The sequence below is a fragment of the Nicotiana tomentosiformis genome, chromosome 6 (genome assembly GCF_000390325.3).
Source record: "Nicotiana tomentosiformis chromosome 6, ASM39032v3, whole genome shotgun sequence".
Lineage (NCBI taxonomy): Eukaryota > Viridiplantae > Streptophyta > Magnoliopsida > Solanales > Solanaceae > Nicotiana > Nicotiana tomentosiformis.
The window spans coordinates 35445734-35517822 of NC_090817.1; the positions used below are offsets into that span (position 1 = coordinate 35445734).

Below are 72089 nucleotides of genomic sequence, written 5' to 3' on the forward strand. Positions count from 1 at the left end.
AGAGTGATTTCCCATACTCGGCGAAGGAGCAAATTTTCAATCAGTTTAAGGTATAAATATTCTCTTAAATAGTTTAATAGTTTATATTTATGATGTTTCCATCTAATATTTAACATTTGAAATACAGAGTAAGTGTGTATGGGAAGATCGTTATAGCGAGGAAGTTGCTGCAAATTTTTATCTTAAAGTCCGTAAGAGATTGGCGGATAATTTCTCGGATGGTAGAAAGAAGAACAAGAGACCTGACTGGTGTCTGTAGCCTTTATGGGATGATTTGTTAAGGCAATGACAGACTGAGGATTTCTTACAGAAGAGCGAACTAGGAAAGAAAGATTGCTCATCCAAGAAGGGAGGCTTCTTGCACACTGGGGTGCTATCAGCACCAGGACAATAAGAAGAAGATTGGTAATTGCTTAAATTAAGTCTTTAGTTTTCTAAGTATATAAATTCTATTTATTAATCAAATTAATTTATTTTCAGAAAGAAAAGTATGGGTGTCCAATGCACCAAGATGAGCTATTCAAGAAGATGCATATTTTAAAGAAGAAGAAAGAGGAGCATGCAGATAGGTGGGTCGAGGACCGGGCAGAGGATACATATGTAAGCTTTTAATTTTTCTTAAGTGGTATAATTTACTTTTATTAGATTTTTTATATACTAATTTAATTTGAAATAACGTAGGGTCACTACCAAAGTACCATGGAGGACTTTATTCATAGTCAGCCAGCTGGTGAATCAGGCGAGCCAACCCAACCTTCGGACGAGGATGCTGAAAGAATATGGTTGGAGGTTGTTGGCGGTCCAAAAAAGGGGAAGGTATACGGGCTTCTTGAGAAAACATTTCATTACTACAGGTGTGGAATGCAAGGAATGGGGACTTTCTCACAATGCGAGGCATTTAATAGGGAGAGCCTCTAAGCTATGCAGGAGACAGTGACAAGGCTTACATCCGAGCTAGAAGCGGCCAAGGAAAGAGAAAGGGTTAGAGATGCTCAATTTCTTGGTATGCAAGCTCAGATCAGAACTCTCCTTTCTACTGGAGATTTTCGGTTGCCCAGGTCTCGTGAGTCATTGCCAGAGGCTCGACCTCCACGTGATCATTCCTCCCGTCCTCCCCGTGATCGTTCTTCCCTTCATCTACAAGACCATTCTTACCGTCTTGTAGATAAAAGTTTATCAGATAGTGGTGATGCCGTAGAAAAGACCATTTGACCAATAATTTGGTATACTTTGAACTAGACTAATAGAACTAGTTTTGAATTAGAATGAAATATTTTGAACTTGTTGTAATTACTTAGTTTTTGATTGATTTTGAATTTTGATGTTTAATTGAACTTGTTAGTTTTAAAGTATTAATTGGATGTTTGGTTGGATATGGGTGTGGTTGGATTTGTGGTGAATTAAGGGTTGTTTTTGGTGAATTGGGGGTTGTTTGATGTGAATTGGGGGTTATTGGTATGCTGAAATATATGTTTTTATTTGGCTGGTAGTGTAGCTACCAAAACAGGCACTTTTTGGCAAAATCATTCCTAGAAAACCGACCAACCTTGGTCAGTAACTAAAAAATATTAAATTGCAAAATACCGACCAATGTTGGTCAGTTAATTGTCACGATCCCAATTTACCTCCATAGGATGATGTAACGGTACCTAGTCTCTACGACTAGGAAAGCCTAACAATATGTAGAAATAACAGAAACAAGAATTTAGAGCTTCAAAACTTCAGCAACTACACAAATAAAATCTGTAACTCAATATGTACAACTCCCAAAACCTGGTGGATTATAAGTCACAGCTCTAAGTAACAGTGTTGAACAAATCCTATACATCACTATCTATAATAGCAAAAAGAAATAAGGAAAAATAGGATAGAAGGGGATTATTAGGCCTGCGGACGCGGATAAGTGTACCTTGAAGTCTACAAGGCAAGCTCAGCTCACTAGTGTCGGGACTGATAGGAAGTACCTAGATCTACACAAATATATATGCCGAAGAGTAGCATGAGTACACCACAATGGTACCTAGTAAGTGCCAAGCCTAATCTCGGTAGAGTAGTGACGAGGTTAGTTCAGGGACCTACTGGAAATAAATAAGAAACAAAGAAAGAGTATAAAAGTAAAACAAGGATACCAACAGAATGAGACAATTAATGAAATACACCGAGAATAGCTACACGAAACTATGACAAATAATACTTCGTAGAAGAGAAAACAAGGAATGCTATACCACGGAACAAAACAACAGAAACACAAGTGAAGAAATAGAAAGTATCAACAAGAGTCACTACTGAGGTACCGCCTCATAGTATCAAATCATAAATAATTTCACAATCTTTCTTTATATCACCGCGGGAGCCGTTACATTTAGTTTTGAAAATCTTTTTTTTTCGAAATAGCATCCCGCATTTTAGCCCACTTTATCACACCGCATGGCTTCTAGTAGTTCCCCTACTAGCCACACGTATCACGCCCACCTTATCTCACCGCATGCATTTCAATACCCAGACCTTATACCATCGCATGTGTATCAATATCATAACGTATCACAAATCGCACCTCAAGTGCTCAAAATCACAATTTGCCAGAGAAATCAAACAATAAAAGAATTTCACTAAAAGGAGCTCACGGCCCAACCACAATGTACACAAACTCTCAATAGAAATCATAGCCTTTGCAACTCAATTCCAACTTTAACAACAAGATATTCCAAGAAATAGCAATTTCAATAAAGGATTCTACCGTTAAATAATGAATACGGAATAGAGGAACAAGAATTTCAAATACACATGTAGAGCAATTAGCAAGTAAGGGATAAGACAAGTAGACATGTGAAATTAGACTAGAAATGAAGACTACAACATGTTAAAATAACTCAATTAAGACATGAAAGGAATTTACATAGCTAAAAACTGGTAATTTCCATATTTAGCCCGTGTACATACTCGTCCGCTAGCGTACACGGCTCTTACAGATCACAATTATCAAGTAACACCAATCCTAAGGGAATATTTCCCCCACACAAAGTTATGCAAGCCACTTACCTCAACCCATGCTAAATCAATCGACTAGAAGGCTTTTCCCTCGATTTTCCAACTCCGAACGGCTCGAATCTAGCAAAAACAATTTCATACGATAAATATAACTATAGGAAACTAATTCAAATAATGAAATTTCAATCTTTTGAAAAATTTACCCAAAAAGTCATCCCGGCCCCGCGTCTCGGAACCTGATCAAAATTATAAAATCTGAACACCCATTCGATATTGAGTCCAACCATGCAAGAAATATCCAAATCGGACCTCATTTTGCCTTTCAAAATCCAAAAACTTAGTCTAAGAAGTTCTACCACTTTTTCCCAATTTTTCCATCTCCAATCCTTAATTATATAATAATAACAATGATAGATTAGTGTAATTTAACCAAAATCGAGTTAAGAATTCCTACCCCGACAATTCCTCTGAAAATCCCTCCAAATTTCATCTCCCATCGAGCTTCCAAAATCCAAAATGAAATATGAATCAAAACCCTCGAAAATTCCCGCTTTTTGCCAGTTAAACCGCAACTGCGACCTTGCTGCCACATGTGTGACTCTGCACCTGCAGAATTTCCATCGCAGGTGCGGATTCCACTTACCCAGGCAAGTTCTGCTTATGCGGACAAGCTTCACACCTGCGAGTGCACTCCTGCGGAGCCTTCTCCGCTTCTGCGATGATCGATCAATCAACCTTCCTTCGCATCTGCGACCATCCTCGCACCTGCGGACGCGCAGATGCGGTCAACACCTCACACTTGCGATCCCGATTGGGCTAGGAAATTTCCTATTGTACGACCAGTAGATCGCTTTTGCGAGCCTTCACCTATGGCCATTCCTTCTGCAGGTGCAAAAACACCAGAAGCTGGGCACCTTCAGCAAATCCAACAAGTCCACAGTTGATCCGATTTCAATCCGATTCACACCCGGGTCCCCTAGGATCCCTTCCGAATATATCAGCTAGTTCCAAAACACATAACGAACCTTCTCGAGGCCATAAATCACATCAAACAACTTAAATTCTATGAATTGTAACCGAAATTCAAGCCAAAGCAACTATGAACTTCAGAATTCCGAAACCAATGCCGATTCATACCAAAATAACTCTGGTTGACACCAATTTTTGCACACAAGTCATAAATGACATTATGGACCTATTTCAACTTTCAGAATTGGGATCTGACCCCGATATCAATAAGTTCCACTCCCGGTCAAACTTTCTAAAATCTTCCATTTTTCCAACATTAACCATACGGAGTTATCGGGACCATCAAAACTCCATTTCGGAGTCGTCTTCACATAAGTCAAACTACGGTCAAGTCCTACAACATAAACTTCCAACTTAGGGACTATGTATCCCATTTCACGTAACCACAATATAACATAGAGGGAGCGTAAGTTAGGGGATAAAATACTCAAAACGACCAGCTAAGTCGTTATATCCTCCTCCTTTTAAAATAAATGTTCATCCTCGAACGAGTATATAGGCATACCTAAAGCGGTAAAAAGATGAGGATAATGGCTAGCCATATCATGCTGGGTCTCCCAAGTTGCTTCCTCGACTAGCTGACCCCTCCACTGAACCTTCACTGAAACAATGTTCTTCGACCTCAACTTTCAAACCTTCCTGTCCAAAATGGCCACCGGCTCCTCAACATAAGATAGATCATTGTCCAACTAGACTGAACTGAAGTCTAAAACATGAGACAGATCGTCGTGATACTTTCGGAGCATATAAATATGGAATACTGGATGAACTGCAGCTAGACTAGGTGGTAGTGCAAGCCTGTAGGCCACCTCTCCAATCCTCTCATGGATATCAAAAGGCCCGATATACCTAGGGCTCAACTTGCCCTTCTTCCCGAACCTCATAACACCCTTCATGGGCAAAACCCGGAGAAAGACCTACACCACAACCATGAATGCAACGTCACGAACCTTCTGATCCGCATAGCTCTTCTGTCTAGATTGGGCTATACGAAGTCGATCATGAATCAATTTAACCTTTTCCAAAGTATCCTAAACTAAGTCTGTACCCAATAGCCTAGTCCCACCCAGCTCAAACCAACACATCGGAGACCGACACCGTCTATCATACAAAGCCTCCTACGGAGCCATCTGAATGCTCGACTAGTAACTGTTGTTGTAGGCAAACTCCGCAAGTGGAAAGAACTGATCCCAACAACCCCCAAACTCCATCACATATGAATGGAGCATATCCTCCAATATCTAAATAGTGCGCTCAGATAGTCCGTCCATTTGAGGGTGAAATGTTATGCTCAACTCAACCCGAGTGCCTAACTCATATTGTACGGCTCTCCAGAACAGCGATATAAACTGCGTACCCCGGTCAGAGATGATGGATACCGGCACACCATGAAGCCTGACAATCTCGCGAATATAAACTCGAGCCGCTGCTCAGAAGAATAAGCAGTCACCTCTGGAATGAAAAGAGTCGACTTGGTCGACCTATCCACAATCACCCAAACTGCATCGAACTTCCTCTGAGTCCGTGGGAGCCCAACAACAAAATCCATAGTAATCCGCTCCCATTTCCACTCTGGAATCTCTAGCTTGTGAAGCAATCCACCTGGCCGCTGATGCTCATACTTCACTTGCTGACAGTTTAGGCACCAAGCTACATACTCCACTATGTCCTTCTTCATTCTCCTCCATTAATAATGTTATCTCAGGTCCTGATATATCTTTGCAGCACCTGGATAAATGGAGTACTACGAACTGTGAGGCTCTTGGAGAATCAATGCACGCAACCCATCTACATTGGGCACACATAGCCTGCCCAACATCCATAGCCTGCCCTATATCCGTAATACACTGTTATCTCCAACAGTGACCTCTTTGGCATCGCTGTGCTGAACCGTGTCCTTAAGGACAAGAAGATGGGGGTCGTCATACTGTCGCTCTCTGATACGATCATGAAGAGAAGACCGAGAAACCACACAAGACAAAACTCGACCCGGCTTAGAAACATCCAGTCTAACAAACTGCTTGGCCAAGGCTTGAACATCCAATGCTAATGGCCTCTCCGCTGCCGGTAGATATGCTACACTACCCAAGCTCTCCGCCTTGTGACTCAAGGCATCAGCCACCACATTGGCCTTCCCGGGATAATATAGAATGGTGATATCATAGTCCTTAAGCAACTCTAATCATCTCCGGTAACACAAGTTAAGATCCTTCTATTTGAACATATGCTGCAGACTCCGGTGGTCAGTGTCGATCTCACAAGGAACACCGTACAAATAGTGCCGCCAAATCTTCAAGGCATGAACAATACCTGCTAACTCAAGGTCATGGACAAGATAGTTCTTCTCATGTACCTTTAGCTGTCTAAACGCGTAGGCAATCACCCTACCGTCCTGCATCAATATCGCGCTGAGACCAATACGAGACGTATCACAATACACAGTATAACACCCCAAACTTGTAGGCAATACCAATATTGGGGTTGTAGTCAAAGCAGTCTTGAGCTTTTGAAAGCTCTCCTCATACTCCTCGGTCCACCTAAGCGTAGCACCCTTCTGGGTCAATCTAGTCATAGGGGGACAAATCGACGGTAATACCCTACCAAACTAAGAAAACTCCGGATCTCCGTAGCTGAAGACGGTCTAGGCCAACTCTGCACTGCTTCAATCTTCTTCGGATCTACCTTGATCCCCTCACTCGACACTACATGGCCCAAAAAAACTACTGAATCAAGCTAGAATTCACACTTTGAAAATTTTGCATATAACTTCTTTTCTCTCAAGTTCTGGAGCACAGTCCTCAGGTGTTGCTCATGACCCTCCCGGCTCCGGGAGTATACTAGAATGCCATCAATAAACAGAATGATGAATGAGTCAAGATAGGGCTGTAATACATTGTTCATCAAGTGCATGAATGCTATTAGGGCGTTGGTCAGCCCAAATGACATCATAAGGAACTCGTAATGACCATACCGAGTCCTGCCGGTAGTCTTCAGGATATATGGCTCCCTAATCTTCAACTGCTGATAGCCCGAACACAAGTCAATCTTGGAGAACACTCTGGAACCCTGTAGCTGATCAAATAGGTCATCAGTATGTGGCAATGGATACCTGTTCTTCATTGTAACCTTGTTCAACTGGCGATAATCAATACACATGCACATAGAACCATCCTTCATCTTTACAAACAAGACTAGAGTACCCCAAGGCGACACATAGGCCGAATGAAACCCTTATCAAGCAACTCCTGCAACTTCAACTCTGTCGGGGCCATACGATATGGTGGAATAGAAATGGGTTTGGTGCCCGATAACAAATCAATACCAAAATCGACATCACTGTCAGGCGGCATGCCCGGAAAATCCACCGGAAATATATCTGGATAATCCCTCACTACCGAAACTGACTCCACGGTAGGAGTATCAACACTGACAACCTTCACAAAGGCTAGATAAGCATTACACCCCTTCTCAACCATACATTGAGCCTTTATAAATGAGATAACCCTGCTAAGAACATAATCTAAAGTACCTCTCCACTCTAACCGTGGCAAACCTGGCATAGCTAGTGTCACAATCTTGGTGTGACAATCAAGAATAACATGATAGGGAAACAACCAATCCATGCCCAAAATAACATCAAAATCTACCATACTGAGAAACAATAAACTGGCTCTAGTATCAAAACCACTAAGAACAACCAAACATGACCGATACACAGGCTCAACGATAAGGGAATCTCCCACATAAATGGACACATAGACGTGAGAACTCAAGGAATCACAGGATATACCCAAATATGGAGCAAAGTATGATGACACATAGGAATAACTGAAGCCTGGATCAAATAAGATTGATGTATCTCTATGACAAACCGGAACAATACCTGTGATAACTTAGTCAGATGCAATTGCCTCCATCATAGAAGGAAGAGCATAATATCTGGCCTGGCCTCCCCCTCTAGAGAGACCTCTACTTGCCTGACCTCCACCTCTAGCTGACTGTGCAGGTGGAGTGGCAGCTGGTGCGGTAACCGAGGACTAAGAAGCTTGAGGACCCGGTGGAATATGCGGAGCCTGAGTAGTCTATGGAGGTGCACCCCTCCTGAGTCTGGGGCAATCCCTCACCATATGACGAGTGTCACCACATTCAAAATAGGATCTCGGAGGATGTGGCTATTGTGGCTGGCTGAGGCATGATCAGTTGGACTGACCGTTGAAAACACCCCGGGCAGAAGGTGCACTAGACAACAGTGGTGCATAATAGGGAGTCTGAGGCCAAGAAGTGGTCAGAATACCGCTGGAAGATGGAAGTGCTGAATGAACAAGGCGACTCACATAGCCCCTACCATGACGAGCTACAACTGGGGCATGGGCACCACTATAAGTGATAGAATCACGAGGCCTCTTGGCATCCCTCCCCTCTCTCTCCTAGGCCCACATACCCGCCAACCTCCTAGCAATCTCCACTACATGCTGGTATGCGATGTCCATCTCCAACTCTCGAGCCATGCTAAATTTGATATCCGAGTTGAGCCCCTCGATAAATCGATGGATTCGCTCTCTAACCGTAGCAACCAAGGCTGGTGCATGCCTAGACAAATCACTCAATCAGATCGCATACTCTGACACGGTCATAGAACCCTGTGGAACTGCTCAAAATCTGCGCGCCATGCTTCTTTGAGACTCTATGGAACAAACTCCCTCAAGAACATATCTGAGAACTAAGCCCAAGTGAGTGAAGTTGCCTCAGCCCGACTACCCAACTCATATGCTCGCCAGCACTTATAAGCCGCTCCCTTAAGCTGGAACATAGTGAAAGCAACCCCACTAGACTCCACAATACCCATAGTATGGAGGATACGGTGGCACTCCTCATAAAAACCCCGGGCATCCTCTGACGCCAAGTCGCTGAAAGTAGGATGGTGGCACTTCTTGTACCTCTCAAGCCTGAGTTACTCCCCCTCAGAAGTTGTTGCCCTAATCTCGGGCTGAACAGGGGCGACCGTTTATACTTGTATGACCTCTGGGACTTAGTCAACCTGGATCCACTGCTCTGGGTACGGGCGATGGGAGTCTGTGCTCCTCCCCCTGCCTAAGATGTGGCAGGAGCAAGTGGTATCAACCCTGCTTGAGCCAAAGTGCCGAACATGCTCAAAAACTAGGCGAGAGTCTCCTGGAGTGTTGGGGTAGTAACAGGCATCTCAAGTGTCTGCTCTCCAATTGGAGCTACTGGTGGCTCCTCTGTAGCAGCTCGCGCATGTGCTCTGGCTTCACCACATGGACGTCCTCTGCCTCCACCCCGGCCCCGGACTCTCACGGCTCTAGCAGGGGTGCGGGTGTCTGGTCATCTAATCCGGTTGTACGTGTCCTCATCATCTATACGAGAATAGAAAGACAGAAATTTAGAATCCCGAAGTCAATAATTTCGCATGATAAGGAATCAAAGAAGAGAAGTTTTTCCTAACAATTTATAGGCTCCCGAACATAAGTACAAACGTTTTCGTACCGATCCGCGAGACTTTACTAAAGCTACTTGTGACTCATAACACCTATAAACCTAGAGCTCTGATACCAACTTATCACTACCCCAATTTTCCTTCGTAGGATGCCGTGACGGAACCTAGTCTCTATGACTAGGTTAGCCTAACAACATGCGGAAATACCAGAAACAATAATTTAGAGCTTTAAAACTTCAGCAACTACATGAATAAAATCTGTAACTCAATATGTACAACTCCCAAAACCTGGTAAAATATAAGTCACAAGCTCTAAGTAACAGTGCTGAACAAATCCTATACATCATTGTCTATAATAGGATAAAGAAATAAGGAAAAATAGGATAGAAGGAGACTTTGAGGCCTGCGGACACGGACAAGTATACCTTGAAGTCTCCAAAGAAAGCTCAGCTCACTAGTGCCGGAACTGATAGGAAGTACCTGGATATGCACAAAAATATGTGCAAAAGAGTAGCATGAGTACACCACAACGGTACCTAGTAAGTGCCAAGCCTAACCTCGGTAGAGTAGTGATGAGGTCAGGTCAGGGCCCTACTGGAAATAAATAAGAAACAGAGCAAGAGTATAACAGTGAAACAATGATAGCAATAGAATGAGACAATCAATGACATACACCGAGAATAGATACACGGAACTACGACAAACAATACTTTATAGAAAAGAAAACAAGGAATGCTATAACATGGAACAAAACAACATAAACACAAGTGAAGAAATAGAAAGTATCAACAAGATTCACTACTGAGGTATCACCTCGTAGTCTCAAATCACAAATCATTTCACAATCTTACCTTATATCACCACGGTAGCCTTTATATTTAGTTTTGAAAGTCATTTTTTCCCGAAATAGCATCCCTCGTTTTAGCCCAAATCGACCCAAAACGTCAACCCAGCCCCGCGTCTCAGAACGTCAACCCAGCCCCGCGTCTCAGAACCCGACCAATTTTTGTACACAAGTCATAAGTGATATTACGGTCCTCTTTCAATTTTCGGAATCAGGATTCGACCCCGATATCAATATGATCCACTCAGTTCATATTTTCCAAAATCTTCCATTTTTCTAACATTCACCAAATCACGGCGAAATGACCTACGGACCTCCAATTCAACATCCGGACACGCTCCTAAGACCGAAATCACCATACAGAGCTATCGGGACCATCAAAACTCTATTCCAAAGTCGTCTTCACACAAGTCAAACTACGGTCAACTCCTATGACTTAAATTTCTAACTTAGGGACTATGTGTCCCATTTCGCTCTGAAACTTTCCCAAACCCGACACCAAGCACCACGGCAAGTCACGTAACCATAATATAATATAGAGGGAGCATAAATTAGGGGATCGGAGCTAAAATACTCAAAACGACCGGTCGAGTCGATACATTAATGCACATTAAATCCCAAAAATTTAACTTAACCGACCAACTTTGGTCGGTAAGTTGGCTGCCATGTCCAGATTACCGACCAACGTTGGTCGGTATTTAAAATATTATTTAATTAATTTATTTTTCTTTACCGACCAAAATTGGTTAGTAACCAAAATAATTAAATTTAGCACACCGACCACCGTTGGTCATTAATATGGAACAACTGTGGAACAACAACAATTATGCCATGTATAATAAAAATCAGATGAGATTTTGCATAATATTTATAAAGAAATGCTCCTTTTGTTTTATTATGTGGCAAGGTTGGGGATATGAAATTTAATATACTTAATTTTGAGTTTGAATTAGAATATAAATTCTTCAAGTTCTTGAAAATAAAATTTACATATTTAAAAATTATATAAAACTAGTTAAATTAATAATTTAAAAATATTTTAAACACACACACACACACACACACACACATATATATATATATATATATAAGAAAAATGTGACTGACTCCCCAAATAGTTAATATTGCTACATAGATTAAAGCTAGGGGTGACAATTTGAGCCCAAACTTATCCAACTCGTTTAATCCGCACAAAGATTAATGGGTTGGGATGCAAATATTTTAGCTCATGGGTCTATTTGGGCTGAGCCCAAGTTAGCCCATAACTTTTTATAGCTCATTCCAACCCATGAAGTAACCCAAATACAATTCATGAAACTCATCCAAAATAAAGAGATCTCAACTCAACTTAAAGTTTTTCTAGAAATTAACTTAGTTGCCCCATCATTAGTCATATTTAAATTTAAAAATGAGAACCAAGGTTTTAATAGTCGATTTTGGGCTCCTTATTTAAGACTTAATCGAAGTTTAATTTTTTATTTATTTATAAGTTTAACTATTCCAAAATCAATGTTAGATATATGCGACTAATATTGCAAATATAGGTTATTTAAAGCTACAAATTTTATCTGAAATTTGGTACTATATTACTTGTGCAAGCAAATTTGAACCTCAAACATACACATTCAGATATTTATATTTTGAATTTCTCTTTTATTCGTTCAATATTGTGCTAATTGGTTTCATGTGCTAATTTGTTTTGTTATTGATTTCTATTTTTACGATTAAAGTCCAATTTAGAAAGTTATAAAAGCTCATGAATAGTTGAGTATAAGATTTATCCATATGTGTTTCTCACCTAAAAATTTAAAAGTAGATATATAACAATTCATCGCCGTACATGGATTGAATAAATTATGAAGAAGCTAAGAAAGTAGGAAACATACATAGGTATATAAAAGGTAAAAGGCTTTATTTATGCAAGATGATGCATGATTCTAAAATATGGGGGATTTGCATCTATACTCAGTTTTTGGGTCACATTTTAACTTATACCCTCTTTGCAAAAAAAATTACAAGTGTACCCACTTTTCGGGTAATTTCAGACATACGGGCCTGAAGTAGCAAAAATTTATGTCTGAAGTTTGAACTTCAGAATGTTTTGCCTGAAGTGTAGCCTTATCAAAGCAAAACTTCAAATATTTTTGCCTGAAGTTTCGCCTGACTTGCAAAGGCAATCACGCAAACTTCAGTTCATAGTACAATGACAAACTTCAGTTCAATAAAACTACAACATGTTTTGACTGAAGTTTTTGTATTGTAATTGCTGAACTTTAGCATTCTAGGAGCTGAACTTTTATTTTGTAATTGCTGAACTTCAGCATTCTAGAAGCTGAAGTTTTATTTTGTATTTGCTGAATTTCAGCATTCTAGGAACTGAAGTTTTTATTTTATATTTGCTAAATTTCAGCAGTCTTAGAGCTGAAGTTGCGTTCTGCCTTTCTTTGAAGTTAGATGGCTTTAAAATATAACTTAAGCCAACATTGTGCTGAAGTTTTAACTGATTTTTTTGATAATGTTCTGAAGTTATTTTTTCTATCTTTTATTTTTCAGTTCTGCAGCCATTTTCTGTCGTTTTTTCCTGCAGATGATATCATAAAGCAAGGGGTAAGCTAATTCCAAGAGATCGCGAGAGCAGCTATTGTGTATAATAAATTTCACATGCATGTGCCATTCTTGTGGTAGGTAACTTGGAAGAGAGGACATGTAGTAGTAAGTTGATGTTGTATATTTAAGAAGGATGGATCAGGGAAAGACACAAATCACACCTACTTTAACCAGCTTGTGAAGTTTTATTTACTCGTCCTTCAATATAGAATATGATAGTTGATAAGATTTAATAAAAAATTTACATATCCAATCAATAATACTTATACAAAGTCTCATGTGTTTGGGAGAGAAAAGAAGAAGAGGAAAAGAAGAGGAGGAAGAAAGGAACGCATAGGTCAGGAGGAAGAAGAGGAGGCGTATGAAGTTGTCAAAATTAGGGTATAGGTTAAAGAATTTTAAAAATATGTGTATAGGTTAAATGGGGGCGACAAATAGGGCGCCCCGTGCAATTTTTACCTAAACACATGGGTCAAGTTAGGCGGATTGGGTTATGACTCATTGTTTAACCCATTGACCTAACATATCTTAGCGCAAGTATATTTTGCACTGGGTTGGGTAATGACCCATTTAATGACTAACTCATCTTAACCCGCTCAAATTCAGCCCAACCCGTCCATTTGTCACCCCTGGTTAAAACACAGGGAGTATCATTTCTTTTACGACCGAAACGCCTAATTCCAAACTTATGCGCATTAAAATCATGTTATTTCCTGTTGTTTAAAAGGAAAAACAAAAAAAAAGGCATTATAAACTTCACTCTAAATGTTTCAAATGAAAAAAGAAAGAAAAAGAGTGCACTTATAACAATCTTATACATGTTCCTATTCACAAAAATAAAAACGATTAACATGCCCTTCTGCATTAAATTATTAAGTGGTAGGTTTGTCAATAGGTTACGAGTTGGGCGTGACAATTTACGCAACATCACAATGCAACAATTAATACTTTTTAAGCCAATAAAGCAATTGCTTTAGGCAATTTAGGCCAGATCACAATGCAACCATTATTACGTTTTAGACCAACAAATGAATTGCTTTAGGACCCTCATATATATATATATATATATATATATATATATATATATATATATATATATATATTATAAAATCATTATAATTGAAACGATTCTATATTTTATATTTTTTTAGAATGTGATAAACATAATTTGGTTAAAATTTTTGAATTTCACTATTTTTTAGAATGTGATATAGGTAATTTGGTTAAATTATTTGAATTTCACAATAAACATAGAGTATGTGAAAAAGAATAATTTGATGATGATATTGACAAAAAAAGTCACTTATTGTATTTTTTTAAGTTATTTTTTCTTATAGAAAGTGGATCAAACCATTATGTTTTCTTCAAAATAGACTGCCGTCTATTGTATAGACTACTATATTTATGGCTACTCGTATACTAATGTCTAGCTATATCGGATTGACTACTACCCCGAGGAAGTTAAAGTGTGACTTCCCCAGTAGTTGGAGGTTTACTATTTTAAATGTGTTCAATTATTTGGATATTCTACTTAGTGGTGAAAATTTGACATCATAGATGATAAAAAATTATAAAATTATCTTAACCTTGAATGGATCTTATAAAATATGATATAAACCTTGATGAATAAAGTTATCACATGCCTCCAATGAAGGGCGTTAGCAAGTAACTGAGTGAATGGTTAAGATACATACAATATATTTTATTAAATAGATTTTAAGGCCTTTATTTATAAAATTTTACTGTATGTCACTAATTTAATTGAGCCACTCCTATTTGATTCAAAAATTAAGTACAACCCTAAAAGCTGTGAAAGGCCTAGAAAATTTTATAATGTATTGTTCCTTTTGACTCCATTTTATGGTATGGTCTTTAAATGGAAAAAATGCCTAGAAAATTTTATGGTGTGATCTCTCTCTAAACAAAGAAAGATACAAATGACTTGTGAGGCAGCTTAATCATAAAAGTCCCTCCTGCTTTCAGAGGCGCGCCATCAACTCAATTTTTTTTGAGATAGTAAATAGCAAGACAAGTCTTCAACAGATAAAGATTTACTTAAAGAAATCAAGAGGAGGATAATGTAACCACTATTTTTAAGAAATTTATGTCCCACACTACAGGGTGTATACCAGAATTTCTTTAGAATTTACAAAAGCCAAACGAAATTCAAGTTGATCAGAAAGAACTTGAATTCCCACAATATTCTTTTTTCTCTTTCTAAGAAAGTGAGAAGAGAAGAAGGTGTATACGGTTAACCCGATTTTACTATTTGACCGAGACCGGGAGTTTGCATCGAAGGATGGCCTCGTAACGGAATAGGCCATATCACGAGGATAAGGTACTAAGTTCGGAACCGAGGTACCTGTCAAGATCGAGGCTATTAGCGATGAAGCCAAACAAGACAGACATCAAGCAAGATTGAAGATAGCACAATAACAGAAAGACGAGATATACATGACTGGTCGAGGATCACGGCATAAACCTCGGTGACTGGTCGAGGATCACAGCGTAAATCTCGGAACGGATCAAATCAAAAACGGTTAATTAGCTAATCATGAGATTTCCTTCTGTAATTAGAGTTATACTATAAGTAGAACTCCTCTACTATATAAAGGGGAGTATTAACCATTTGTAAGACACATTGTTCTCACGTAAAAAAGCCAATATAACGCTCTCTCTTTAGCTTATGATCTCTTGTTCATCAGCTTGCTTTATTTTTAACTATTTTGGTATCAATCAGTTCGAGGGTACCCTAACTCGAGGGTTGAATTACGTTTCAATGCGGGTTCACTTTATTATATAGTTCATTTATGTTATTAATCTTCATATTTGTCTATCGGTATTAATTGAAATCGCGTATCCTTAGAACCTCATTATAAGTTTAATTGTTATCCAATTTTAAGGGTAAACAGTTTGGCGCCCACCGTGGGGCTAAGGATAATAGCGATTGCTTAATACTGATTCCAATAACACACACTGCTTTACACTTGTTCTCGTAAGAATCTTTGTTTTCAGTACAAATATGTCAAACTCACAAGCAGCACCTACACATGGTGACAACAACCTCGGATTTCATGGGGAAAACGACAACATAGCCGCCCCAGGAATCGAGGTGCCTCAGGCCGACCTCGAGGGAGCACGAATTGCAAATCCCATCGATGTCAGTTCACATGTCTCCCTAAATACAAATTTGGGCATTGAGCCCGAAGGTAGTGTACACAGGGAAGTTCGATCAGGTGGTCGAGGTACGCAGGCCGGAGAAGATGGTGGATTTAGCCTCCAATTGATATTCGAAATGTTACAGGCCCAACATGCCGTTGTAGCACAACTACAAAATCAACACCGAACACCGAGTAGGATCGAACCAGAAGTCGTTCAAAGGAACAAGCCTGTGCCGGAAAGGTCGAATGCCAACGAATCGGGGACTGACCCCGCCATTATGAAAATGTTTGAGGAGCTCACTAAACGGATTGAATCAGAAGAAAAGAAAATCGAGGCAAATGATAAGAAAATAGAGACATACAACTCCCGGGTTGACCAAATACCGGGGGCACTGCCAATTCTAAAGGGTATGGATTCAAAGAAATTTGTACAGAAGCCTTTCCCTCCAAGTGCGACACCGAAACCCATTCTGAAGAAATTTTGAATGCCAGAAATTCCTAAGTACAATGGGACCACTGACCCTAATGAGCATGTCACTTCTTATACATGCGCAATAAAGGGAAATGACTTAGAAGACGATGAGATTGAATCTGTTCTACTGAAGAAATTTGGAGAAACCTTGTTGAAAAGAGCAATGATATAGTACCACAATTTGCCGCCTAATTCCATCGATTCCTTCGCCATGCTTGTAGACTCCTTCATAAAGGCACATCCGGAGCAATAAAGGTTGCGACTAGAAAATCAGACCTCTTCAAGGTGAAACAAAAAGACAACGAAATGTTGAGGAAATTTGTATCTCGGTTTCAGATGGAACGCATGGAACTACCACCGGTCACAAACGATTGGGATGTTCAGGCCTTTACTCAAGGTTTGAACGAACGAAGTTCGGTGGCATCACGACAGCTAAAGGAGAATTAATTGAATATCCGGCATTAACCTGGGCCGATGTACATAATCGGTACCAGTCGAAGATCAGGGTCGAGGATGATCAATTGGGGACCCCTTCCGATTCCGCTTATCCAAATAGGCCCGTCGGCAGAACTCAAAGGGATATAGACAGAGAACCCCGGTCGAGCAGAGATCGGTATCTACCATACAATGCAGATAGTAGAAACAGCGGCCCAGGACACAATCCCATCTGAAACGATCGAAGGAACGATCGAAGAAAGAGCTCTCGAGGGCTCATGAGCAAAAGTGGCTTCGATAAACATACCAATCCCACAGAAGCACCACGATTGTCAGAATACACCTTCAGCATCGATGCATCAGGTATTGTGTCAGCCATTGGGAGAATCAAAGATACTAGATGGCCCGGACCCCTACAAACTGATTCATCCCAAAGGAACCCCAATCAAACATGAAAATACCATGGTACACATGATCATAAAACCAAATACTGCAGACAACTAAGGGAGGATGTGGCATGTCTATTCAACGAGGGTCACCTTCGAGAATTCTTTAGCGATCGAGCTAAAATCCATTTCAGAGACAGAATCACAAATAGGAAAAACGAGCAGGAAGAACCACAACACGTGATTCATATGATCGTTGGTGGGGTCGATATTCCACAAGGGCCCGTGTTCAAACACACTAAAGTATTTTTATAATTCACCAGAGAAAAACGAACTCGAGACTATGTGCCAGAAGGTTTTTTATAATTCAATGATGAGGAAGAAGAAGGGATCTCACAACCCCACAATGATGCTTTGGTAATCTCTATCCTTATAAATAAAATTCAGGTTAAACGTGTCTTAATTAATCCAGGAAGTTCGGCCAATATTATTCGATCGAGGGTCGTGGAGCAACTCGGCCTACAAGATCAGATCGTACCCACGGCTTGGATTCTCAATGTCTTTAACATGGCAAGCGAAACAAATAAAGGAGAAATCATCCTACCAGTAAATATAGCCGGAATTATTCAAGAAACAAAGTTCCATGTGATCGAAGGCGATATGAGATACAACGCACTGCTCGGAAGACCCTGGATTCACAATATGAGGGCAGTCCCCTCAACCCTTCACCAAATACTGAAGTTCCCAACACCGGATGGAGTAAAAATGGTGTATGGGGAACAACATGCTGCCAAAGAGATGTTCGCGGTTGACGAACTGATACCGGTATCAACGCTTTCTTCAACAAAAGGATTGGAGTCCAAAGGAAAATAGAAAGCTAAATAGAAACCACAACTATCATCCTCGACTCAATCGGAGAAGCAAGGAACGGAAGAGGATGATGACTATTGGATCCCTTGATCCTTCATAATCCCCGAGGATTCCGACGCCACCAAATCGACGATCGAAGAGTTGGAGCAAGTCGTACTGATCGAGCATCTACCCGATCGAAAGGTATACCTAGGTACGGGATTAACCCCCGAGCTCAGGGAAAAACTCATCAAATTTCTTATCAATAATATGGATTGTTTTTCTTGGTCCCTTTTAGATATGGCAGGGATCCCGCCGAAAATCGCTACACATCGACTGAGCTTGGACTCGAAGTTCCGCCCGGTAAAACAAAAGAGAAGACCCCAGTCCAAGGTAAAATATGCATTCATCAAGGACGAGGTAACCAAACATCTCAAAATAGGATCCATTCGGGAGGTAAAATATCCTGAATGGTTAGCAAACGTAGTCGTAGTCCCTAAAAATGGAAATAAACTTAGAATGTGCGTAGACTATAAAGATTTAAACAAAGCATGTCCTAAAGACTCTTTTCCTCTGCCGAATATCGATCGCATGATCGATACCACGGCCGGTCACGAGATCCTTAGTTTTCTTGATACCTACTCCGGGTACAATCAAATATAAATGAACCCGGAGGATCAGGAAAAGACTTCGTGCATCACTAAGTACGACACCTATTGTTATAATGTAATGCCGTTTGGACTAAAAAATGCTGGTGCCACTTATCAACGCTTAGTAAATCGAATGCTCGAAGAACAAATAGGTAAGTCAATGGAAGTTTATATTAACGATATGCTAGTTAAGTCCCTGCGTGCATAGGACCATTTGACACATTTGTAGGAGACCTTCGATATATTAAGGAAATACAACATGAAACTCAACCCGGAGAAATATGTATTCGGGGTTGGCTCGGGCAAGTTCCTCGGATTTATGGTATCAAATCGGGGTGTCGAAATCAACCCTGATAAGATCAAGGCGATCGAAGACATCATAGTCGTGGATAATGTTAAGGTCGTACAAAGATTAACAAGGCGCATAGCCTCCCTAGGCCGATTCATTTCGAGGTCTTCAGATAGAAGTCACCGGTTCTTCTCACTGCTCAAAAAGAACAACAATTTTGCATGGACCCCGGAATGCCAACAAGCATTGGAAGAACTAAAGTGGTATCTCTCGAGCGCGCCACTACTTCATACTCCGAAAGCGGAGGAGCAACTATAATTGTACTTAGCAGTCTCGGAAATCACGGTAAGTGGGGTCCTAGTTCGAGAAGAGCAAGGTACGCAATTTTCTGTTTATTATGTTAGTCGAACTCTAGGTGAGGTCTAGACCCGGTACCCACACTTAGAAAAATTACCGCTTACCTTAATAAGCGCTTCTAGGAAATTAAAATCATATTTTCAGTGTCACCCGATCTGTGTGGTAACTAATTATCCCATTCGCAATATTTTGCATAAACCAGAACTTTCGGGCTGATTGGCCAAATAGGCCGTCGAGATCAGTGGGTACGATATCGAGTATCGATCCCGAACGGTCATCAAGTCTCAAATCTTAGCGGACTTCGTGGCCGACTTTACATCATCCCTCGTACCCGAGGTCGAAAGGAACTATTATTAAAATAGGGTACATCATCGAGAATGTGGAGCCTCTTCACAGACGGCACTTTGAGCGTGAAGGGGTCCGGGCTAGGCATCATTTTGAAGCCTCCCACAGGTAATACAATTAGACAAGCTATCAAAACTTCCAAGTTAACTAACAATGAGGCCGAGTATGAGGCCGTGATTGTAGGTCTCGAGCTAGTTAAAGGTTTGGGAGCAGAAGTCTTCGAGGCCAAATGTGACTCCCTACGCGTGGTAAACCAAGTCAACAGAACTTTCAAGGTCCGAGAAGATCGAATGCAGAGATACTTGGACAAATTACAGGTGACTCTACATCGGTTTAAATAATGGACCTTACAGCATATGCCTCGAGAACAAAACAGCAAGGCCGATGCCCTTGCAAATTTGGGGTCATCAGTTGAAGATGGCGAGATTAGCCCTGGGACTGTCGTACAACTTTAAAGGTCAGTAATCAAAGGAGGCCATGCCGAAATCAACTCCACAAGCTGACCTGGGGTTGGAGGAATAAATATATCGGGTACCTAAAGAATGGGAAGCTTCCATCGGATCCTAAACAATCGAGGACTCTACGTACGAAGGCCGCACGATTCACATTGGCCGAAGATGAAATCCTATATAGAAGGATGTTCGATGGACCATTGGCAATATATTTGGGACCAGGAGAGACCGACTACGTCATACGAGAAATCTACGAGGGTACCTGCGAAAATCATTCTGGTGCCGAATCATTGGTTCACAAAGTCATCAGAGCAGGATACTATTGGGCCGATATGGAGAAGGATACAAAAGAGTTTGTTCGAAAGTGTGACAAATGTCAAAGATATGCGCCGATAATTCAACAGCCTGGAGAGAAACTCCACACAGTCTTATCCCCATGGCCATTCATGAAGTGGGGAATGGATATCGTCGACCCTCTGCCATCGGCCCTAGGTAAAGCTAAATTTATTTTGTTTATGATTGGCTATTTATCTAAGTGGGTTGAAGCACAGGGTTTCGAGAAAATTAGAGAGAAAGAAGTCATAGAATTCATCTTGGACCACATTATATGCCGATTCGGGATGCCTGCCGATATCGTATGCGACAATGAAAAGCAATTCGTCGGCGGCAAAGTGATAAAATTTCTCGAAGATCACAAAATAAAGAGGATCCTGACGATGCCATATCATCCTAGTAGGAATAGATAGGCCGAATCAACAAACAAAACCATCCTTCATAATCTAAAGAAAAGATTGAACGACGCTAAGGAAAAATGGAGAGAAATATTGCCCGAAGTCCTTTGGGCGTATCGAACGATGTCAAAATCCAGTACGAGGGCAACACCGTTTTCTTTAGCATGCGGCGCCGAAGCTCTGATCCCGATTGAAGTCGAGGAACCCAGCATCAGGTTTTGATATGCAACAAAAGAGTCAAATCATGAGGCTATGAATACAAGCCTCGAATTGCTAGATGAAAAATGAGAAGCCGTCTTCGTTCGAATGGTTGAATAGAAAAAGCGGATCGAAAGGTACTACAATCGAAGAGCCAATATTTGACACTTTAAAATCGGGGACTTGGTTCTGAGGAAGGTCACCCTCAATACTCGAGACCCAAACGAAGGAAAACTTGGCCCGAACTGGGAGGGACCGTATCAGGTCCTCAATATCATCGAAAAGGGATCCTACAAACTTGGCACGATGAACGGCAAACAGTTACCAAACAATTGGAATATATCACTCCTCAAATGATATTACTGCTAAGGTACGACCTTCTCCATTTTTATTTATATTTCATACTAACCATTTGCAGGTGTTTAGTCGAATACATCGAAGGATTCTTCAAACACAGTCCTTAGGTCTGAAAGCACGCGTTGCACTCTTTTTCTCTTAGACTGGTTTTTGTCCCAAATAGGTTTTACCGGCGAGGTTTTTAATGAGGCAACCATTGTTCGTGCTAACTTAGAGCAATTCAATAGTATCCGAGGCTCCTTTACAATCAACCTCAAATATTGGGGGGCATAACCTTCGGATAGTTACAAGGAAAAGACTTCGTGTCGATAGGGTCTTGATAGGTTAATTTTGTAGAGGATCAAATGGTCAACTGAACCATGTCCATGTAGATTACTCGAACCCTAATGGAAAAAAACACGTATGCATGTATAATCTATTGAAAGAAGTATTTTTCCTTACCAGATGTTCCATGCTTCAGAAAAATTTATACTTTACAATTTCATACTTATGATCTATTGTGGAAACTGGCTTAAGAGCCGATCACAACTGAAGTTCAAAAAATTTACCCGATACTCGAGGACTGCCGTCCAAAAAATCGACATGATCGAATTACTAAAACTCGAAAACGTAAGACCTTAAAAAGGCAATCCTCGATTTTATAGGCCACAACTACCCCACTTGGGGACTGATACTTCGAACAAGTTTGAAGTATAATAGGGGAACAAGCCCAAACGTCAAATCCCAAGTTAAAGGCTACGGCCAAATTAACCCGATTTGGAGACGTCCGATTTTCGTTATTAAACATGCCTTCAAATATTTTCACAAACAGGTTAAAAAGGCTACCCTCGGCTAAATTTCTAAGGGTATCGATAAAATCAACCCTCAAAAACCCTAATGGGTACAAAATCGTTCGAACTCTCGAACAAATTCTTTATTTTATGCTAAGGCATTATGAAACAAATGGTCTCGATAATACCGGCCCTTGAAAATCCTAATGGGTACGAAACCATTCAAACTCTCGAGCAAATCCTTTATTTTGTGCCAGGCACAACAAAATTTATATGATTAAACAATAAACTTTTCAAGCCGAAAAGGGAGAGAAAGCCATTCTTTTTGCTATGGCCGTATCGGCCTAATTCAAGAGCCTAAAGGGCCAGTTTATTTTTGAGAAATCATCCTCACTCAATTAAAACCTAAGGGTCACCCTAATTCGAGTTCGAGCAAGTACTCACTCGATTATAAAAACTATACTAGTTCGGCTTCGATCAAATTGCCTAAGCCTCAAACTTTTGAACAAAATTTTCATAAGGCATAAATAAAACAAAATTTTCACAAGGCATAAATGAAATAAAGACAAGTCAGAAAGGAAAGAGATATTTATATATATGAGAATATTTACAAGGTCCGATCAGAATCCTATACAAAAGATCAAAAGTGAAAAATCCTAAGGTTCCTGATCTTCTCTAGGGGCAGCTTCTTCTCCATCGAGGTCCTCCCCATTCTCGGACCCGTTCTCTAGCTTTTACTATCTCGTTGGTAAGATCGAAACCTCGAGCGTGGATCTCTTCGAGGGTTTTCCTCCGAGATTGGCATTTGGCGAGTTCGGTAATCTAATATGCTCGAGCTTGAGCTATCTCGGCTGCCTTTCTCGCTTGGACTTGAGCGGCTTCAGCATCGGCCCGGTAAACGGCCACGATCGCATCTGCCTCGGCCTTTGCCTTTTCAGCTTCAGATTTGGCCTTGGCAAGTTTAGAAGCCAATCGAGCCTCGAGCTCCTCTATTTTCCTTGCTTGAGTCGAGCTCTTCTCCTTCATATCTTGAAGCTGACTTTCGACGGATGACAATTGGGCTCAAGCAATTTTTTTTTCTGCAGCAAAGCGGTCCATACCTTCTTTCCACCCTAAGGACTCTGCCTTTATCATGTTGACCTCCTCGCAGAGCTGTTCGATCCTCTCGACCTTCTGCTGCAGCTGTGAGATCGAAATGTTGGCCACCGTTGCTGAATCTAGCCCATGAGCTTTTAAGATTATCATTACCTGCTCAATCAGGTCGGTCTGATCTTTGTAAGCCATGGCCAATTCGGCTCGGAGGTCCTTGATCTATTCATCCTTTTGCTTACTGAGAAGGTTGGGGGCATTCCTTTCCTCGGTAAGCCTTTGAATGTCGGCCTCATACCGACTCAGCTCGACTCGAGACCGAGAAAATGCTTCTCGCTAAAGCATTAAGGCCTACGCAGAAAGAAGAAAAAAAGTTAGACAAAAAGAGAAAAATGAACACAAAGGTAATACCAACAAGGGGAGCTAAGGCTTACCCGATTCAGAGCTTGTTGCGCTTCATTGAAAAGGTTCGATGCCTCGCCCGAGTCCTTCCTCGAGACCTCCAAGTCACTCAGACCGGTAAAGTAATCACGGAAGGGGTCCTCCCTTCTGTGGTCTCCTTCGATGGAGAGGGTATTCAAGGCCCGAGCCTCTTGAATCATCTCCTCAAAAAATGAGGGGAGCAGTGGGGAGCCTCTAATTTCTATTGCCCCAAGTGAATCACTTGGGGCATTCTCCTCATCTCGAGGGGCCTCGACAGCCGTACCCACCGTTGGCTCAGTGTGGTGAAAGGAATCTTCGATCCTATATGACTCGAGGACTTCGCCCAAGTCTCTTCCCGAGACCCCCTCATCTCGAGACGGAGTCTCTGCAGCCTTCACCGATTCAGTGGCCTTTGGGGCCTCGTTGCTCATTCCCACTCGGGCCACCAGCCCAGAGTCATCTTCTTCCACTTCTTCGTTTTTGTCCCTTAGGCGCCGAACATACTCTTCGGTTAGGAGGATGATGTTCTTCCTCGTCTTACGAGCCTTCTTCTTCTTAGGTTATGGATCCTCGGAGGGTGAGGACTTTTTCCTCTTTTTGTCCTTCGCCGGTTTCGGTGTCAGGATCGAAGTCTCCCCCTCACCAGATAGGGGCCTCATAACATCATCTTTGCACGGGCCTGTATGAAAGAAAATTAAGTAAGAAATGCTTTGATAAAATCATTAAAGACGTGGAAAAGGGGCTAACCATGAGTTTTGGCTTCCCATCGTCCCTTTGATAAATCGCACCATGAGCGCTCGGCAAACGAAGAGGTCGAGGCCAGGTCTCGAACCCAGCTCTTGAGGTTAGGAATTGCACCGGGTATCCAAGCGACCGCTAGATCACGGAAGGGGATATCGATGAGAAGAAGCAAAGGAGCAAAACAATAAATAAGAGCTAACATTGGGATTGTACTTACGCTTCATATTCCATTTCTCGGGAAATGGCATCTTCTCAGCCGGGATTAGGTCGGAAGTCCTCACTCAAATGTATCGGCCCATCCAGCCTCAGTCCTTGTCCTCGTGTATGCTCGAGAGCAGCACTTTGGTAGCCCGTCATTGGAGTTTTATTAACCTGCCTCGATAGAGGCGGGGGCTGTATAACCTGATGAGGTGGTCGAGGGTGAAAGGCATCCCCTCGACTTTGCTCACGAAGAATCGAAGCAGAATCACAATTCACCAAAAGGAATGATGGATTTTGCCTAGGGTTATTTGATACTGACGACAAAAATCAACGACGACGGGGTCGAGGGGGTCCAGCGTGAAAGGGTAAGTGTAAACACTTAAAAACCCTTCCACATGGGTGGTGATGTCCTCTTCGGGGGTCGGGATCACCACCTCTTTTCCCTCCCAGTTACAATCATTCTTTACCTGCTTAAAGTATCCCTCAGTTATTGAGCATATATACATCGACACTGGCTCGCATCGACCGAAAATCGATGAGGCTTTATCGGTTTTAAAATCGGAAGTGAGGACACACCCCCCGGGAACACACTCCATAGGGCGCGGCTCCGCCGGTGTCTTGTTGCCGGCCGGCCGCGATGAAGAAGCGTTTTAATTTTAAGGAACAGTTTTTGATGTTTTTTCCATTTTTGTATGGATTTGAAGTTAAAAATAAATGGAGATGATAAGATTTGGTGTTTTGAGAAGAGGTTAGCAGTGAAAATCGTAGATTTGCAAATGAAGAAATTAGAAGATATAAAAAGCTTTGGAGATTGGAAATCTGAAAGTAAAAGTTCAAAATGGTGGAGAGAGGGACTATTTATAAATTTCACAACGACGGTTCAATATTGGCGGTGGCCGACCATCGACAGACTTGCATTTAATGCCTTGGTAACTGTACAGAAGGGACGTTTCAGTCACTTCCGTCGCTTACGTCACAAGGATGACATCATGACAAGTCGAGATAGAAAATTGAAGGCTCAATTTATTTCTTGTCATTACACTCCAAAAAAATGAGGGGACTATCTGTATACAGTTAAAACCGGGCCCACCCGATTTTACTATTTCACTGGGAGTTTGCATCGAAGGATGGCCTCATAACGGAATAGGCCATATCACGAGGATAAGGTACCGAGTTTGGAACCGAGGTACCTGTCAAGATCGAGGCTAGTAGAGATCGAAGCCAAACAAGACAGACATCGAGCAAGATCGAAGATAGTACAATAACAGAAAGGCGAGATATCCGTGACTAGTCGAGGATCACGGCGTAAACCTCGGTGACTGGTCGAGGATCATGGCGTAATCTCGGAATGGATCAAATCAGAAACGGTTTATAAGTTTAATTGTTATCCAATTTTAAGGGTAAATAGAAGGTTAAGACAAACCTAAATGTAATTTCATTAAACAAGCTACCGTTATACGTACCTATCTTACTTGACATAATCTTTCCCGAACGGGCACTTAATCAACTTTCAAATTCAAAATATAAATTAGTAATTTTAAATGTTCAAATAAATACACAGATAAGTAATTTATAATTAATCAATTTTTGGCTACCTTTTTGTAACAACCCGACTGGTGGTTTTGAGTTTTAGCATTTTGTTTAGTGGTATGAGACTTTGAATATCTTCATATTATATATCATGACTTGAGTGTACAGTTATTTTCGACTTTCGAAAGGTTCAGAGTTGATTTGGAAGAGTAATTCTCAATTCGGAAGCTTTAAGTTGGAAGAGTTGACCAAGGCCTGACTTTTCAGTAAACAGTCTCAGATTTGTCTTTTGATGGTTTTAACAAGTTCGTATGGTGATTTTGGACTTCGACATATATCCAGATTTGGATTTGGAGGTTTCTAGATTGATTTTGCTCTAATTGTCTAAAGTTAGAAATTTGAAAGTTTGGAAAGTTCATAAGTTTGACCGAGAGTTGACTCGGAATCAAATTATTATTTCGGGAATTGAAATAGGTCCATTTGTCATTTGGGACTTATGTGCAAAGTTTGGGTTCATCCCAGATTGGTTAGGCTTGATTCGAATGCTTGGTCTTGAAGTTGGAAGCTTATGAACTTTAGAGATTAATCTTGATCGAAGATTCTTGATTTTGGTGTTAATTACGGCATTTGAAACCTTTGGATAGGTTTGAGATATGTATTGGGACTTGTTGGTATGATTGGACGGGGTGCCCTGAGCCTCAGGTGAGTTTCGGAATAGTTTCGCACCATTTCGATTGAGTTTGGCATAACTGATCTTCTGGTGTTCTGATGTTCTTCGCATTTACGATCAGTGTGTCACATTTGTGTAGAAGGTTTTTTGTTGACTGGTGATTTGTTCATCGCATTCACGATGCAGTGGTCGCGTTCACGGAGCTTTGTTGTCAGGCGAGGTTTAAGTCATCGCGTTCGCATGGGCAACGTCGCATTCGCATAGGCCTACTATTGCGTTTGCATAGGGTGCTGCTGGGCAGTTCATCTAAGTTGCCATTTTTGAAATTTTGCCCATTATTTCATATTTTGAGCCCAAGACTTCGAGAAGAGGAGATTTTGAAGAGCAATTTAAATACTACATTTGAGGTAAGTAATTTTCATTTGGATTTAGTTTTATATAGTGATTACCATGGATTTCTATACCTAAAACTTAGAATGTTGAATGGAAATTTGTGGGTTTTGTCTACATTTTAAGAAAGTATATTTTGGGGATTTTGAGAACCAATTTGGACTTGATTTTGGAAACTAATTATATATTTGGACTCGGCATGTTATGGATCATCGAATTTTGGTTTTGTTTTGGAATTGGAGCACGTGGGCTCGGGTTGACATTTGTTGATTTTTGAGAATTTCTTCAAAGATCGAAGTTTTATGGATTAAGATTTCTTTCTATGACATTGTGGACTTCCTTGGATAATGTTTGTCTTTGATTTGCGCGATTAGAGGGCTAAATCGAGGTTTTGGCGTGATTCAAGGTTGAAGACTAGCCTGGATGAGGTAAGTACCTTTTTTAAACTTGATTTGAGGATAATTACCCGTTGGCTATTGGTATTTGTTATATGTTGGGGTGACGTATATGCAAGGTGATGAGCATATATGCGTGCACCATGATTATTCATGATCCGGGTAGATCTTAAGCTTTTATATGCCTTGTTTTGTTATCATATCTCTTTGATATTGTATTTTCTCCACTTGTATGACTACGTGAGCTATTATTCATGCTAGAAATCATGTCTAGGCTATTTTCTTATCTGTTGAGACATGATATGATCGTTTTTGCTATATTGAGCTATTTATGTTAGCACGTAGTCATATTTCTCACTCATGATATTAAATCCACGTATTATATCTCTGTCTCCATGAAATTTTATATGTTATCTCACGTGTTTTTAGTGCTCTGTGTGTGATATAAGTTTGAGCCAAATTATGGCATGTTGACATATTTTGCGGTATTTTGATTGTTGTTACTGTAAGATATTGTCATTTTGAGACTTAAGCGGATTGATGACTGATTTTGGGCCATAGAACCGTGTTGGTATTGTTATTGAGGTGACGCGTGTGCCATGCTCCATATCGAGCTGAGTGGTATTGATATTGAGGTGACACGTGCGCCACGCCCTATGTTAGGCTAGATGGTATTGATCGTTGACTCAGATCCGTTCAGCTAGATGGTATTGATCGTTGACTCAGATCCGTTCAGCGCTTGGGCACGAACCCGTCTTTACAAAGCCATGTAATAATCGTGGATGCAGACACAAGGTCATTTATGTGCTTGGTGAGGTACTTGTGTCAGGCATCCATACAGTGCTGAGTGTGTGAAGTTCGATGGGGGTTTGAGCCAGGCACCAAGGGCGTGCTTAGAGTATGATTGAGATGCACTTTGTGCTAGGCACTATGAAGGTGCTGAGATTATGTTTACTTGACTTTAAACAGTGATTCTTTGTTGAATTGGCATGTGTAACTGGCATGCAAGCATAGAGTTGTATTATCCCTCGTGCTAATTGGTATTTGATGAATCTATTTTTTCCTTAAAGCTTGATATTACAGTTTTATCATGTTAAGTACCTGTCTAAGTATATTATGTAGTAGTTGATGCCTTGACTATTATATCTGATAAGCATGTCTCTTTCTCCTCCTATGTGTGTTAAGCTGAGCCTGTTATCATTTGAGTTGTATTCCTACATATGTTATTATTTCGCTGTTATTGCTATTGTTGGTTGTGGAAAGTGAGCATTGGACCGTGCTAAGTGCATCACTACTTTCAGCCCGTGGTTAAGCTTGTTACTTATTGAGCACACGGGGTTAGTTGTACTCATGCTATACTCTACACTTCGTGTACAGATCCGATGTTGTTGATAGCGGCGGTTTCTAGTGAGCTGTATCCGGATTAGCTTGGAGATTTCGAATTAGCACTAGTGTTTCGTTCGCAGGCCTTGAAGTCCCCTCTTTATCTTATGTTCTTACTATAGTCTTCCAGACAATATTGTATTTGTTTATTCTTTGTATTTAGCACTCTATAGAGCTCATGTACTTGATGTCACCATGTTTTGGGATGGATTCAGTTGTATTAACATTATAACTTCAGATATTTATATTATGCCGCTTTTTGAGATAATTTCTTACCTTTGTTAAAGTGTATTTTCATATATTTGTTGCTGGCTCACCTAGCTAACGGTATTAGGTACCATCACGGCTCCGGTGAGATTTTGGGTCATGACACTTTTAGTCTCAATTGTCAATATTTGATTGTAAATAACCTTATTTAGTCAATAATATCTCTTCCATTTTGTTTACCAAATATTTAATTTGTACAAGAAGTGTTTAAAAATTACTTCTTTCTTACGGTGTTCTAGCAATGAGTCTCCTTCTCTTTTTAATCACTACCACTATGAATATACACAGCACAAACATTAATAAAAGAAAGCTGGCGAAGAGCCTCCAATATTTAAGAAAATTTTACACGTCGTTCATATGTTATTATGGCTCTTTAACTAAATCAGCTAACTGCTATGCATTGAATTCACGTGCCTTGCTAGCTTTGTTTTGACTTGAGCCTGTTTGGAGCATTATAAAAGACAGCTAAAATGAACCAACTTAAGCAATATACATCAAAAGTCCTTAATTCCTTATTACTGTTAATTAGAAAGATGGAGATTTATTCCTCTACTTTGAACTTCGTTACACTGCTCTTGTTCTTTCCCTTCCTATTTATTGTTGTATTTGACAAATAGAAAAAATCAAAACAGCAAAAGTTTCCTCCAAGTCCATGGAGACTCCCCCTTATTGGTAGTATCCATCACTTGATCAGAGGAAGACTTCCACATCAAACTCTTACAAAATTAGCAAAAAAGTATGGTCCAATCATGTATTTGAAACTTGGAGAAGTTCCTACAATGGTCATATCATCACCTAGTATGACAAAACAAATTTTAAGAACTCACGATCTTGCCTTTGCTACTAGGCCTGTATTCACAACCATAAACATCTCTTCTTACAATTGCAAAGACATTGCCTTCGCACCATATGGTGACAATTGGAGGCAAATGCGTAAAATATGTGTTATGGAACTTCTAACTGTCAAGATGGTCAAGTCATTTAGCTCAATTCGAAAAGATGAACTCTCGCGTCTGCTTTCATCAATTCGATCCGTGAATGGACGTTCTGCTGTCAACCTGACACAAATAGTGCTTCGGTTTACAAACTCGGTGATTTGTAGATCAGCCTTTGGGAAAGCATGTAAAAATCAAGACGAGTTGATAAAATTGTTGAGTGAAGTACTGGAATCAGTAGGAGGATTAGTTGATGTGGGTGATTTTTTCCCTTCTTGGAAGTTATTAATTCACAAGATGAGTGGGGCGAAATCAAGATTCGTAAAGCTGCATAACAAGGCTGATGCAGCTCTGGAGGACATAATCAATGAGCATATTAAGAATAGAGCTGCTGGAAGCAAGGGAAATGGTGAGTTTGCAGGTGAAGATTTTGTTGACGTTCTCCTAAGAATTAAGGACAATGGCGAACTTCAATTTCCAATCACAAATGATCACATAAAAGCAGTCATTTCTGTAAGTTTTCTCCCAGCTCATGATAGTTATCCTGTGTCTCTTTACGATTAAATTAATGCGCGCACAAGTATATAATTTCTGAGTTAGGAACAAAATGGAGACTAATTAAGATTTAACTTGTCATGTCCATAATCACCTTACCAAGGAGTCCATTTCTCGGATAAATTGTTTATAAAGTCACTTTACTTTGTTTTGTAACCGAAAAGTCATCATAATTTGCACATTTAAGTCATATTAAATATATTATTTTTCATATTTTTTTAACTCAATCATTTAAACAATAAAAAAACACCCATTTAAACCGTGACTCAAAACGCTCTTTGACCCGACCCACTTTCTCTTATTTTTGTTACAAAAAAACGTAAATATTAATTTGCTGTTAATTATCTTGATTTTCAACATACTGGTTTAAGCAAAGTATTAAATCAGTTCGACTAGAAATGGTCGTCTAGTAACATTATCTTTACTATAAGCAATGCGCGTTCTTGTTCTAAAATATCGAGGATATTGTCTTTTAATTTACTCTTATATTAATATTTCTCGGTCAAAATTTCAAGCATAAATACTTTTTTCATTTTTCCTTCCTCATTTATATTTTCTTCCACTTCAACGCTGCTAATTTTCTTGTTTCACTTTCAAATTTAACTCCTCTAGTTTGTTAAGATTAATTTCTTATTTTCTATTTAATACTTTACTTAAACCAATGTATACATTCAGTATAACTATATTGAGAACCAATATAATACACTACAACAAAGTAATATTTACGTTTTTTTATAATAGAAGTAAGAGAAAATGGGTCGAGTCATGGAACGGTCAAGTCATGATTTAAATAGGTTTTTTGATTCTTTAAATGGTTGGGCTGAAAAGAAATATGAAATATAATGTTTAATAAAGCCCTAAAAATGTTGAGTGACTTCTGAGAGGGATCCACTTTGATTATTACTGCTTGTCTTTCAATTTTTGTTTCTTACTTTAACTTCCTTCTTAGTCAGTTTATAAAAGAACGTCACTTTCTATACTTAGCAACTCTTCAAGTCCAACATTCTACGTGAAAAATTTAAGAACACAAGTTCAAGAGACATATTTTGATACATTACACAGATATTTTGTTTGAGACCACAAGCACTGTTTTAAAAGGCGTGAGGCGTAAGGCGATGCGTTTTACATATGCCTCAGTGAGGCGCAAGCCCCGAGGCACAGAGCGTAAGTCCCATAGGTATTTAAATTTTAATAATTTATAAAATAATATAATTACAGTAAATATTTATAAACAATCTATTATACAATACTTAGAAGCACAAGTAACTTGAGTCGAAAACAATAAAGTTTTCTATATGGAGAAACAAAAAAGATGACTAACCTGCAATTTGAACTTTGAACTTACTGCTATGAAGGAGAATGGAGATCTCTTCGTATTTGTAAAATTTTTTTGAATATTCATGATTTTGGGAGATATTAGCGGACTAGCAGACAAGATAAAGAATTGGGAAAGATCATGAATTATGGCTTCAATCAATAAAAAGTCTTGACTTTTAAATTTAATACATTTCAGTTCCTTTTTAAAACTTTTGAGTAATTACCAAGCTGACTTTTGAGAATTTGGGTATCATATGAATGACTTATTCAACAAATTTTGTCTTAATTTGAAAAAGTCCGTGGAGCTTACGCCTCACTAAAAAAACGTGTCTCAAAAGCCCGGGTGTATGTCCCGAATTGTTGGGTGTACGCCTCTTGAGACTTTCGCCCCACATCATCGCCTCAAGGTATTTTTGGTGCGCCTCGCTCCAGGACTCGCTCAGAAAATGCCTTTTAAAATACTAACAACAAGTTTCAAAAGTCCCATTTTTTAAACTGTGTGCTCTGTCAAAGTGGAAAAGTAAAATTGATCGGAAGGAGTACTTAAAATCTTTCCATGCAATTAGTACGTGTGCATCAAGATTGGTTTCCTCATACTACCGAAATTGTCTGCGCCTATAATACTCCGATCTTGATGTATAGCCTATAGCGGCAATTTCTCTTTCAATTTTTTCCTATTACATTGGTGAGAATCTAACAAACACTTATTGTGTGCAAGGGTTCAAGAGGTATAACTACACGGTATGCTTTAAAAGTCGGCGTGACTAAATGAAAAAAGATGAAATTTAGGCAGATATCAACTGGGTAGCGATGCAAGTTCATGTTACAAAATGCACGCATAATCTTCACTCAAATGCATCTAATAATAACAACGACGTACGCCTCAACCACATGTTAGTTGAAGGCTTCAATCAAACGTATCTAGCTAAATCAAAATAATGTTCAAGTTCATCCTCCAATTATTTGGATGTGTAGAACTTTAAACCCGTTTGAAGGTATCTCCTTCAAATTTTGATGTACACTATCGTTATTGGATTGTTTTTAAGCTTATATGCGTACCGATATGTTCTCTTTATTTATTTATTTAATTTAATTTGTTTGGTTGAAGTAGGACATATTCGCTGGTGGAACTGAAACTTCAGCTGCGACTATTATTTGGGCATTATCAGAAATGATGAAGAACCCTAAAATTATGATCAAGGCACAAAGTGAAGTGAGACAAGCCTTCAAAGGAAACACAAGTTTCGATGAAGAAGATCTTGATAAGTTATCATACCTTAATTTAGTGATTAAAGAAATATTCAGGCTACATCCTCCGGGTTCTTTGCTGTTTAGGGAAAGTAGGGAACAAACATATATTGATGGATATACAATACCTCTTAAGACCAGAGTGTTGATTAATCTATGGGCACTTGGAAGAGATCCAGAAATTTGGCATGACTCTGAGAATTTTATTCCAGAGAGATTTGAAAATTCTCATGTTGACTTTATGGGAAATCATTTTGAGCTTGTTCCATTTGGTGCGGGCAAAAGGATTTGTCCAGGAATACAATTTGGTTTAGCAACTATTAAATATCCTTTGGCGCAGTTACTCTACCATTTTAATTGGGTGCTTCCATTTGGAACTAGTCAAGAAGATTTGGATATGACAGAGAAAAATGGATTAACTGCAGGGAAACAGAAAGATCTATACTTAATTGCCGTAGATCACAAGGACAATGAAATTTTTTGATGTTGTGCTTTAAATGGTGAAAAGTCACACTTATGTAATGCTTCGCCTTCTTTCAGTTTATTATGTGTGTCTCCCTGTTACCTTTGAAGTGTACCGTGAAAATGTGCAATTAATAAGATCCAAAGTTAGTTGAATATTTTGGTTAAAAAGCTCGGACCAAATAATATGTTTCACCGTTTTGTGTGGTACATTTGTAATTTACGTTTCTCTTTTCTCCAAGAGAATGTAGTAATTGTTTCGGGTCCAAATCGATATGCGGATTTACATGTTGTTTGTGTGGTTTATTTTCATCGTATCATATTGTATTGTTATTAGATTTTAAATACAATATTTAAATTGATTATTATAATATTTTTTGGTTAATATTAAAAAAATTATTTAACCAAGTAAGCAATTTAACATACTAGCTCATTTGACTCTAGAATCGGATCACACAAAAATAATTAAAAACTAAACACTTATCACCTTTTAGGAAGGGTACAAGTGTAATCTCTTCATCTAGAATTGTTTGGTGAGGGGTCCTTGAATGTAGGTTCTAAGAGTAGAGTGGTTTCTGGATCCAATTTGAATTCCAGAAGTTTATACAAGATCCAGCGCACCAATAGACCAAGTCATCCACTGGTTGCAAAAAGGTCTAACCCTTTATGATGTTGCGTCAAATGAGTGAAGGTTTGATCTTATGCTTGTTTATGCCATACTTGTTAATAATCCTGTTAGTAGGGCAACGTTCTTATTGTTAGCTTTGGCAACTCCTAGGCCTCCATGGGATTTAGGCCTAGTCCCAATATTCCGTTTCACTAAATAGTGCTTATTTTTGGTACCCCAGTCCCCATATATAGGGAGTTCTTCTGAATCTTGTCAATGGTATTGGGAACTTAAGCACGAAGCATATTAAGTCAGTCTAGCTAAGAGAATTTCAGCTGACACTCTGACCTCTCTCTAGTTTCTCTCTCTTTGGTAATATGCAATCTAAAGACCCTCCCCCTATTCACCCACATGCCCCACCTGACCCAACCCATAACACTTCCACAACACACGTACCTACACCTATTAACACCAACCCTCCACCTACAAACCACCTCACAAACGCTAATCCCAACCAAACAAACCAGAAAAATACGAGTCCGAAATCAAAGTGTGGTCTTTTTGGACTCAAACGACGAAAATAGGTTAATAAAACAACTGACTACTATTTTATATATAACGCGATTATTTACCGCGTTATACCTTAACGACACGTTTGTCCGTTAAAGTATAGCGCATGTAATATATACGTTATACTCAATATTTGCAGTTATAATATATTGACTGCATAGCGCATCAATGACACTCGCTATCCATTACAAAAGTAGTATTTGTTTCACTTAAAAGCAAAATTTGTCTTTTTGTTCGGGTGAAATTAGATCAAGTAAATTAGAGAATAAAAGCAGTTGGGGCAGGTGGTGAGGAAGGTCTTATTTAAAAAGGTAGAGATGAATTTTTTGAAAAATTATAACATACTCAAATCCAAGAGTAGAGTAACTCATATTCAAGATTTAAATTGAGAAAGCAGTTGGTGTAATTAGAGAACTTGTACAATTCAATGTCAAAAGATTGTGGTGGAATTAATAAGTATTTTTTCATCCGCAATAGAGATTCATCTCACTATTCTATAGTAGCATAAAACAAATTAAGCAAAAATAAAAAATATATATATAAATCATACTAGTAAAAAGATATTAATCAAGTTGGGACTTAAGAATAGAGTTTATTATAAGATTAGTATCTAACAAGAGAAATCTAAATCATACGACAGGAAGATATCCAATACTTTGTGCCTTGCTACTCAAGATTGCTAGATTGCTTAGTGGCTTGTGCTATTGTAGATGTTGAAACTAATTTAGGTCTAATATGATAAGTTATTTGTTAGAGTATATCAACTTAATTCGATAATGTGGATATATTTTACATTATCAATGCGCATATATCATGAGCGATTAACAAATTCCTATTATTTTCAATATTTATTCCCTTATAAGTTTATGACACAACCGACAATCTAAAGATAAAATGGAACCTCAAACAAAAATAGATTACATTGATCTCACTTGTAGTTTTCTCTCTCCCCCCAACAAAAATCTGCGGCAACCAAAGAAACAATGCTCAATTTGTGACCCTTAATTTGAAAATTAAAAAGTATGACGAATCAAATATACATTTTATGTTCTTAATTCTTAATAGTGATAAGGTGATAATGCCTAAAGTTGCTTTATCAATAATTTTCAGATTGATTACTTATGTCATTTTGAAACTGAAAGAGATTAAGAACCGGATTATGTTAAAACAAAAGGCACAAAGAAAAGATTAATATTTCCTTTATTCCGTTTTCTTCCATTTAAAGCATAGGTGATTAAAACTCATAATCTACATATCAAATAAGAAAATTTGTTAAATTTGTATAAATATCTAATACGGGTAAGTTTTTACCGATCATGTCATTTGTCGGTTATTTGAGATAGGATGTAAACTTCTCTGCTTTACTTTTGTTCTTCTTTAACCTCAAGGGGTATAAGAAAATTTTCTAAAAAGCCTTATGGTTTTTAAAAGTGGAAGAAAATTATAGTAGTAGCAGTAAAGAGAAATTGGCCAAAAAGAAAAGTTGAAAAAAGTGAAAATAATATTTTATTGAATGTGAGTTAGAATGATGACACGTAGCTAGAAATTGCACGGGGCGTCCTATTTGGTCACCCCCATTTAACATATACCCATATTTTTAAAATTATTTAACATATACCCTAATTTTAACAAATTCAGACGTCTTCTCTTCTTCCTCCTGACCTATGCGTTCCTTTCTTCCTCCTCTTATTTTCTGATGAGGCTGAGGGCAGTTCTGTTTAGGATCTGACCATACCCATTATTGTTTTTTCCCAGTTTAGGATCTTGAGAGTTCACGCTGAACTGTATCTCTTAGTTCATGGCAAAATGCAAGAATAAAACTGTCATCTTCGCTCTCCGAATTTACGTTTCTTGGTAAAAATGATAGCTCGCCTCCATATCTTTTATCTCCATACATATATTTCTGAACTTTCCTTGTTGATAAGTCCATTTTTGCAAATCATGAACCTTTTGGCCATGGCTCTGCAATTGCAAAATAAGCATATTGTGTTTTTCAACCAAGTTTATTCCTGTTAACCATTCGAGCTTCCAAATTAACTTGTTCTGATGATGAAATTATAGCTTGTTTCGTCGATTCGCCTGTCTTCTAATTGAGCCTTATTTTGAAGTTTTGCTTTGATAAGGCTACACTTCAGGCAAAAAATTCTGAAGTTCAAACTTCAGACATACACAATTGAACTGAAGTTTGCCCTTGCTTATGAACTGAAGTTTGTGTGATTGCCTTTGCAAGTCAGGCCAAACTTCAGGCAAAAATATCTGAAGTTTTGTTTTGATAAGGCTACACTTCAGGCAAAAAATTCTGAAGTTTTGCTTTGATAAGGCTATACTTCAGGCAAAAAATTCTGATGTTCAAACTTCAGATATACACAATTGAACTGAAGTTTGCCCTTGCTTATGAACTGAAGTTTGTGTGATTGCCTTTGCAAGTCAGGCCAAACTTCAGGCAAAAATATCTGAAGTTTTACTTTGATAAGGCTACGCTTCAGGCAAAAAATTTTAAAGTTTAAATTTTAGACATACACAATTGAACTGAAGTTTGCCCTTGTTTATGAGCTGAAGTTTGCATGATTGCCTTTGCAAGTCAGGCCAAACTTCAGGCAAAAATATCTGAAGTTTTGCGTTGATAAGGCTACACTTCAGGCAAAAAATTATGAAGTTCAAACTTCAGATATACACAATTAAACTGAAGTTTGCCCTTGCTTATGAACTGAAATTTATGTGATTGCCTTTGCAAGTCAGGCCAAACTTCAGGCAAAAATATCTGAAGTTTTGCTTTGATAAGGCTACACTTAAGGCAAAAAATTCTGAAGTTCAAACTTCAGACATAAATTTTTGCTACTTCAAGCCCGTATATCTGAAGTTACCCGAAAAATGGGTACGCTTGTAATTATTTTTACAAAGCGGATATAAGTTAAATGGTGAACTAAAACATGGGTATAGATGCAAATGACCCGTAGCTATATGGTCAAACGAAACGGATGTGGGCCATAACTCGTGGCCCAATATTGCCAATTCAAATCCCAAAAACTAATCATTACCAGAAAACATATGAATGACATCTCATTTTCTTCTACGGAATTGGTGAACAAAAAGATAAATTTTGCTTTAAGTGAAACAAATACTACTTCTTTATAATGCAAGAGACAAGAAAAATAAGGAGAGAAGTGAAGGATAGATAGCGCATGTCATTGATGCGCTATGTAGTCAATACATTATAACTGCAAATACTGAGTATAGAGCATATATTACATACGATATACCTTAACGGACAAACGTGTCGTTAAGGTATAGCGCGGTAAATAACCGCGCTATATATAAAATGGTAGTCACTTATATTTTTCACCTATTTTCGTCGTTTCAGTTCAAAAAGACCACACTTTGGTTCCGGACTCAAAAAATACCGACTCAACTCTTGCTACAAAGGCCACCGGAGTTAGAATTAACACCAGGAATGAGATCAATAATAACCCACACACATCTTCTGCCTCAAATATCATCCCGACTCAACTAAAAATCTCCTCGAATTTCAATCGGCTACCTCGTCGGAATGACCAGCAGTCCGATAATAGTATTTCTACACATCAGACACCTCATCAACACACTAATACACATCGAAATGGGACTACACCGGCCAAAAATATTTTACATACCAACATGCAAGCAGAAAAAATCCCACTTCTAGGAAACAGAGTGCAAGACTCCTCAGGTAACAAAAGAGGTAAACAGAGTTTCTCGAAACCGTCATTTGTTGAAACGGTTCAGTTGAAACTTCCATCTTTAAACAATGAGACCGACCAATCGAAATTTGTACTCATATGGGAAACCAATAGTTTTCTTTTCTGCAGAGGATTACTTCGTCAATCTAGCAAAAGAATGTAAATTCACGCTTATAGGTAAGTTCTACAGAGGGAAACCGACAATGGAGGAGATTAGGAAGGTTTTCATTCGTTAATTCCAATTAACCGGCTCAGTTAAGATTGCGTATTTTGATCCTAAGCATGTCTATATCGATCTGTCAAATGAAGTCGACTATAATCACATCCGTTTTAAGGAATATGTTGATATTGGTGACGCACTAATAAAAATCATGAAATGGACTGCAGACTTTAAGCCTGAGGAAAAAACCTCCATTGTCCTAATTTTGATTCTACTCCATCAACTGCCTTGGCACCTTTTCAATTGGCAAGTTGTTTCAAAAATGGTTAGTGAGGTTGGAGTTGTGGTGGCCCCTGACCAAGTTACATACTCTAAACCCATGGGAAATATGGCCAAAGTAAAGGTCGAAATTGAATTGTTAAAAACAAAACTAGATCAAATATGGCTTGGTTTCAAAAGACTGTATGGTTCAGATGATGGCAAATGGTTGGATATTGAATATGAAAAAGTTCCAAGCTATTGCTTATATTGCAAAATGCAGGGACATCTTGAAAGTCAATGTAGGAACAAGATGAGAGATGAGAGGATCAAAGCTCAAAGAGAGGAACAATCCAAAAAAGAGAAGGACAAGGTAAGCGAGAAGATGTATGAAACGGAGAACAAAGATAAAGATGGGTTCCAGACTGTGAATAAAAGAGGATCAAAGCCCAAAACAATACCACTAAACAATCAACAAAGAAGAGCTTCAAAATAAGCAGACTCAAAATGCAACAAAATCCAAAGGAAAACATGTCGAGCAAATACAATACAGAGGAGGTAAGAAGGGTAATAGTGCACAAGTGTATGTGTAGAAAATCAAAATTCCAGGAGAAATAAAGGGATCACTATTATTGAACCTACCACTGTCCACCAATTGCCAATGATTAAGGAGACTCCTGGTAAAGAAAAAGGTAAAATAGATGATATCAATCAAGAGGTCCAAGGGGAGCATGGTGAGGGCAACAAGATTAATACTACAGAAGTTCATCCCTAAAGAAATAAAAGGAGTAAGAAGAAGAAACAAGGTAATAAAAATAAAAATGATGATAACTTAGAGCAAGAAGCTGACAACTCTCATCCTAATACCTATGGGATTCAAGGTATTAGGAGTGATACAAATGAAGGTCTGAAGCAAGTGGGAAGGGTGAAAGCAACAAATCAAAAGGAGGTCCCAATAGTCAATTGTATAAGTGTGGATAATCATACAGACACACAACCACATAGTAATGAAGCAGTCCATGACATTGATCTTGTAGAGGTCCATAACAATTACTTGAAACTCATCAGTGGCACAAGTTTAAAGGAGGAGCAAGATAGACACTTCACACATGGAATTAAATATGGGAAACAATCGGACTCATCTGGAGAAGAGGGGGAGGAAAGTAGCTTAGAAGACATGGATTATATTGATGAGGAAAATTCTGAAGATAGTGAGGAGTATGCAAGTGTTGATAGTTAAGAGTTGCATAGTGATGGTCAAGCTTATTTGGTGAATGAGTCTACTGGAACCAACAATGATAACCATGCAGAAATTTTAGTTGATACATTTTGTCCTCGGGCATAAGTGGATATTGTTGTTACCTCGAAACTTGACAGCATCATCAAAAATGCTAATCTCTCGCCTAGAGGTAAAGGAAAAGGCAGGGGAAGAGGCAACAACAGGGGTGGCAGACAATCAACAAGAGGAAGGGGTGGTAGACACTCTACACAACAGCTTGGGAGAAACTCACATGAACTTCATCTTTCCAACTAATTTAATGATTAAGTCTCTATTTTGGAATATCATGGGCATTAGTTCTAATGGTGCTCTTGAGAGACTTAAACAATTGATTAGATCATAACATTTTTCATTTGTAGATCTTTGTGGACCTTTCCACAAGGCTGACAATTTGGATAAATACAAAATAAAATTAGGTTTCTCAAATGCATACTCTAATAGTAATAGTCAGATCAGGATTTTTTGGGATGACATACTAGATTGCAGAATTGTTTAGGAGAGTGAACAGCATATTACATGTATGATCAAATGGAATGAGACAACAGTTCTGATGTCTTTTGTGTATGCTAAATGTAAAGGTGAATTGAGAGAAGAATTGTGGGAGTCCCTTATGGATATTGCTTGTAACGACCCGACCGGTCATTTTGAGAATTTACGTCCCGTTCGGGGGCTTAAGATCTCTAGAAACTTTGCATTATGTGTTATGACGTGCGTGCGTGGTCGAGTTCGGATTTCGGATTTCGGATGATTCGGGATCAATTTGGGAGAAGGAATCTTGTTTTAGAAGCTTAAGGGGTAAGAGTTGACCGGAGTTTTGACTTTTATGTAGACGACTTATAAATAGAGTTTTGATGATTTCAATAGCTTTATATGGTGATTTTAGACTTAGGCGTGCGTCCATATTTGGATTTGGAGGTCCATAGAGTAAATTGGAGTATTTTGGCAAAAATTGGAAGGTTAAAGTTTTGGAAGATTGTGAGTTTTGACCGGGAGTTGACTTTAGTGATATCGGGGTCAGAGTACGATTCCAAGAGTTGAATTAGCTTTGTTATGTAATTTGGAACTTGTACGCAAAATTTAATATCATTCCGGGTTGATTTAATATGTTTCGGTACGAGTTCTGGAAGTTGGAAGATTTGGAATTTCATAAGTTCAATTCGAGGTGAGATTTGTAGTTCTGGAATTGTTTGATGTGATTTGAGGCCTCGAGTAGGTCCGTATTATTTTATGTAACTTGTTGGTATGCTTGGACAGGGTCCCGGGGGCCCTGGGTGTGTTTCGGACAAGCTTCAGATGATTTTCATGTTTTGGGACAGGTATGGTTCTGGTGCTTCGCACCTAGGACATTTTGGAGCGCAAGTGTGGCTCTGCTTTTGTGATTATAGAGGCCTGGGAGTAATCTCGCTTCTACGGAGATTGGCACGTAGGTGCGATGGCCGCTTTTGCGGCCCAGTGACCGCATATGCGAAGTTGTTCGCTTTTGGGGCTCGTTTGGCGCTTCTGCGATGTCGCGGGTGCGATTGTGTTTCCGCAGATGTGCATCCTGGCCTGGTAAGTTGTGTTCGCAGACGCGAACTTTTGCTCGTAAATTCGAGGCCACATATGCGGATTTTCTGTTCGCAAATGCGAAAGTCCTGGGCAGAATCACATATATGTCGAGGGTTTGATATTTTGAACATATTTTAAGTTGGAGACCTCGGTTTTAGGAGATTGTTTGTGGGGTTTTCAAGAAATTTATTAGGCTAAGTGTTCTCTACCCGAATCTTATTATATTTCATGAACCCATTGCTATTCACATCATTTAATTAGTGAATTAAGATAGAAATTTAGGGAACATTTGTAAAAATCTTTCAGAATGTAAAATGATAATTTGAAGGATGAATTTTCGGAAATTGATAATTTTGGCATGGTTGAACTCGTTATCGAATGGGTGTTTGTATTTTATGAATTTTGTTTGATTTTGAGGTGCGGGCCCGGAGGTTGACTTTTGGGTTGACTTTTTAGTTTTTGTTAAAGATTGAAGCTTTATTATCCGAAATTGTTTTCTATGAGTTTTATTTATGATTTGAAGTTATTTTGGCTATATTTGAGTCATACAGAGGTTGTTTCACTCGAGAAGGTCATTTTAGAGTATCAGTCTAGCTTCTTTGAGGTAAGTATCTTGCCTAACTTTGTGTGAAGGGAAACTACCCCTTAGGATTTTAGTCATTTGTGCTAATTGTGTCTTGTGAAGGCCGTGTACGCGAGATGACGAGTACGTGCTCGGGCTTATTTGTGAAAATTTGACCGTTTAAGCCTTTTAGGTTGTTAAGTTCATTATATATGAAGTTGTTTGGTCATGTTAAATCCCCCATTTACTAAATTCACCCTTACATATCTTATTTAGAATTTATTGCTTCATGTTCTACCCCTTATTTCCGATTAAACTCTTATGTGCCTTACTAAAGTTGTTGCCTCTTTTATTGCCATGCTATCCTTTCCGTAATTGCCTATCCTTAATTGAAATTATTATTTTCTTTTCCGTAATTGCTTATCCTTAATTGAATTATTGTATCTCTTCCATAATTGCTCAACCCTAAATGAAGTTTTGTTATCCCTTATCATTGTTGACTTATCCTTATTTGGAATTATTGATTCATGTTATCTCTCTTATCATCGAATTGTACTTTTGTGAAATCATTTCTACACATTATCTCTTCCTTGTTGAGTTATTATTGTTGAGACCATTATTCCCTATTGTGTCTTTCTTTATGAGCTCGTTCTACTGTTTCTTTGTGTTCTGAAGTTCTTGAGATGATTTACTTGTTGTATTCTCGTGTTATTGTTGTTGTTGTTGTATTCAGTGTTGTTGAGCCGAGAGCTATGCGTAGTTGTGGTACTGAAACTGTTTTGAGGAAATGTTGTGTCATATGGGAACATATTATGAAAGTCATTTTATTGAGTTATGTTTTGGAACACGTGTTATTGTTGAGAGGATATTTTGGGTGTTTGCACGAGGTTTCTGCCGTGCTGTTATTACTATTGCTACACATGCGGTGGTATAAGGTCTGGGTGTTGAAACGCATGTGGTGAGATAAGATGAGCTTGATATGTGTGGCTAGTAGGCGAACTACTAGAAGCCATGCGGTGTGATAAGGTCGGCTAAAATGCGGAATGTTATTTCGGGAAAATTAATTTTCAAAACTAAATATAAAGGCTCTTGTGGTGATATAAAGAAAGATTGTGATTCATTTTATGATTTGAGACTACGAGGCAGTACCTCGGTAGTGATTCTTGTTGACATTTCCCCATTCTCTTGTACTTGTCTTTGATTGTTGTTTCCCTAGCATACTATTAATTTTCTTTCTCTGTGTTTCATTATTTGCTTAGTTCTGTGTAGCTAACATTGTTGTACTATTCGTTGTTTTAATTTCATTGCCGTATTTATTACACTGTACATTTTGTGGGGATCGTTTCTTATGTGCCATTTGTTGTCCGTGCTGTCATGAGTCATTCTTATTGTTGACATATGAGTGGTCCGTACAGATATTAGATATTGTCACATTCTTGGCATGTGAGTCGCCCGTGCAGTTATAAGTTGTAATGTGGGCACAAGGTGCCAAGTGATTAGTGTTCATGAATTGGGACCCGTTATTTGTGATTTGAGGTTTGGTACTTCGTGAAAATTCTTGGAAAAACCTAGTGTGAAAGCGGTTATTCTTATTGAGTTGTTACTTGTTTTCCTTTATTTGGTGTCACCCGGCTTTAAACTGTGTTCAGCTCACTCAACATTGTTATTACCTGTTTGTTCCCTGTTATTAATTGTTGCTTTTAGCTTCCAATTACAAGCATTGTATTATTATTGTCATCATGCCTAGCTTTATAGAGACATTGTTCCCTGTTAGTTCTACATTTATACTTATTCAGATTGTTTAGTCCAGTGGGTGTCATGACCGTTCCTCGTCACTACTTCACCGAGGTTAGTATTGATACTTACTGGGTACCGTTGTGGTGTACTCATACTACGCTTCTACACATTTTTGTGCAGATCCAGGTACCTCGGATATTGTTGATTATTAGCTAGCTGGTCGAGCATTGCTGTGGAGACTCAAGGTAAACCTGACGTCGCGTTCGCATGGCCTCGGAGTCACCTTATGATATTGTACTCGTACTGTTTAATTAAATTTCGAACAATTGTATTTAGAGATTTTCTAGCAAACTCAGTAGAACTTATGACTTGTACTACCGGTTTTTGGGTATTGTATTGCACTTAGGATCATTAGTTTTACTATTAAAATTTTAGTTTCATGCTTCGTAGTTGTTATGGTTAAATTATGTCTTTAATTCAGTAAGTATTAGGCTTACCTAGTCTTAGAGACTAGGTTCCTTCACGACATCCTATTGAGGGAAGTTTGGGTCTTGACATTGCTGATAAATATACTTTACCTTGGTTAATTGGTGGGGATTTTAATTGTATTGTGGATCCTACTGAAAAAAAGGAGGGAATCCTTACAGGATGTCAAAGAGTTTACCTTTCTTACAGTGCATTATGAATTGTAAACTCAATGATCCTAGTTATTCTGGATCAATATTCACTTGGTGTAATGGAGAAAAGGATTTGGAAAAGATTGGATAGGGTATTAGTCAACCATGAATGGTTAAACTTGTTTGATTCAACTAGTGTCAATCATTTTATTAGAACCGGATCTGATTCTTCTCCCTTACTTATCATTACCAAGGATACTCACAGAGAACCTATTAAGTATTTTAGGTTCTTGAATTTTTTGGCTGAGGATCCAGACTTCAAAACTGTGGTGGAACACGCTTGGAATATGGAGGTTCAGGGAACACCAATGTGGAGGTTTCATTTGAAACTTAAAAATACATGCAAGAAACTATCTGAATGATCCGAGGTCGCAATGGGCAATATTTTTGACAAAGTCAAAGAGTTGAAGGACAAAGTGGCTGAAATGGAGAATAACATCTTAGCAGATAACTCTGAGGTGAATAGAGCTGCATTAAATCAGGCTAATGTACTCCTGGTTAGAACCTACAAGAAGGAGGAGTCTTTTTGAAAATAAAAATCTAGAATTAAATGGTTTGTGGAAGGAGAGGTAACCTCAAAATTCTTTCACTCTGTGGTTAAGGGAAGAAAGAAGAGGTTAGCTTTGAAGAAGATGAAAAAAGATACTGATAGATGGGTGGAAAGGGACGATGATATTACTAACGAATCAATCTCTTTCTTTCAGAGACAGTTCACTAGGGAGAGATTTCATAGTGATTTCTTACCTCTGAGTTGTATTCTTAAACTAATTGATGAGGAAGAAAATGAGAGACTAATAGAAATACCTACTATGGAAGAAATAAAGGAGGTGGTGTTCTTAGGGAGTTCTCAAAGTGCTCCAGGGCCTGATGGAGTCTCTGGGAAGTTCTACCATTCTTGTTGGGAGATCAGAAAAGAGGACTTACTACTAATGATTTTTTATTTTTTGCATGTACTGAAATACCTAAGGCACTAACTCATACATGTCTTATCTTGTTACCAAAGGTGGAGTGCCCGCAATCGTTCACAGAGCTTAGACCAATTAGTCTTAGTAATTTTTCATGCAAGATTCTGTCCAAGTTGGTGAATTGGAGACTGAGTCCACTGATGCAGAAGTTAGTGTCTCCTAATCAAACAGGGTTTATCAAGGGTAGATCAATCACGAAAAATATCATGCTTACACAAGATATGGTCCACAATATAGCTAAACCATCTTCAGGTGGGAATGTTATATTAAAGTTGGACATGGCTAAAGCATACGATAAGGTTTTATGGGAGTATTTATGTCAAGTACTCAGGCAGATGGGCTTCTCAGAATCCTAGATTGATATGGTGTGGAGGCTTATGACCAATGCTTGGTATTCAATCAATATAAATGGAGTGTGACATGATTGTTTTAAGTCCAACAAAGGAATCAAGTAGGGTGACCCTCTTTCTCTATCCTTTTTTGTCATTGGTGCAGAATTATTATCCAGACTTATGGATGGCCTTATTGGTTCAAGGTTTATTCCATACTCAGTTGATAAGAAGGGGCTTAAAATATCTCATCTATGCTGATGATATAATTTTATTTTCTTCTGCTGATCCAGTATCATTACAACTAATGATATTAAAGTTGGAGTTATATGAAAAGGTATCTGGTCAAATGGTGAATAAGAGAAAATCTGAATTCTATACGTCATGGCAGGAAGACAATCCTAGAATCTGTGACATCCATAGGATCACTGGTTTTTCATACTGTCAATTTCCTATGCTATATCTGAGATTTCCTATTTATGTAGGTAGGAAGAAGATTGTATACTTTAACAATATGGTGTCTAAAGTTGCTAATAGGATGCAAGGATGGCAGGGTAGATTTTTGAGTTATGGTGGGAAGGCAATCCCTATCAAATCTATGTTGCATGCATTACCTTTGTATTTATTATCTGTGGTTCATCCTCCTAAAATAGTATTGAATCAAATTGATAAGAATATTGCCAACGTTTTTGGGGGGAAGGAAGATAGTAGATATAAAATACATTGGAAAGCCTGGAGTGATTTATATTTTCCAGTCCATGAAGGTGGAGCAGATTTCAGATCATTACAAGACACTTGTAGTGCTTTTTCAGCCAAACTCTTGTGGAATTTCAAGACAAAGCATACTCTGTTGAAGGAGTTTTTGGAGTCTAAGTATTGTAAGAGATATCATCCTATTGCCAGGAAGTGGGCATATGGCCAATCGCATACATGGAAGAGGTTAATGGACATCAAAAAGGAGGCAGAACCTACTATTTTCTGGAAAATAGGAAGAAGGGGTGTCCATTTGGTGGGATAATTGGACACGTTTAGGAGCCTTGGCTATTCTGGTTGAAGGTGTTAGGACTTCCAAGAGTACTATGGTGAAAGAGTTCATTCATAATTGAGCATGGAGATTCGATAAATTGTTGGATGTATTACCTCGCAATGTGATCAATACAATTCAAAAAATTGAAGTAAATGAGTTGAAAGCTCTCTGCCCCTAATGGACACCACAATCTACAAGAATCTTTACATGTAAATCAGCTTGGCAACTTGTAAGAAAGGAAAAATGAGCAACAATGACTAGCAAGAAGATTTGGCTAAAAAACCTCCCCTTTAAAATCTCATTCTTTATGATGAGATTATTATAGGACAGGATCCCAACAAATGATGCTATCAACAAATATGATGTTATGATTCCTTCAAAATATTGTTGTTGTAGTATACATGATGAGGAAACCATTGCACACCTATTTAACAACAACCAGGTAGCAGAGCAGGTATGGTCATACTTCTGTAGCTCATGTAGCATTACTTTTAACAAGGGTAATTTAAGGCAGACTCTAATGAGCTGGTGGTTAGCTATAGGGAGAAACAATATTCATTTTGCGCTACTTCAGTGTTTACCATCAATAATTTATTGGGAAATTTGGAAGAACAAGTGTACAATTAAGTGAGACAATATGCACATATCCAGATGGCATATTATTCAGCAAGTAACCAATTGTCTAACTTTGACCCTTAATTGTCAGTTCCCTAATCTCTTACTTCCTCAAGTATGGATTGATAAGTGTAGATCAGTGGAGAGACTACAACAAATTATTTATTCCCAGCCAGCCAGGTGGCAAACATCTGGCATCGGTTGGGTTAAACTAAATGTTGATAGGTGAAAATTCGGGATCTGGTGGGGGTGGAGGCATCATTAGAAATCACCATGGTGATATGGTGTTATCTCTTGTGGAATCTTATGGACATTGTAGAAATAGCATGGCTAAAGCTAAGGCAGTTTTGCGGGGTTGCAGAATTGGCATCAATTTAGGACTTTTGAATGTGATTGTGGAACCAGACTCTTTGTTGATTGTCAATATGATCAACAGGAGGATGAAACCATCATGGCAGATCAAACATGTTTTGGAGCAGATTTGGGATATCACTAAGATTGGAAATTTCAAGTTTGTACATGTATTTAGAGAGGGGAATAAGATTGCAGACTACTTAGCTAATCTGGGAGAATTCTCAAACAATTATGCTATCTTCAATGAGGCTCTTTCTTTTTCATGTTAGGTTAGAGCTGCATTGAAGTTAGATCAATATGGCCTCCCTAATTTCATTCAGACCAAGAAGAAACCAATTTTCAGTCAATGATGCAATTTCTTGATATTTTAATAGGTTGGGTAACTGGAACATGATTGTATCTGGATCCTTTTTCATTCTCTCGTTTAGTACCTTTGAGCAATTGTACACTAGTTTGGTTGTTGCTAATCTACACTATGTAATCGAGTCTAAGGTTTATGTCTTTCTCCGTGTAATTGTTATTTTTAGAATGCACGGGTTGGAGTCTGGCTAACTCCTCCATCGTGATGATGGACTTTTGATTAAAAAAAACACAAAGCATAGTATAGTTAGGGGTGCTATTGAAAGTGAATTTAACAAGAAGAGCCTTCCTCTAAAATTGAGACTATATTAATCTTCTAATTTGGCTCAACTCCTATACAATATCTCTCCATTTACATTAGTGCATATCTAATTTAATGATATTTGTTCTCTTTCAGATCCAAGGGCCGAAGTTTATTTAGACTAAACTATGATTAAATTAAACATTCTCCTGCTGGGTTAGTATCAAAATTGGAAAGAGAAATCAACTATCCGAAAATCTTGTTGGGAATTTTATTTTGATTGGGAAAATATTTTCTTATCGATGGAAATAATTCTTTGGCGCGAGAATGAGGAAAAATAAAAGATTAAACCATTTACAAACTACTACTAATACAACAACAACAATAACAAATTGCAAGGATATAAACGAAATTAGTTGATAAGCAAAATATTATTCTGGGTAAAGAGCGATGGCAGCAAAATAGGTTCTTCTTCAATCTCATACCTCTTGTGATTTTTGTAGTGTCAAATTAAACCTCTTGTGATTTTTGTAGTGTCAAATTGCCCATGTTAAAAAATATTTATGATGTGTTTGACAAAATATCTCAACTGAACTTTTTGAGAATAAAGTAGGAAATCAATGTCTAACAATGTGAGAAATTGTATTCCTTAAACACATATAGTAAATTGAATAATTAAGCTTACAAACTGTTTCACAAAATGTTGATCGAGATTTTAGCTTCCATGAGATTTTAGCAAATTGCTTTACGATTATGAAGAGGATTGTTTGAGTGCGTGGCAGGAAATGCTGGAGTAATATGGCCTTAGGAATAATAATTTGTTAAAAAATACGTTTTTTATAAGGGAGAAATGGTCCATGACATATAAAAAAAATACATTCTCGGTAGGTATGTGCAATACACAAGTGAGTGAGAGTTTCAATGGATCTTTAAGGGGATATTTGAAATATAATCTAGATATTGAATAATATTTTAAGAATTTTAAAGATCAGTTAATGATAAGCGTGCCAATGAGAAGAAATTAAATTTTGAGATGACTCAACGAATATCTATTTTAAAGGTTAAATTTCCTTTAATGGTTCATGCTAGGGAAGTATATACACCAACTATATTTGACATATTTCATATTGAAGGAGAATTATGTATATGTAATGTTAGCACTCATGGAAGTGTTAAGGAGCACGTAATAACTATTAAGCGATCATTAACTGAAGTCTCTGGCAACTGTATACTGTTTGAGTTTATAGGTATACTTTGTAGACATGCCTTAAAGATCTTGGACATACTGAATGTAAATGACATTATTCATGAACATTATACACTAAAGAGGTGGACAAAAGATGTTACAAACTTGAATAAGATGGATGTCAGTTTGGTAGCAAAGAAATTTGGAATTTGGGAAGAAAAAAGTTCAATAATTTGGAGATTTTATTCATGAAAGAATAATAAAAATAAAAATCCATGAAAAGGATTTGATCGTTGCTAGTACCTTTATCCCTGTTAGTAAATGATTCTCACATATCTATATTGCTACATTTAAGGAAAGATTTGGCCTAACTATACTGCTACATTTAAGGAAAGGCTAAATTATAGGTGTTAACGATTAATTTTGACTCTCCTTTTAAAAATTAATTAATTTATACTTATTGATTTTCAATAAATATGTTAAAATAGTTTTTAAATAATAATACCTATTACTTTAGTAATTAATGGTGTTGATTAATAATTTAGTGGTTATATAATTATAAATACATTACTCTTATTATTTTGAAAACTATTAAAATAACTATCATATTGATCACATAGGTTTATAATTAGTTTAACAAAGTTACATCTTAATTTTGGTGAAATAGCCCATTATTTAAAAATAAATTCGAAATTAGTGTAGTAAATAGGAAAATAAGATATTTAGTAATTAATTAACTAATTATAGTAATTAGTAGTGTATTTGATTATTATAATTCTTATTGCATCTTATTGGAATTATTTAAGTTTATTTAAATTAATTCTAAAAAGGTTAAAAAACTGAAATGGCTACATTTGCAATTGTATAATTAAACATGAAATGGCTATTTGATAAATTAAAATCTATGATGACCTGATAGGTCATCTTGAAATTTAGCCTCTATTTTCGTATTTTGAGATCTCAAATAGCTCTGTTTAGCGTTTCTGGATTTGCGTGCGCAGTCCGTGTCTTATTCTGGAAAATCTTTATGTGAAAACTTGAAGCAAATGTGAATTTTGTCTTTAAAATGACTTAAGTTGACTACGATAAATATTTTGTGTAAACGGATCCGGATCAGTATTTGGAAGGTCCCGTGGGTTCATATCGAGATTTGAGACTTGAGTATATGCCCGAAATTGAATTCGGAAGTCCCTAACTTGTTTTGACTCATTTTGCCGAAAACTAGCATTTTTGAAAGTTGAAGAATTACAAGGTTTGACCGAAAGTTGATTTCTTAGCTAACGGGTTCGGATTTTATTGTCAAAACTGGTAATAGTTCCGTATTGCTATTTGAAACTTGTTTGCAAAATTTGGTTCAATTCGGAATTCATTTGACATGATTCGTACACTTAAACGTGATTCTAGTGTTCTTGAGTTTCACTTTGGAAGTTCATTCGTTTTGAGGATTGATTCATAGATTTATATATTATTTTGGTGATTTGATTGCGCGAGTAAGTTTGTATGATGCTATTACACTTGTGTGCATATTTGGTTTGGAGCCCGAGGGGCTCGGGTGAATTTCGGACGTGTTTTGGATGAGTTTTGCATAGGAGAAGTCTGCTGGTGTAATACCAGTGCTGGTGCTTTGTTGCAGATCTCGCAATTACGAGCCTCGCTTTTGCGAACAACGATTTGTATTTGCGAGCATGGGCTGGGCTGGTTAAGCCTCGCATTTGCGAGAATTTCTTCGTATTTGCGGACACTAGACCTTCACAATTGCGAAGGATGTGGTCGCAATTGCGATCACTGGCTAGTGGGTACTGCTTCGCTTTTGCAAAGTGTTTGGTCGCATTTGCGACGACTGCTCTTCTGAGACAAGGTTCGCATTTGGGACCCCTTTCTCGCATTTGCGATGTTCGCAATTGCGAACAAGACATCGCAATTGCGACATCCGCAACTAAGTAAAAGAGGGAAAAACAGGACTTAGCTCATTTCTCACATTATCTCAAACCTCAATACCCTAGAGGCGATTTTCCAAGAGATTTTTCTTCCTAAATTTATTGGTAAGTGACTTTAACCTATTTCTTTTCAATTACCCATTACATTTCATGAGATTTCAATATTAAATTTAGAATTTTTATGGTAAAAATTAGGGATTTGGATAGAATTGGGTATTTTTATAAAATTGAGCTTTAGACCTCGAATTGGGGTCGGATTTTGAGACAAATCACATAACCGGTCTCGGGGTGAATGGGGTAATCAGGTTTTGGTCCGTATCGCGATTTCGACCAAGTGGGTCTGGGGTTGACGTTTGTTGACTTTTTTAAAAATGATCTAAATTGAACCTCTTTCATTTGTGGGTAGTTTATAAAGATTATTTTGAATCATTTGGTTAATAATTTGCTAGATTTGGTTGGTTAGGAGGCTTGTTCAAAAGGCAAGGCCATGGTTGAGTGATTGCTTGAGTTGTGGAGTGAGGTAAGTATTGGGTGTAAGCCTGATTTGAGGGAATTAGGAACCCTTGAACTATATCTTATGTGAATTATGTGTGAAACGGCGTATATGCGAGGTGACGAGTGTATATACGCCGTCAAAATAATTGTTTCCATATCTTTGTCATACTCCATGAATTATCTCATTCCATGCCTTAACTGTTACATGCTTTAAATGCTTTCTATGCCGTAATTTGTTACAAGTCATTAATTATTCTTGTATTGAATTGTTCGTTCCTTCCATGATTCCGTGATTAATTGCTACTTGCCTAAATTGTCTTACTTGCACACCTTAATTGTTACGTACTTGGATTGTCTTGTTGCTTTTGGATAATTTGTAGCATTCCTTTGATTAGTACGTGGTTCCTTTATTGCTTTGCTGTCATATTCCTTAATTGTAGAGATTCTTGTAAAATGAGCTATTGAGTTGATTGCTTTTATTAACAATGTTTATGGACCGGGTTACATGCCGCAACGGTTGTGATATTGTGGAATAAGAGAGAATTTTGATATTGATTATAATGATATGGTGGGATTGGGTTGCGCGCCGCAATTGTTGTGTACGTAATACTTGATATTGGTAAATTATGACATGGTGAAATAAGGGAGGATTATGACATTGATTATGATTGATATTGATAAATGATGCTATGGTGAAATAAGGAAGGATTGTGTGTGTACGGTGGGATCGGGTTGTGCACCGCAACGGATTGTGTATGTTGTATTCGTTGTTGTTATTGTGTTGGTTTCCAGCATTTTTACATGAAATTATGAGATCGGTTATTCTGTGTTCTCTGATTGCAAGGATTGAGTTCTTTTTCATAAATTAACTTCCTTACTTTCATTTCCTGTTTTTCTTCCCTATCATTATTATTATACTACGTACAGGTTATTATAAGTAACCTGCCTTAGTCTCGCCACTACTTCATCGAGGTTAAGCTCGACACTTACAGAGTACATGGGGTCGGTTGTCTCATACTACACTATGCACTTCTTGTGCAGATTTCAGAGTGGGTCCTAGCGGCGTCCAGTAAATTTGTTCGGATTCTGATCTTGACGGAGACTTGAGGTACAACTGCACAGCATTTGCAGCCCTGAATCCCACCCCCTCCTACATTACCTTAGCTGTTTATTTCGATTCAGACAGTTATGCTTTTGTTGAGACTATTATTCGTGGTACTCTAGACGCTCGTGTATTCGTGACACCAGTTCTGGAATTGTATTTGGATATCATTGTTTATTCGTTTATTTACTCTATTTTAGTTTATTCAGCTTATTTATTTCATTTAACTTGAAGTGTTAAAAATGGTTAATAACTATATCTAACGTTTGCTTGCCTAGCAAGTGAAATGTTAGGCGCCATAACTGTCCTGAGGGTGAGAATTTTGGGTTATGACAAGTTGGTATCAGAGCATTAGGTTGCCTATGTTTCACGAGTCATAAGCATGCTTAGTAGAGTCCGGAGGATCGGTAGAGAGGCGTCTGTACTTATCTTCTAGAGGCTATGGAGTTTTAAGAAACAAATTTCACTTCTTTCTTTCTCTATCGCGCGATTTCATTCTATCATTGATGATTGAACCATTATATTCTTATTTTTTCGCAGATGACGAGAACACGCACAACATCCGCAGCCGGACAGGAGCTGGATCCCCATATGGCAGCTACTACCAAGGGCATAGGCCGAGGCCAAGATCGAGCCAGAGGCTGAGACAGAGCTCAGCCTAGAGCTTGAGCAGCATCACCCGCAGTGGAACCTCAGGTTGATAATGAGGATGAGGTCCCAGCTCAGACCGTACCCGTCGGACAAGCTCATGTCCCAGAGGGATTCATAGCAACTCCAGTGTTTCAGGACACTCTAATCTGCTTGGCGGGCCTTATGGAGAGTGTGGCCCAGACCGGTGCATTTTTGGTGGCACAACCGTCTCTCAGGCTAGGGGAGGAGCATAGACTCCCTCTACTCACACCTTGTAGTAGGTGGCTCTCCTATATTAGACTCCAGAGGCTCAGCCAATTGGGGTAGTTCAGTCGGTTGTGGCAGCACAAGCCGGGGATAGACCCGCTATGTCTTCTGAGGCCTTGTTGAGACTAGATAAGTTTACCAAGCTCTTCCCTATTCATTTAAGCGGTGCACCTTTTGAGGACCCATAGGATTACTTGGACCATTGCCACGATGTGTTGCGCAACATGGGTATTGTGGAGACCAATGGGGTCGACTTTGTGGTGTTCTAGATGACCGGTTCTGCCAAGAGGCGGTGGAGAGACTATATGTTGACTCGACCAGCCAGTTCGCTTGCACTTACTTGGGATCGGTTTTCACATCTATTCCTAGAGAAGTTTATTCCTTTCACCATGAGAGAGGATTACTGTAGGAAATTTGAGCGCCTTCAGCGGGGTGGCATAACCGTCACCTAGTATGAGACTCAATTTGTGGACCTAACTCACCATGCCACTATTTTACTCCATATTGAGAGGGAGAGAGTGAGGAGATTCATTGATGGGCTCACCTTCAGTATCAGGCTACTGATGTCCAAGGAGACTGGAGATGATATTTCTTTCTAGAGGGTCGTAGATATTGCCAGACGGCTCGAGATGATTCATGGTCAGGAGAGGGGGTCGGTGCCTGATAAGAGGCCTTGTCATTCCGGTTGTTTCAGTGGTGCCTCCTTTGGAGGCAGGGGTACTTTTGGTAGAGGCTATCCTCCTATAACATTTCAGTCAGCGCTTCAGGCATCCCACAGTGCTTCGGGTAGTCGTGGTCTTTATGTGTCTCATCCTGGGCAGCCATCCTACAGTGCACCATCAGCTCCTATTAGTGCACCTCCGATCTAAAGCTATCACCATGGTTATTCGACCCGTTCGGGTCAACTTCAGCTTCAGCAGCCACAACAGCAAAATGGGTGTTTTTAGCATGGGGGTATTGGTTATATCAGGAGGTAATGCCCTAGATTGTTGAGCAGCATGCCGCAACAGAGTTCTCGTGCCATAGTTCCGGTACCGGTTGCTTCACCGCCCGCTCATCCAGCTAGAGGCAGGGGTTAGGCTGCTAGAGGTAGAGGTCAGGTCATTGAGGTGGAGGAGAGCCAGCTAGAGGCCGTTCTTGAGACGGAGGCCAGGGTAGTGGGGCCCAACCTCGATTTTATGCATTCCTAACTAGACCTGAGGCCGAGTCATCTGACGTCGTTATCAAAGGTATTGTTCCAGTTTTCTATAGAGATTCTTCAGTTCTATTTGATCTGGGCTCTACTTATTCCTACGTGTCATCCTATTTTACTTCATATCTGGTTACGCCTCATGATTCTTTGAATGCTCATGTGTATGTGTCCACGTCTGTGGGAGATTCCACTGTTGTAGATCGTGTCTATCGCTCGTGTGTGATTACTATTGGGAGTCTTGAGACTTGTGTAGATCTTCTACTTTTTGATATGGTAGACTTTGATGTTATTTTGGACATGGATTGGTTGTCACCTTATCATGCTATATTAGTTTGTCACGCCAAGACGGTGACCTTAGCCATGCCGGGGTTGCCTCGATTAGAGTGGAGGGGGGACTCTTGGCTATTCTACCAACATGGTTATTTCTTATGTCAAGGCTCGACGTATGGTCGAGAAGGAATATTTGACCTATTTGGCCTATATTCGCGACTCTAGAGCGGAGGTTCCTTCCATGGATTCAGTACCAGTTGTGCGTGAGTTTCCAGAGGTGTTTCCTGCAGATCTGTCGGGGATGTCATCCGACAGAGATATTGACTTATGTATTGATTTGGCTTCGGGCACTCAGCCCATTTCTATTCCACCATACCGTATGGCCCCGCCGAAGTTGAAGGAATAGAAGGAGCAGTTGTAAAATTTTCTTGATAAGGGATTTATTAGACCTAGTGTTTTGCCTTGGGATGAGCCCTTGGTTTTCGTGAAGAAGAAAGATGGTTCGATGAGGATATGTATAGACTATCAGCAGTTGAACAAAGTCACTATCAAGAACAAGTATCCATTGCCGAGGATTGATGACTTATTTGATCAGCTTCAGGGTGCCAAGGTATTTTCAAAGATTGATTTGAGGTCTGGCTACCATTAGTTGAAGATTAGGGCATTGGATGTCCCTAAGACGACTTTTCGAACTCGGTATAGGCATTACGGGTTCCTAGTGATGTTATATGGGTTGACAAATGCCCTAACAACATTTATGAATGTGATGAATCAGGTATTTAAGCCCTATTTGGATTATTTTGTGATCATATTCATTGATGATATCTTGATCTACTCCCGCAGTTGAGAGGAGCACGAGCAGCACGAGCAGCATCTTCGAGTTGTGCTTCAGACTCTGAGAGAAAGTCAATTATATGCCAAGTTTTCAAAGTAAGAGTTTTGGTTAGACTCGGTCGCCTTTTTGGGGAATGTGGTATTGGCTGAAGGAATAAAAGTGGATCCTAAGAAGATTGAGGCAGTTCAAAATTGTCCTAGACCTACTTCAGCTGCAGAGATTCGGTTCTGGGTTTGGCGGGTTATTATTGCTGGTTTCGTGGAGGGGTTTTCATCCATAACATCCCAATTGACTAGATTGACCCAGAAGAATGCTCCATTCGGGTGGTCAGATGAGTGTGAGTTGAGCTCTTAGAAGCTCAAGACTGCCTTGACTACGATGCCAGTGTTAATGTTGCCCACGGGTTCAGGATCCTACATGGTGTATTGAGATGCATCGCGTATCGGACTCGGTGCAGTATTGATGCAGGATGGCAGGGTGAATGCATACCCGTCGCGGTAGTTAAAGGTTCATGAGAAGAATTACTATGTTCACGACTTAGAGTTGGCAGCCATTGTTCATGCATTGAAGATTTAAAGGCATTACCTCTACGACATGTCGTGTGAGGTATTCACGGATTATCAGAGTCTACAGTATTTGTTCAAGCAAAAGGATCTCAACTTGAGGCGGCGGAGGTGGTTGGAGTTGTTGAAGGACTATGATATCACCATTTTGTATCATCACGGGAAGGCCAATATGGTGGTCGATGCCTTGAGTAGAAAGGTTGTGAGTATGGGTAGCCTTGTGTATATTCCAGTTAGTGAGAGGCCACTAGCATCAGATGTTGAGGCTTTGGCCAATCAGTTTGTGAGGTTAGATATTTCAGAGCCCAGTTGTGTTCTAGACTGCATGGTCTCTCGGTCTTCTTTAGATGAGCGCATCAGAGAGCATCAGTATGATGTCCCCTATTTGCTTGTCCTTAAGGACACGGTACAGCATGGTAGTGCCAAGCAGGTTACTGTTGGAGATGATGGGGTGTTGCGGATGCAGAGTTAGATTTGTGTGCCCAATGTGGATGGGCTTCGTGAGTTGATTCTTGAGGAGGCTCGCAGTTCGCGGTATTTTATTCATGCGGGTGCCGCCAAGATGTATCAGGATTTACAGCAGCATTATTAGGGAGAAGAATGAAGAAAGATATAGTTGCATATGTAGCTCGGTGTTTGAATTGTCAGCAGGTAAAGTACAAACATCAGAAGCCTGGTGGTCTGCTTCAGAGGCTCAAGATTCCTGAGTAGAAGTGGGAGCGTATTACCATGGATTTCGTTGTTGGGATCCAACGAAATCAGAAGAAATTTGACGCGATATGGATGATTGTGGATAGGTTGACTAAGTCGGCACATTTCACTCCCGTAGCAGTTACCTATTCTTCAGAGTGGTTGGCTACGATCTATATCCGCGAGATCGTCCGTCTTCATAGTATGCCAGTGTCCATCATTTCTAATCGAGGTACGCAGTTCACCTCGCACTTCTGGAGTGTCGTACAACATGAGTTGGGCACACGGGTTGAGTTGAGTACAGAATTTTACCCTCATACGGACGAACAGTCCGAGCACACCATTCAGATATTGGAGGATATGGTTTGCTCTTGCGTTACGGATTTTGGGGGCTCTTGGGATCAGTTCTTACCGCTTGCAGAGTTTTGTCTAAAACAAATGCTACTAATCGAGTTTTCATATGGCTCCCTATGAGGCATTATATGGGAGGCGATACCGTTCGCCACTTGGTTGGTTTGAGCCGGAGAGGCTCGGTTGTTTGGTACCGATTTGTTCAGGACTTCTTGTAAAAGGGCAAGATGATTCATGATCGACTTCGCACAGCTCAGTCTAGACAAAAGAGTTATGCCGATCGTAGAGTTCGTGACGTTGCATTCATGGTTGGAGAGACGGTTTTGCTTCGAGTTTCACCCATGAAGGGTGTGATGGGGTTCGAAAAGAAGGGCAAGTTGAGCCCTGTCGCAACCGAATAAATATAGACTTGTAAGAATGAAAATAGATACACATATAAATGTACAAAAAAGTCGTTATGGGTATGGCACAAAAGACAAGGATGCTTTGAATGAGTTAGTGTTGCCCCTACTAGATTTGATTAATTAAGAGACAATAGTTGGCATGTTGGCACGTCCAATTGGGCATAGTCATACTATTGGACTTAATATACCAAGGATATTAAATCGACCTAGGTCGATAGAAAACATGATTTCTCTAAAAATATCATACCAGGTTGGGCTCTATGGAACAAGTGTAGGTTGTCTAGACCAAAGGATCTCCCAAGCAGATAACTTGGGAGTGGAAAGTCTACGACCGTCGGTGCACCGCTGACCTACCTACCCACATAACTTTTCCTTAAAAGGAATTTTGAGAGTGCTCGGTCGTGAAAATACGCAACCGCTACAAGTGTGCTAGTGTAAATAAATTCAAGTGGAGGAAATATGAACAGGATGATAGTTATCAAAGACATAACATATAACAAATATAGTTGAAAACATTAGACATGGAGTCAATTTGAAAGAAAGCGATAAAAGAATGTGTAAATTAAAGAAAGCAATAAATGTAAAGCAAATGCGATCAATAAAATTTAAACAAACAAAAAAGAGAGAATACATGGTTAAAACATGTTAACTAATAAAAGTAAAGAAAATAAGTAGATACGCATTCTAACAAATAACGGAAAGGGAGTAGGATATGCATGAAAAGAAAAATAAAGCTTTTTTTTAATTAAAAAAAACTAAACAAATAGGGGAAGGAGGGACAGGATGTACATAAAAAAACAAAGCATATTTTAAAGTAAACAAATAATGGAAGGAGGAAGAGGATATGCATAAAATGTAGACAACGAAGGAAAAGAGGATGTGCACGAAAGTAAAATAAATAATCATTGAAATGTAAAAAAATAAGGGAAAGAGGAAGAGGATTTACATGAAGAGTAAATTAAAATATAATTAAAAAGTAAACAAAAACAAAAAGATATATATGAAAGTAAGTAGAAATAAAAATATTATATGAATTAAAAAAATTATGAATTTTTTTTTACAAAAATTTACTTAAAGACATTTATGAAAAATAAACAACCGAGGGAATGAAGAGGGGGTATAGAAAGAAAGCCACAAACAAGACATTAAAATTATAAGACGCGTATAAAGGTAAACAAATAAAATAATAAAGTAAATCAAACGAAAGGAAATAAAAATTTGATCTAAAAAGAAAAGAAACCACACAAAAATCCCACATAGAAATAAAATCCGTTATGGTAAGGACCTAAGTATCTCCAGCTGAGTCACCATGTTGTTGCTCCCTATTTTTTTGCGAAAGCGGGTTCGACGTGTGACAACTCTTTTAAATGAGTATTAAAAGAGAAGAGTCGCCACCTAACGATTTTTAAGGTGCATTTGGCCACCTATTTGCAAAACTCTGCTTTAACTAGTCAATATCACCAAAGATCGGATAAGGGCTCAAATTACCTTAAAGAGAAGGTGTTAGGCACTCTTCGAGGTCTACAACTGTGGTTCCCGACCGAATTTTAAAGCTACATGGGACTATTGGTTTAAACTAGGTTGTAGATTGCTAAGTTGTGAATTAATCCTAAGTGGTCAAGCATGTACATCAATTAAAAGTAATTAATTAAAACTAGTCATGGAAAAATTGTAAGAATTATAAATCATAAAAAAATAACTTAATTACATGATCTTGATTAGTTAATTACTTTAGGTTAATTTTGTTAAACTTCGAATATTGTTTGCTTTGCAGTAATTTTTGATCTGTTTAAGTTTCTTGTTATAGTTGTTTGTAATTACTAGAAGTTCAAGAGGGCTAAGAGAACATGAAAACTTAGGAAATCTTAGTTAGTTATTTAGAAAGCTTCTAGGAGGACTAAATTGCAAAGAAAGAAAATAAATGGCCAGGTGTTAGGGACTAAAGAGTAAAAAACAGAAATAAAAAGGGTTGAAAAGAAAAGATGTAACAGAAAAGATGCTGAAAGTTTTCTATAAAAATAGTACATTCCTTTATTCTGGATAGACACTCATTCAGATTTTCAATTTCTCTCATTTGCATACCTAACACAAAGCTTTTGATTCCTCTCTCTGAATTAAAATCTGAGATCTGAAACAAACAGAAGAAAAACAAAAACTGAAAGGCTGGTTCTTATTTCTACTACACTGTTTCAATCATTTTTGGGATTCACAAGTTGGTTTGGGATTAGAAAGTAAAGTTGCTTTTGCTGAATTTGCTATTGAATTTGTTGTTCGGTAGCTTTTGGTTTATCTTACCTTTATTTGGTCGCAATCTCTTCTCCTTATTCTGCTTTTGAGTTTCTCTTGCAATTCTGGGTTTTGAAGTGGACTTGGCTGGGTTTTCTACTGCTTGTTGCTGTCCTGACCTTTATTTGGTCAAGTTTATTATGCTACTCTGCATTTTAGGTATGTACAAGCTCAAACTGTTTTTGTGTTTAGTCTTATAGATCTAGCATGCTAGCTACAAAATCTGCCTAGTTTACCTTCTTTGATTGACCTCAGTATTGTTTGCTCACTGCTGATAATAATTTACACTTTCAAATAATATATTCCTATTTAAACGTGATTATTAACAGTAGTTGATTTGAGCCTAATATGTTGTTTGTCTATTTGGTTTACTAGAATAGCCAAACTAATTTGCAATAGTAGCCCAATGGATATGTCTTTGAAAATTTGGAAGTGGTTTGGAGAGAGGAAACCATATTGGAATTCACCATGGAAGCTCATAGAATGGAAGCCTAGAATTAATTTTATATTAACAAGCCTTTAATTCAACAACAACAACAAAAAAAAACCCAGTTTGATCCCATAAATAGGGTCTGGGGAGGGTAATATGTACGCAGACTTTACCGCTACCTCATAGAGATAGAGAGGTTATTTTCGATAGACCCTCGGCTCAAGGAATAATGAAGATAAAACAACCAAGTAGTAGAGAATATTAGCAACAATATAACACGGTAACGGGCATGAATGCAACGGCATACATAATAAAGAACCATAAATAGGAAATTACAAAAATCGTCCTAGTACTACTGAACGGCCTAGGAGGAACACACTACTATTTGTCAACCTACAACCCTAATACTCGACATCCACACCTTCCTATCGTGGGTCATGTCCTCGGTAAGCTGAAGCAATACCTCTACCCAATTACTCCTTGGGCGTACCCCTTCCTTTCCTCAAACCCGCCATGGACAACCTCTCACACATCCTTACCGAAGCATCTATGTCTCTCCTATTCACATGCCTGAACCATCTCAGCCTCGATTCATGTAACTTGTCCTCCATAGAGACACTCCTACCTTGTCCCTAATAACTTCATTCATAATCATGTCTTTTCTAGTAAGCCCACACATCCATATCAACATCTTCATTTTAGCTACTTTCATCTTTTGGACATGGGACTTCTTGATGGGCCAACACTCAGCTCCATACAACATAGTTGGTCTAACCACCACTCTATAGAACTTGCTCTTAAGTCCAAGTGGAACATTCTTATCACACAAAACCCCCGAGGCGATCCTCCATCTCATTCACCCCGCTCCAATACTGTTACGACCCAAAACCTAACCCGTCGTGATGGCGCCTATCGGTGGTACTAGGCAAGCTGACCTTCCCAAAAATACTTCCAAACTAAATATAAAAGTAAAGTAAATCTTTCCATATCAGTAATTTTTCATAAAACCAAACTTGAACTCAATTTAGAATCAAAATGCGGAAACCAGCCCCAGACATCGGGGTATCACTAGTCATGAGCGTCTAAGTATTTAAAACTATTACAGTCAATGTCTAAATATCAGTACAAAATAGAAATAAATATGGAAGGAGTAACAAGGTCCTGCGGACGCTGGCAGCTACCTTGCAGTCCCCAAAACTCAAACAGGCCTGGACTCAACAATCTCCATGCTCAGACACACCTGGATCTGCACATGTAGTGCAGGGTGTAGTATGAGTACAACTAACTCAGCAAGTAACAAAAGTAAATAAGGAACTGAGAAGCAGTGACGAGCTATACAGTACAGTTCATTTTAAAAGTTTTCAGTAAAGAGTGAACATGCTTTCAAATCCTGTGGTATAAGTTAAATCGGTTCGCGCTCATGTAAAACAGACATGAATCTTCCAGAAATTTCACAACAAAAACAAATAACAACTAAGTGCAACAATAAATAAAAGCAAGTACAGCCTCTCAAGGCAGCAGTTACTCAACCCATCTCAAAAGCTCAAACTCTCGGCTCTCAGCCCTCAATACACACTCTCAATAGGTACCTATGCTCACTAGGGTTGTTCAGACTCATGAGGGGCTCCTACAGCCCAAGTGCTATAATTCGCACGGATAACTCACGTGCTATAATATCATATCTGGATCCGCACGGACAACTCACGTGCCATAGTATAAACATAAGGATCCGCACGGACAACTCACGTGCTATAGAACAATACCTCACAACCAAGCCCTCAACCTTACCCAGTCATGAACCTCTCTAGTCGCATAGCTCTCAATAAAGAAAGGAAAGACAACCCAAATCAAAGTGCTACAGTATATTATCCGGGAAAATAGCAGAGACTGAGATAGACATGTACAAGAAGCACTATGACTGAATATAACTACCAGGAGCAGGAATATAGCCTAAGCATGATTTCTAACATGAAAGGCAGTCAAGTTCTAGAAGACATGAATGCATATAAACATAAATAAAGGCTATTAGACTTCACAGTCTCCCAAGACGGACCAAGTCTTGATCCGTCACGGTGTACATCCACACGCCTGTCACTTAACAAGGGCGCCACCTCCAAACAGCCACATTATACCAAATTTCGGGTTTCATACCCTCAAGACTAGATTTAAAACTGTTACTTTACCTCAATAGCATAGAACTCCTACTCCAAAATGCTCTTTCCTCTCGAACCGGCCTCCAAATGACCCGAATCTAGCCACAAGAAATAAAATACGATCAATATGAGCTAAACGAATGAATCCCACAAGGAAAATACCAGTTTATAAGCCAAATCCCGAAATTCACTCAAACCCGGCCCCCAGGCCCACATCTCAAAATCCGACAAAAGTCACAAAACCCGAAAGCCCATTCACTCCCGAGTCTACCCATACTAAATTCATTAAAATCCGACCTCATTTGGTCCCTTAAATCCCCAATCTACGCTCTCTCCAAAATCCCAAGCACTAACCCCTTATTTCACTCCAAAATTCCTACTAATTAGGTGAGAAATTAATGGGAAAATACCATAGCTAATGATAATAGAGCTCAAGCAACATACCGTAGTCAATACCCTTGAATACCCTTCAAAAATCACTCCAAAAACCGAATTGAAAATGGTGGAAATGAACCAAAATTCGCGAAGTGTTCAATTTATAGTTTCTGCCTAGGTCTTTTGCACTTGCGGCTAAATATGCGCACCTGCGGTGCCGCATCTGCGCAAGAACCTTCGCGCCTACAGAAAATCAATAAAACCCCCAACCTCGCACATGCGCTCTATATCCGCATCTGCGACCACGCAGGTGCAAAAAACACCTCGCACCTGCGGCCACTGCCTGACCTCCCCGCTTTTGCTTCTGCGGGCACCTATCTGCATCTGCGGACTCACAGATGCGACCTCTTCTACGCACCTGCGGACCCAGCCTACCTCAACACTGTCCATAGCTACGAACTCCCACGCACACCTGCGACCTCGCACCTGCGGCTCCCACTCCGCAAGTGCGAAAATACAAGTAGCAGTAGCTTCAGCTGCATTTTCCAACTTCAAACAATCCATTAACCACCTGGACTTACCCCGAGCCCCTCGGGACCCGACCAAACATACCAACAAGTCATATATCAACATACGAACTTAGTCGAACCTTCGAAACACTCAAAATAACATCAAAACACCAAATTACCCTCGGATTCAAGCCTAAGAACTTCTAAACTTCCAAATTCGACAACATATGCCGAAACCAACCAAACCACGTCACAAATGACACCACGAACCTACTCCAACTTCCGAAAATCCATTTCGACCACGATATCAAATTTTCCACAGCCGACCGAAATCGCCAAATTTCCAATTTTCGCCAATTCAAGCCTAATTCCACTACGGACCTCCAAGTCACATTCCGGACGTGCTCCTAAGTCCAAAATCACCCAACGAAGCTAATGGGACCATCATAATTCAAATTCGAGATCGTTCACACATAAGTCAACATTCGGTTGACTTTTTCAACTTAAGCTTCTACTTTAGATACTAAGTGTCTCAATCCACTCCGAAACCACTCCGGACTCGAACCAACTAACCCGATATATAATAATATAGCTGAAAAGCACAAAAGGAAGCAGAAATGGGGGAAACGAGGCTATAACTCTCGAAACGACTGATCGGGTCGTTACATCCTCCCCCTCTTAAATAATCATTCGTCCTCGAACGGATCTAGAAACATACCTGGAGTCTCGAATAGGCGTGGATATCTGCTTCGTATCTCCCGCTCGGTCTCCCAGGTGGCCTCCTCCATATGCTGACCTCTCCATATCATAAGTCATATCACTCTCCAACGGAACTGTGCTGAAATCTAAAACATGGGACGGATCTTCAATATACTTTCGGAGCATGGAAACATGAAACACTAGATGCACACTTGACAAGCTGGGTGGCAAGGCAAGCTTATAAACCACCTCCCCTATCTTCTGAAGAACCTCAAAAGGCCCAATGAACCGGGGGATCAACTTGCCCCTCTTCCCAAACCTCAAAACACCCTTCATGGGTGATACCTTCAGCAAAACCTTCTCCCCAACCATAAAAGACACATCACGGACCTTCCTGTCCGCATAGCTCTTCTGCCTATACTGCTTCGTGCGAAGCTGCTCCTGAATAAATTTTGCCTTATCTAATGCATCCTGGACCAAGTCTGTACCTAAGAGCCTAGCCTCACCAGACTCAAACCATCCAACCAGAGATCTACACCTCCTCCCATATAAAGCCACGTACGGATCCATCTGAATACTCGACTGGTAACTGTTGTTATATACAAACTCCGCGAGCAGTAGAAACTGATCCCATGAACCCCCAAAGTCAATGACACAAGCGCGCAACATGTCCTCCAATATCTGAATAGTGCACTCGGACTTCCCGTCCGTCTGAGGGTGAAAAGTTGTTCTCAACTCAACCCGAGTACCCAACTCTCGCTGCACGGCCCTCCAAAATTGCGATGTAAACTGAGTACCTCTATCTGAAATGATGGAAACTGGAACACCATTCAGGCGAACAACCTCTCGGATAAACATCTCAGCCAACCACTCTGAAGTGTAAGTAGTTCCAACTAAAATAAAGTGCGCGGACTTGGTCAGCCGATCCACAATAACCCAATCCGTGGGAGCCCAACTACGAAGTCCATGGTGATTCACTCCCACTTCCACTCTGGGGTCTCTAACCTCTGAAGCAAGCCACCCGGTCTCTGATGTTCATACTTAATCTGCTGACAGTTGAGACACCGAGCCACAAACCCAACTATATCATTCTTCATCAGCCTCCACCAATAGTGCTGCCTCAAATCCTGGTACATCTTCGCGGCACCCGGATGAATGGAATACCACGAGCTGTGGGCCTCTTCAAGAATCAACTCCCTGAGCCCATCTACATTAGGCACACATATCCGGCTCTGCATCCTCAACACGCCGTCATTACCAATGGTCACATCCCTAGCATCACCTCGCTGAACCCTATCCTGAAGAACGAGCAGGTGGGGTTCATCATACTGACGCTCCCTGATACGGTCATAAAGAGAAGACCTAGAGACCACACAAGCCAAAACCCGACTCGGCTTCGAAATATCCAATCTGACAAGCTGGCCCGCTAAGGCCTGAACATCCAATGCCAAGGGTCTCTCTGCAGCTGGGAGATATGCTAAACTCCCCAAACTCTCCGCCCGGTGACTCAAAGCATCGGCTACCACATTGGCTTTCCCCGGATGGTACAAAATAGTGATATCGTAGTCCTTAAGAAGCTCCAACCATCTCCGTTGACGCACGTCAAATCCTTCTGCTTCAACAGATACTGCAAACTCCGGTGATCAGTATAGATCTCATAATGAACCCCATACAAATAATGACGCCAAATCTTCAAGGCATGAACAATGGCTGCTAACTCAAGATCATAGACAGGATAGTTCTTCTCTTGGGTCTTTAATTGGCGCGAGGCATAGGCAATCACCCTACCCTCCTACATCAGAACGTATCCAATACCTACCCTCAAGGTATCACAATACACGGTGTAAGAACGTGAAGCTGATGGCAGAACTAAAACTGGTGCCGTGGTCAAGCCAGTATTTAGCTTTTGGAAACTCTCCTCACACTCATCCGACCACCTGAATGGAGCACCTTTTTGGGTCAATTTGGTCAAGTATGATGCAATAGATGAAAATCCCTCCACAAAGCGAAAGTAATAACCCGCCAAACCAAGAAAGCTCCTAATCTCCGTGGATGAGGACGGTCTAGGCCAACTCTGCACCGCCTCTATATTCTTCGGATCCACCTGAATACTATGAATACCACGTGCCCCGAGAATGCTACTGAACTGAGCCAAAACTCACACTTGGAGAACTTTGCATAAAGCTCCTCCTCCCTCAATCTCTGCAATACAACCCTCAAATATTGAACATGCTCCTCCTAGCTACGAGAGTACACCAGGATGTCATCAATGAATACAATAATGAATGAGTCCAAATAGGGCTGGAATACACTGTTCATCAAATGCATGAAACCTGCTGGGGCATTGGTCAGTCCCAAAAGACATCACCAAGAACTCATAATGGCCATAATGGATCCTGAAAGATGTCTTAAGAATATCTGAATCCCGAATCTTCAGCTGGTGATAACCGGACCTCAAATCAATCTTGGAGAACACCCTCGCTCCCTAAAGCTGGTCAAATAAATCATTAATACGAGGCAAAGGATACTTGTTCTTGATAGTGACCTTGTTCAACTGCATGTAATCAATACACATCCTCATGGAACCATCCTTCTTCTTTTCAAATAGAACCGGTGCACCCCAAGATGACACACTAGGCCGAATAAACCCCTTATCAAGGAGTTCCTGAAGTTGTTCCTTCAACTCCTTTAACTCTGCCAGTGCCATACGATACGATGGAATAGAAATGGGCTGAGTGCCTGACACCAAATCAATACCGATGTCAATATCCCTGTCAGGAGGCATGCCCGGCAGGTCTACAGGAAACACATCCGAAAAATCACGTACCACCGGAACAGAGTCAATGGCAGGAGTCTCTGCACTAACATCCCTCACTAACGCCAAATAAGATAGGAAACCCTTATCAACTATACGCCGAGCCTTCAAATATGAAATCAACCTACTAGGTACATAATATATAGAACCGCTCCACTCAACCCTCGGAAATCCCGGCATCTCTAGCGTCACGATCTTTGCATGACAATCTAGAACGGCATGACATGGACATAATCAATCCATACCCAATATCACATCAAAGTCAACCATACTTAGCAGAAAAAGCTCCACTCGGGTCTCCAGACCCCAATAGTCACCACACATGACCGATATGTGCAGTCCATAACAATAGTATCACCCACAGGAGTAGATACATGAACGGATGAAACTAAAGACTCACAGGGCATATCCAAAAAATGGGCGAAATACGAGGAAACATATGAATACGTGAAACCAGGGTCAAATAATACAGAGGCATCTTTGTGACAAACCGAGACAATACCTGTAATCACGGCATCTGAAGCAATAGCATCTAGTCTTGCAGGGAGGGCATAGAAATGGGCCTGACCACTCCCTAATCTGCCTCCCCCTCTCGGGTGACCCCTAGCTGACTGGGCTCCGCCCCTAGCTGACTGAGCTCCACCCCTAGCTGGCTGAGTGGGTGGTGGAGGAACTGGTGTTGGTGCCATCGGTTGAGTACTCCGCTGTGGAGTCCCACCCAATAGCCTAGGGCAATCTCTCATAATGTGACCAAAATATCCGCACTCGAAACAACCCCTCATCTGACCAAACTGCTGCTCTTGATGCCAAAAAGAACTACCCGAGGATACTTGAGCGGGCGGGGCATGATGAGAACTCTGCGCTGGTAGTGCACTGAATGATGACTGGCCCTGCTGATGACTGTGAGAACCATGGCCAGATGATGCACCACGGTGAAATGGCCGAGCTGTCTGAGCCTGTCTGAAATGATGACTTCTACCGTGATGAAACTGACCCCCAAAAGGAGCACCGCTGAATCCACCCTGACCACGAGGCCTCTTGGCCTCCCTCTCAATCCTCTCCTGACGGCGAACCATCTCAATCTACCGAGCAATGTCGACTACCTCATCAAAGGTAGCACCAGACACCCTCTCTCTGGTCATAAGCAATAGTAACTGAAAAGTGAGACCATATATAACCTCATGATCCTCTCCCTATCTGTGGGAACCAACCAGATAGCATGACGGGCCAACTCTGAGAATCGCATCTCATACTGTATCACAGACATATCACCCTGGCGAAGCTGCTCAAACTATCTGTGCAGCTCCTCTCTGCAGGACTTAGGCACGAACTTCTCCAAAAAGACCACGGAGAACTGCTGCCAAGTAAGGGGTGTTGTGCCAACAATCCTACGTCTCTCGTAAGTCTCCCACCATCTGAGTGCAGCCCCAGAAAACTGAAAAGTAGTGAATAAGACCCCACAAGTCTCCAGAATACTAGCTGTACGGAGTATCCTCTAACACCTATTCAAGAAGTCCTGGGCATCCTCTCTCTCTGTGCCACTGAAAGGTAGAGGCTGGAGTCTCTCAAACCTCTCCAACCTACGCTGATCATCCTCATGCATAGCAGGAACCACATAATCCTGAGCAGCTATAAGCGGATGGGCTGGTGGTGCCTCCAATGTCTGGAGTCCCTGAACAACCTGCTTGGGTGTGCGAGCGACGGGAGTCTGAGTGCCTCCCCCGGCCTGAGAAGTGGTTGCGATCGTCGAGACAGAGACCGCCTGAGCAAGGCCGGTACACGCTGTCAGAATCTGAGCTAGGGCCTCCTAGAGGCTTGGAATCACAATAGGCATAAGTAGTGCCTGAGCTAGTGCATCAACAACTGGGACCTGGTCCTGATCTGGGATAACTGGTGGATCTACCCCAGCTATTATACGGGTTGCACCTCTGCCCCTACCACGGCCTCTACCGCGGCCTCGGCCTCTCGCGGCCCTGGCTGGTGGTACTGGTGGCAGGCCCTCCTGATCGGTAGCACGAGTCCTCACCATCTGTAAGAGAATGAAACAACAGGTGTTTAATTACTAGAATAAATAGATTCGCACGACAGGAATCCAAGAATGTGAAATTTTTCGAAGGGTTCTGCAGCCTCTCGAAGATAAGTACAGACGTCTCTGTAACGATCCGCAAGACTCTACTAACCCGCTCATGACTCATGAGACATATGTAACCTGGCTCTGATACCAACTTGTCATGACCCAAAACCAAACCCGTCGTGATGGCGCCTATCGGTGGTACTAGGCAAGACGACCTTCCCAAAAATACTTCCAAACTAAATATAAAAGTAAAGTAAAGCTTTCCATATCAGGAATTTTTCATAAAATCAAAGTTAAACTCAATATAGAATCAAAATGCAGAAATCAACCCCAAACATCGGGGTGTTACTAGGCATGAGCGTCTAAGTATTTAAAACTATTACAGTCAATGTCTAAATATCAGTACAAAACAGAAAGAAATATGGAAGGAGTAAACAAGGTCCTGCGGACGTTGGCAGCTACCTTGTAGTCTCCGAAACTCAAACAAGCCTGGACTCAACAATCTCCATGCTCAGACACACCTGGATCTGCACATGTAGTGCAGGGTGTAGTATGAGTACAACCAACTAAGTAAGTAACATAAATAAATAAGGAACTAAGAAGCAGTTACGAGCTATACAGTATAGTTTATTTTAAAAGTTTTCAGTAAAGAGTGAACATGCTTTCAAATCCTGTGGTATAAGTCAAATCAGTTCGCACTCATGTAAAATAGATATGAATCTTCCAGAAATTTCACAACAACAACAGATAACAACTAAGTAAAATAATAAATAAAAGCAAGTACAGCCTCTCAAGGAAGTAGTCACTCAACCCATCTCAACAGCTCACATTCTCGGCTCTTAGCCCTCAATACATACTCTCAATAGGTACCTACGCTCACTGGGGGTGTTCAGACTCATGAGGGGCTCATACAGCCCAAGCGCTATAATCCGCACGGACAACTCACGTGCTGCACGGACAACTCGTGTGCTATAATATCATATCTGGATCCGCACGGACAACTCACGTGCTGCACAGACAACTCACGTGCCATAGTATAAACATAAGTATTTGCACGGACAACTCACGTGCCATAGAACAATACCTCACAACCAGGCCCTCAGCCTTACTCAGTCATGAACCTCTCTAGTCTCATAGCTCTCAATAAAGAAAGGAAAAACAACCCAAATCAAAGTGTTACAGTATATCATCAGGGAAAATAGCAGAGACTGAGGTAAAGATGTACAAGAAGCACTATGACTGAATATAACTACCAGGAGCAGGAATATAGCCTAAGCATGATTTCTAACATGAAAAGCAGTCAAGTTCTAGTAGACAGGAATGCATATGAATAAAAATAAAGGCTATTAGACTTCACAGTCTCACGGGACGGACCAAATCTCGATCCCTCACTGCATACATTCACACGCCTGTCACCTAGCATCGGTGCCACCTCCAAACAGTCACATTATACCAAACTCCGGGTTTCCTACCCTTAAGAACAAATTTCAAACTGTTACTTACCTCAACAGCGTAGAACTCCAACTTCAGAATGCTCTTTCCTCTCGAACCGGCCTCCAAATGACCCGAATCTAGCCACAAGCAATAAATTACGATCAATATGAGCTAAAGAAATGAATCCCACAAGGAAAATACCAATTTATAGGCCAAATCCCGAAATTCACTCAAAATCAGGCCCCGGGCCCACGTCTCGAAATCTGATAAAAGTCACAAAATTCGAAAATGCATTAACTCCCGAGTCTACCCATACTAAATTCATTAAAATCCGGCCTCATTTGGTCCCTCAAATCTCCAAATTACTCTCTCCAAAATTCCAAGCCCTAACCCCTTATTTCACTCC

General features: G+C 39.7%; 3 protein-coding genes across 3 annotated transcripts; all 3 read left to right on the forward strand.

Moving 5' to 3' along the window:
- The first annotated feature begins 29964 nt into the window (after nt 1-29964).
- Nucleotides 29965-34137, forward strand: LOC104113332 (premnaspirodiene oxygenase-like). The gene is made up of 2 exons (XM_018776736.3): nt 29965-30912; nt 33383-34137. Exons 1-2 carry the CDS (start codon nt 30214-30216, stop codon nt 34001-34003), a joined length of 1320 nt encoding a protein of 439 aa, XP_018632252.1. The 5' UTR covers nt 29965-30213; the 3' UTR covers nt 34004-34137.
- An 11332-nt stretch (nt 34138-45469) lies between these two features.
- On the forward strand, nt 45470-47407 carry LOC104113334 (uncharacterized). The gene is made up of 4 exons (XM_009623463.1): nt 45470-45592; nt 45698-45967; nt 46099-46359; nt 46556-47407. Exons 1-4 carry the CDS (start codon nt 45470-45472, stop codon nt 47405-47407), a joined length of 1506 nt encoding a protein of 501 aa, XP_009621758.1.
- An 839-nt stretch (nt 47408-48246) lies between these two features.
- On the forward strand, nt 48247-48735 carry LOC138893788 (uncharacterized). The gene is made up of 2 exons (XM_070178449.1): nt 48247-48552; nt 48655-48735. The coding sequence occupies exons 1-2, from the start codon at nt 48247-48249 to the stop codon at nt 48733-48735; spliced, it is 387 nt and encodes a 128-aa protein (XP_070034550.1).
- Nucleotides 48736-72089: the final 23354 nt, after the last annotated feature.

Coding starts and splice junctions, on each gene's coding strand:
- LOC104113332 (XM_018776736.3), top strand. CDS start 30,214: ATGTATTTGAAACTTGGAGAAGTTCCTACAATGGTCATATCATCACCT. Junction 30,913..33,382: donor ACATAAAAGCAGTCATTTCT/GTAAGTTTTCTC, acceptor TGGTTGAAGTAG/GACATATTCGCTGGTGGAAC.
- LOC104113334 (XM_009623463.1), top strand. CDS start 45,470: ATGGGCAATATTTTTGACAAAGTCAAAGAGTTGAAGGACAAAGTGGCT. Junction 45,593..45,697: donor ATCAGGCTAATGTACTCCTG/GTTAGAACCTAC, acceptor TCTGTGGTTAAG/GGAAGAAAGAAGAGGTTAGC. Junction 46,360..46,555: donor TGGCTAAAGCATACGATAAG/GTTTTATGGGAG, acceptor TCATTGGTGCAG/AATTATTATCCAGACTTATG.
- LOC138893788 (XM_070178449.1), top strand. CDS start 48,247: ATGTTGATAGGTGAAAATTCGGGATCTGGTGGGGGTGGAGGCATCATT. Junction 48,553..48,654: donor GAAATTTCAAGTTTGTACAT/GTATTTAGAGAG, acceptor TTTTCATGTTAG/GTTAGAGCTGCATTGAAGTT.